The sequence below is a fragment of the Oncorhynchus keta genome, chromosome 21, assembly GCF_023373465.1.
Source record: "Oncorhynchus keta strain PuntledgeMale-10-30-2019 chromosome 21, Oket_V2, whole genome shotgun sequence".
In the NCBI taxonomy this organism is placed as follows: domain Eukaryota; kingdom Metazoa; phylum Chordata; class Actinopteri; order Salmoniformes; family Salmonidae; genus Oncorhynchus; species Oncorhynchus keta.
This window is the reverse complement of record NC_068441.1, coordinates 46,550,076-46,622,164: the sequence shown is the minus strand read 5'-3', so window position 1 is coordinate 46,622,164 and position 72,089 is coordinate 46,550,076. Positions and strand designations below refer to the sequence as shown.

Here is a 72,089-nt window from a genome sequence, read left to right as displayed (position 1 = left end):
GATTCTGAAACACAAATCCAAGTCTTTGGAGGACATTCACTTTTATAGTTTTAAATGTTTCTGTCATTGTTAAAGGAACTCTTTAACAATCTTTGTAGGTCCTGTTTAAGCTGCTTTTCCAGCAATATTGGCATGCCAGGCACATAGCCATTATGCTGTGATCATGTATTAGGCCTACTGCACAAACCTCATTCCTACATAACTGTTTTTATTAGATTAATGTTACATTTTTTCAGTAGATGTCAGCTTGCTATTGACTGCGAAAGTGATCTTGACTCGCATTTAGACTGAGAAAACAACGCAAAAGTAAGTAATTTCTGTAGATCAAATGTTGCTTTCTCTTTAACAAAAAAAGAAGCATGTGATATTATCTCTCCTCGAAGCACTGCTTTGTCCCATTCCCATACCATTATGGGGGAGACCTCTCCATCATCATTTATTTACAGCTATTGTTTCAGTGTTGCCCTGATTCTACTCTTAAATTCATTGTCATGTAGAAGTGAATTATTAAATCTCCAAACTGTCAAGCCTTTCTCTAGTCCTATATTTACTTTCATATTAGCAACTATTGACCAATGAACATTCATGTGGGTGTGGCTTCACACATAAATGCCTACAAATTTCCAAACACGGTCAAGACTCAAAATATAAATATAAGTACATTTAGATTGACCACATGGTGGCGCTATAACAGGCAGGTGTTTTTCTCTTGATCTGTTTGACTCAGATTGATGAAAGTTGTTGCACATGCTCAGGGATAAGAGTCTAGCTAAGTTGTAAAGTATGGTTAGGTTCGGTACATGGTGGTGTTATTTACAGGAAAAGCATATCACCCAAGCTCATTGGCTTGTAGCGGCCATGTTTGAGATAGAGTCTTGTAAATTCCTGTGTTTAAAGACAACTGTGGATAGATGCTATATACCAAATGGAGTATTGATCAGTCCAGCGATTCTTGAGAAGACAACTTTTAAAATAATTGAAATCATTGGAAAATGTCCAAAACAGGCATTTGGTATGATCTGTTCGATTTGGCAAACACGGTATAAATTACAAAGTATTTCATCCTACGGGAATGGGTGCAATTTGTCATGATGGTGGTGCTATGGAACCAACAATGCACCAACAGCTTCACCACACAGTCACAATCATGAAACATGGGACCAACACTTTACATGTTCAGGTTATATTTTTGTTCAGTATAGCTAGCTAAGTAAGGGTGTTGTACAACTATACTCAGCGATGTGACGTTGCGATAAGAGCGATGCAAAACTTAGCGCTCACAAAGTCACACACGGTATCTGCGCATGTGCACAAATCCCTTCACACAGTTACAATGTGAGAGATACAGGACCACTACAGTGGAGAAGTTGAGCCTGATGCTTCTAAACCAGGCTTGGGTAATTCCAGTCCTCGGGGGCCTGATTGGTATCAGACTTATCCCCCATCCCTAGCAAACACACATGATTTAAACTAATTGCATTTTTAACTGAAGATCATGATTAGTTGATTATTGGAGTCAGGTGTGCTAGCTGGGGCTGGGGGAAAAGTGTGACACTAATCAGCCCCCCCCCGAGGACTGGAGTTGCCCAGGCCTGCTCTAAACTCTGAGTTGCGGAAATTGACCCATTTGGCAGTTTACATACTGCATCATCGTCACATCACTGAGTCTACAACAAGTTAGCTAAATTGTTTGCCGTTTTTGCAAGTGGTTTTATCTAAGTTATTTGTTTGCTACTAGTGTTTGAGACTTTGACAGTGCCACAAGTTGAGCTCAATTGGTTAGGTGGCAGCTAGCTAACTTAATCTTAGCTGGCGAACTAGCTACGCTAGACATGTGTAGTAACGTTAGCTGCGTAATGCTACTTCGCGTTGCTTAGGCCTAGTCTGTTTTTAAGTGTATTTGCAACAGACCACTAAACTTCATCTCGCCATAGGGCACTAATCGAATTAAAGTTAGGTTTAGAAACTAGTGTACAGTTTCACGCCTAACATTTACAGTGGGTTAAAAGAGACTGCTGTCAGCATGTTGTAATACTAAGAACTGACCTATGTAAAGGTAGCCACAATAGTTGATTTTACGGATTACTTTCAAAATAAAAGTCCCTCACAGAAACGGATGCAACGGACTCGTGCCATATTTCAACCAAATAATCCTAAACAAGATTGGAATATGTGCATTTACGTATGTGAATGTTTCACTGTGAAACGCTATCAATACTCCTAAGGCACCTCTTCAGGTAGTACAAACACTTTTGTCATCTTATAACAACTGCTCAACTCAATTTAACATTTACCAACAATGAAAAACAATACCTGCACCCTGGCAACACTGCATGCAGCTACAATTGTACTTTTATTTGTTCCGTTGGCCGTGTTGTTTTTCAACACAGTCTTTATATATTGTTTTGTTCATACTGTACTTTAAGACATTACCAAGCCCAAGCGAAAGGCTATTCAAAATAAACTAAATGACCTCCAATGGTGCTACCACTTCCCCTGGGTAGCATTTTTTGATCTTCACATTGATCCTATAAGAAATTGGAACACTTCCCTTGAAAAGAGCTCAAAATGCCACATACAGGGTTAGCACAGGTTAGCACCGGTTAGCACCGGTTAGCACAGGTTAGCACCGGTTAGCACTGGTTAGCACAGGTTAGCACCGGTTAGCACTGGTTAGCACTGGTTAGCACCGGTTAGCACTGGTTAGCACCTGTAACACTTCAGGTGTCGTAGGTGTGTGGAGTCAAACGCAGGAGACAGTGAGTGCAAAGCTGTGCGTCTTTAATAGCGCCAACGCATCCCAGGGTGCTCACAATAGTAACGGCCCCAAACACAGGGCATGAGAATGTACAACGGAAAAAGTAACGACCAGGCACTAACACGTACTTCTAACAACAGAGCCGAAGGTTACACTGCAATAATCCCGCACAACAACCAGGCGGGCCGGCTGTCTAATAAAGACAAACTAATTAGCTGATTTAATCATGAACAGGTGCTACCACTAAACATACAAGGAGGGAGAGGAAAAACAATCAGTGGCAGCTAATAGGCCGGTGACGACGACCGCCGAGCGCCAACCGCCCGGGAAGGGGAGACACCCTCGGTCGGACTCGTGACAGTACCCCCTCCTGACGCGCGGCTCCCGCAGCAGCGCCGACACCGGCCTCGAGGTCGCCCCGGAGGACGAGGTGCAGGGCGATCCGGATGGAGGCGATGGAAATCCCTCAACATGGATGGATCCAAGATGTCCCTCACCGGTACCCAGCACCTCTCCTCCGGACCGTACCCTCCCAGTCCACGAGGTACTGCAGGCCCCTCACCCGGCGTCTTGAGTCCAGAATGGCCCGGATCGTGTACGCCGGGGTCCCCTCGATGTCCAGAGGGGGGGGAGGGACCTCCGGTACCTCACTGTCCTGCAGGGGACCAGCTACCACCGGCCTGAGGAGAGACACATGAAACGAGGGGTTAATTCGATAATAGGAAGGGAGTTGTAATCGATAACACACCTCGTTTATTCTCCTCAGGACTTTAAAGGGCCCTACACACTGCGGACCCAGCTTCCGGCAGGGCAAGCGGAGAGGTAGGTTTCGGGTCGAGAGCCAGACCCTGTCCCCCGGTACAAACACGGGGGCCTCACTGCGGTGGCGGTCAGCACTCCTCTTCTGCCGTCCACTCGCTTGTCGTAGAGACTCCTGGACGGCCCTCCAGGTCTCCTTGGAGCGCTGTACCCATTCCTCCACCGCAGGAGCCTCGGTCTGGCTCGGATGCCATGGTGCCAGGACCGGCTGGTATCCCAACACACACTGAAAAGGGGACACGTTAGTAGAGGAGTGGCGTAGTGAGTTCTGAGCCATTTCAGCCCAGGGAATGTATCGTGCCCACTCCCCTGGCCGATCCTGGCAATACGACCGCAGAAACCTACCCACCTCCTGGTTCAATCTCTCCACCTGCCCATTACTCTCGGGTGATAACCGGAGGTCAGGCTGACAGAGACCCCCAAACGTTCCATGAACGCTCTCCATACCCGAGACGTGAATTGGGGGCCCCGATCAGAAACGATGTCCTCCGGCACCCCGTAGTGCCGAAAGACATGGGTAAATAATGCCTCCGCAGTCTGCAGGGCTGTAGGGATACCGGGCAACGGGAGGAGACGGCAGGACTTAGAAAACCGATCCACAATCACTAGAACCGCGGTGTTCCCCTGAGACGGCGGAAGATCGGTCAGGAAATCTATGGACAGATGTGACCATGGCCGCTGTGGAACGGGAGGGGTTGTAGCTTCCCTCTAGGAAGGTGCCTAGGAGCCTTACTCTGAGCGCACACTGAGCAAGAGGAGACATAACCCTTAACGTCCTTAACCAACGTAGGCCACCAATACCTCCCCTGAAGGCTCCCCACTGTCCTCGTCACCCCAGGGTGACCCGAGGAGGGTAGGACGTGAGCCCACCGAATCAACTTGTCCCGAACATCAAGCGGCACGTACCTTCGCCCCGCTGGACACTGAGGAGGCGCGGGTTCAGCCCGTAACGCCCGCTCGATGTCCGAGTCCACCTCCCATACCACTGGGGCTACCAGCTTAGAGGCGGGAAGGATGGGAGTAGGTTCGGTGGACCCATCCTCGGTGTCGTAAAGGCGGGACAGTGCGTCAGCCTTCACGTTCTGGGAGCCCGGTCTATAAGACAAAGTAAACCGGAACCGGGTGAAGAATATGGCCCACCTTGCCTGACGTGGGTTAAGTCTCCTTGCAGCCCGAATATACTCCAGATTCTGGTGGTCGGTCCAGATGAGAAAAGGGTGCTTAGCCCCCTCAAGCCAGTGTCTCCACACCTTCAGAGCTCTAACCACTGCTAGCAACTCCCGGTCCCCCACATCATAGTTACGCTCCGCTGGGCTGAGCTTCCTTGAGAAGAAAGCGCAGGGGCGGAGTTTTGGTGGCGTACCCGAGCGCAGTGATAGCACGGCACCCACCCCAGCCTCGGACGCGTCCACCTCCACTATGAATGCTAGAGAGGGATCCGGATGCGCCAACACGGGCGCCTCAGTGAACAGCGCCTTCAACTTGTTGAATGCCCTGTCCGCCTGTGCTGACCACTGCAATCGCACCGGGCCCCCCCCCAGCAGTGAGGTAATGGGAGCCGCTATCTGGCCAAAACCCCGGATAAACCTCCGGTAGTAGTTGGCAAAACCCAAAACCGCTGCACCTCCTTTACCGTGGTTGGAGTCGGCCAATTACGCACGGCCCTAATGCGTTCACCCTCCATCACCACCCCGAGGTGGAAATGCGATATCCCAGAAAAGAGACGGCTCGTTTAGAGAACACGCATTTCTCAGCCTTGACGTATAGGTCATGCTCCAGCAGTCTTCCAAGCACTTTGCGCACCAGAGACACATGCGCGGTGTGAGTGGCCGAGTAGATCAGAATGTCATCGATATAAACAACCACCCCTGACCGCACAGGTCCCTGAGAATCTCGTCTACAAAGGATTGGAAAACGGCTGGAGCATTCTTTAACCCATACGGCATGACGAGGTACTCATAGTGGCCGGATGTAGTACTAAATGCGGTTTTCCACTCGTCTCCCTTCCGAATACGCACCAGACTATACGCGCTCCTGAGATCCAGTTTTGTGAAGAACTGCGCTCCGTGGAACGATTCCACCGCCGTAGCGATGAGAGGTAGAGGGTAACTATACCCCACTGTGATGGCGTTTAGACCTCTATAATCGATACACGGACGCAAACCTCCCTCCTTTTTCCTCACAAAAAGAAACTCGAGGAGACGGGTGAAATGGAGGGCCGAATGTACCCCTGTCCCAGCGACTCCGTGACATATGTCTCCATTGCCAACGTCTCCTCCTGGGACAGCGGGTACACATGACTCTTGGGAAGCGCAGCGTCTACCTGGAGATCTATCGTACAATCCCTTCCCGGTCGATAAGGTGGTAATTTAGTCGCTTTCACTTTACTGAAAGCGATTGCCAAATCGGCATACTCGGGGAATGCACACCGTGGAACCCTGGTCTGGACTCTCCACCGACGTGGCACCGATGGAAACTCCCAAACACCTTCCAGAACACTCCTCTGACCACCCCTGGAGAACCCCTTGTCTCCACGAAATTTTAGGATTGTGCCGGGCCAGCCAGGGAGTCCCCAGCACCACTGGAAACGCAGGCGAATCAATAATAAAAAAACTGATACGCTCCCTATGATTCCCCTGCGTCACCATGTCCAGTGGGACCGTGGTCTCCCCGACCATCCCTGACCCTAATGGCCGGCTATCTAGGGAGTGCACGGGGAAAGGAGAATCTATCGGCACCAGCGGAACCCTTAACTTAAGGGCGAGTCCGCGATCCATAAAGTTCCCAGCTGCGCCTGAATCGACTAGCGCCCTATGCTGGGAAGAGGGAAAAAGTGAAGGAAAGAGATTAAGACAAACATATGGCCAACAAGGGATTCTGGGTGAGTCTGATGCTGACTCACCTGGGGTGACCGAGAAGCGTTCCGCCTGCCATCTCTACTCCCAGACGGACCCCCCCAGCACCGATCAGACGTGTGTCCTCTCCGACCACAGTTGGTGCAGGGAAGGCCTCCTCCTCCGGTACCCCTCGGCGCAGCCCCTCCCAACTCCATCGGAATGGGAGCGGAGGGGCTGGGTGGTGGAACGCACAGGACCCTCTCTGAACGCCCGCGGGCAGCCAGCAGATTGTCCAGTCGAATGGACATGTCAATCAGCTGCTCCAGTGACAGAGTGGTGTCCCGACACGCTAACTCCCGGCGGACGTCCTCTCGGAGACCACACCTGTAGTGGTCCATAAGGGCCCTGTCGTTCCACCCAGATCCGGCTGCCAAGGTCCGGAACTCCAGCGCGTAATCCTGGGCGCTCCTCCTCTCCTGCCTGAGATGGAAAAGTCGTTCTCCCACCGCTCGGCCGTCTATAGGGTGATCAAATACGGCACGGAAGCGGCAGGAAAACTCTGGGTAGTGCTCCCGCGCTGAGTCTGGGCCATTCCAGACTGCGTTCGCCCACTCCAGAGCACGACCCGTGAGGCAGGAGATGAGGACACTCACCCTCTCCGCTCCTGAGGGAGTGGGTCTAACGGTGGCCAGGTATAGCTCCAGCTGCAGCAGAAACCCCTGGCAACCCGCCGCCGCTCCATCATAAGCCCTCGGTAGCGTCAGACGAAGGGTGCTGGAGTCGAGTGATGGGGAGTCCGGAGTCGGGGGTGCCGAAGGTGGAGAGAGGAGACCACTCCTCTCCCATCGGTCCATTCTCTCCATCACTTGATCCATCGCGGATCCGATCCGATGGAGAATGGTGGTGTGGTGGAGAACCCGTTCCTCCATCGATGGGAGAGGGTTGGCTGCTGCTCCTGCTGACTCCATTCGATTTTATTTAGGTGCGGGATTCTGTAACACTTCAGGTGTCGTAGGTGTGTGGAGTCAAACGCAGGAGACAGTGAGTGCAAAGCTGTGCGTCTTTAATAGCGCCAACGCATCCCAGGGTGCTCACAATAGTAACGGCCCCAAACACAGGGCATGAGAATGTACAACGGAAAAAGTAACGACCAGGCACTAACACGTACTTCTAACAACAGAGCCGAAGGTTACACTGCAATAATCCCGCACAACAACCAGGCGGGCCGGCTGTCTAATAAAGACAAACTAATTAGCTGATTTAATCATGAACAGGTGCTACCACTAAACATACAAGGAGGGAGAGGAAAAACAATCAGTGGCAGCTAATAGGCCGGTGACGACGACCGCCGAGCGCCAACCGCCCGGGAAGGGGAGACACCCTCGGTCGGACTCGTGACAGCACCAGTAGGCATTTGTAGAATTATTTTAGAAAATAAATGCCATGAATGCATTAATTCCTTTCGATTGAGATAATACACGTAACAATATAGATCCTTAGATAATTCAGGGTTGTTTTTGGATTTCAATCATGCCACTAACATGGGATGGTAAAGGCCTAGATAGAATGACCACACCCTGTAACTCTCCGGGACCAGGTTTGATGGCCACCACCCTGTAACTCTCCGGGACCAGGTTTGATGGCCACCACCCTGTAACTCTCAGGGACCAGGTTTGATGGTCACGACCCTGTAACTCTCCAGGACCAGGTTTGATGGCCACTCCCTGTAACTCTCAGGGACCAGGTTTGATGGCCACCACCCTGTAACTCTCAGGGACCAGTTTTGATGGCCACTCCCTGTAACTCTCAGGGACCAGGTTTGATGGCCACCACCCTGTAACTCTCAGGGACCAGGTTTGATGGCCACCACCCTGTAACTCTCAGGGACCAGTTTTGATGGCCACTCCCTGTAACTCTCAGGGACCAGGTTTGATGGCCACTCCCTGTAACTCTCAGGGACCAGGTTTGATGGCCACCACCCTGTAACTCTCAGGGACCAGGTTTGATGGCCACCACCCTGGAACTCTCAGGGACCAGGTTTGATGGCCACCACCCTGTAACTCTCAGGGACCAGGTTTGATGGCCACACCCTGTAACTCTCAGGGACCAGTTTTGATGGCCACTCCCTGTAACTCTCAGGGACCAGGTTTGATGGCCACTCCCTGTAACTCTCAGGGACCAGGTTTGATGGCCACCACCCTGTAACTCTCAGGGACCAGTTTTGATGGCCACTCCCTGTAACTCTCAGGGACCAGGTTTGATGGCCACCACCCTGTAACTCTCAGGGACCAGGTTTGATGGCCACCACCCTGTAACTCTCAGGGACCAGGTTTGATGGCCACACCCTGTAACTCTCAGGGACCAGGTTTGATGGCCACCACCCTGTAACTCTCAGGGACCAGGTTTGATGGCCACCACCCTGTAACTCTCCAGGACCAGGTTTGATGGCCACCACCCTGTAACTCTCAGGGACCAGGTTTGATGGCCACCACCCTGTAACTCTCAGGGACCAGGTTTGATGGCCACCACCCTGTAACTCTCAGGGACCAGTTTTGATGGCCACCACCCTGTAACTCTCAGGGACCAGGTTTGATGGCCACCACCCTGTAACTCTCAGGGACCAGGTTTGATGGCCACCACCCTGTAACTCTCAGGGACCAGGTTTGATGGTCACCACCCTGTACCTCTCAGGGACCAGGTTTGATGGCCACCACCCTGTAACTCTCAGGGACCAGGTTTGATGGCCACCACCCTGTAACTCTCAGGGACCAGGTTTGATGGCCACCACCCTGTAACTCTCAGGGACCAGTTTTGATGGCCACTCCCTGTAACTCTCAGGGACCAGGTTTGATGGCCACCACCCTGTAACTCTCAGGGACCAGGTTTGATGGTCACCACCCTGTAACTCTCAGGGACCAGGTTTGATGGCCACCACCCTGTAACTCTCAGGGACCAGGTTTGATGGTCACCACCCTGTAACTCTCAGGGACCAGGTTTGATGGCCACCACCCTGTAACTCTCCAGGACCAGGTTTGATGGCCACCACCCTGTAACTCTCAGGGACCAGGTTTGATGGCCACATCCTGTAACTCTCAGGGACCAGGTTTGATGGCCACACCCTGTAACTCTCAGGGACCAGGTTTGATGGCCACTCCCTGTAACTCTCAGGGACCAGGTTTGATGGCCACATCCTGTAACTCTCAGGGACCAGGTTTGATGGCCACACCCTGTAACTCTCAGGGACCAGGTTTGATGGCCACATCCTGTAACTCTCAGGGACCAGGTTTGATGGCCACACCCTGTAACTCTCAGGGACCAGGTTTGATGGCCACTCCCTGTAACTCTCAGGGACCAGGTTTGATGGCCACCACCCTGTAACTCTCAGGGACCAGGTTTGATGGTCACCACCCTGTAACTCTCAGGGACCAGGTTTGATGGTCACCACCCTGTAACTCTCAGGGACCAGGTTTGATGGTCACCACCCTATAACTCTCAGGGACCAGGTTTGATGGCCACCACCCTGTAACTCTCAGGGACCAGGTTTGATGGTCACCACCCTGTAACTCTCAGGGACCAGGTTTGATGGCCACATCCTGTAACTCTCAGGGACCAGGTTTGATGGCCACACCCTGTAACTCTCAGGGACCAGGTTTGATGGCCACTCCCTGTAACTCTCAGGGACCAGGTTTGATGGCCACTCCCTGTAACTCTCAGGGACCAGGTTTGATGGCCACCACCCTGTAACTCTCAGGGACCAGGTTTGATGGTCACCACCCTGTAACTCTCAGGGACCAGGTTTGATGGTCACCACCCTGTAACTCTCAGGGACCAGGTTTGATGGTCACCACCCTATAACTCTCAGGGACCAGGTTTGATGGCCACCACCCTGTAACTCTCAGGGACCAGGTTTGATGGTCACCACCCTGTAACTCTCAGGGACCAGGTTTGATGGCCACATCCTGTAACTCTCAGGGACCAGGTTTGATGGCCACACCCTGTAACTCTCAGGGACCAGGTTTGATGGCCACTCCCTGTAACTCTCAGGGACCAGGTTTGATGGCCACATCCTGTAACTCTCAGGGACCAGGTTTGATGGCCACACCCTGTAACTCTCAGGGACCAGGTTTGATGGCCACATCCTGTAACTCTCAGGGACCAGGTTTGATGGCCACACCCTGTAACTCTCAGGGACCAGGTTTGATGGCCACTCCCTGTAACTCTCAGGGACCAGGTTTGATGGCCACCACCCTGTAACTCTCAGGGACCAGGTTTGATGGTCACCACCCTGTAACTCTCAGGGACCAGGTTTGATGGTCACCACCCTGTAACTCTCAGGGACCAGGTTTGATGGTCACCACCCTATAACTCTCAGGGACCAGGTTTGATGGCCACCACCCTGTAACTCTCAGGGACCAGGTTTGATGGTCACACCCTGTAACTCTGTCACCACCCTGTAACTCTCAGGGACCAGGTTTGATGGCCACATCCTGTAACTCTCAGGGACCAGGTTTGATGGCCACACCCTGTAACTCTCAGGGACCAGGTTTGATGGCCACTCCCTGTAACTCTCAGGGACCAGGTTTGATGGCCACTCCCTGTAACTCTCAGGGACCAGGTTTGATGGCCACCACCCTGTAACTCTCAGGGACCAGGTTTGATGGTCACCACCCTGTAACTCTCAGGGACCAGGTTTGATGGTCACCACCCTGTAACTCTCAGGGACCAGGTTTGATGGTCACCACCCTATAACTCTCAGGGACCAGGTTTGATGGCCACCACCCTGTAACTCTCAGGGACCAGGTTTGATGGTCACCACCCTGTAACTCTCAGGGACCAGGTTTGATGGCCACATCCTGTAACTCTCAGGGACCAGGTTTGATGGCCACACCCTGTAACTCTCAGGGACCAGGTTTGATGGCCACTCCCTGTAACTCTCAGGGACCAGGTTTGATGGCCACATCCTGTAACTCTCAGGGACCAGGTTTGATGGCCACACCCTGTAACTCTCAGGGACCAGGTTTGATGGCCACATCCTGTAACTCTCAGGGACCAGGTTTGATGGCCACACCCTGTAACTCTCAGGGACCAGGTTTGATGGCCACTCCCTGTAACTCTCAGGGACCAGGTTTGATGGCCACCACCCTGTAACTCTCAGGGACCAGGTTTGATGGTCACCACCCTGTAACTCTCAGGGACCAGGTTTGATGGTCACCACCCTGTAACTCTCAGGGACCAGGTTTGATGGTCACCACCCTATAACTCTCAGGGACCAGGTTTGATGGCCACCACCCTGTAACTCTCAGGGACCAGGTTTGATGGTCACCACCCTGTAACTCTCAGGGACCAGGTTTGATGGCCACATCCTGTAACTCTCAGGGACCAGGTTTGATGGCCACACCATGTAACTCTCAGGGACCAGGTTTGATGGCCACTCCCTGTAACTCTCAGGGACTAGGTTTGATGGTCACCACCCTGTAACTCTCAGGGACCAGGTTTGATGGCCACACCCTGTAACTCTCCGGGACCAGGTTTGATGGCCACCACCCTGTAACTCTCAGGGACCAGGTTTGATGGCCACCACCCTGTAACTCTCAGGGACCAGGTTTGATGGCCACACCCTGTAACTCTCAGGGACCAGGTTTGATGGCCACCACCCTGTAACTCTCAGGGACCAGGTTTGATGGCCACCACCCTGTAACTCTCTAGGACCAGGTTTGATGGCCACCACCCTGTAACTCTCAGGGACCAGGTTTGATGGCCACCACCCTGTAACTCTCAGGGACCAGGTTTGATGGCCACCACCCTGTAACTCTCAGGGACCAGGTTTGATGGCCACCACCCTGTAACTCTCAGGGACCACGTTTGATGGTCACCACCCTGTAACTCTCAGGGACCAGGTTTGATGGCCACCACCCTGTAACTCTCCAGGACCAGGTTTGATGGCCACTCCCTGTAACTCTCAGGGACCAGGTTTGATGGCCACTCCCTGTAACTCTCAGGGACCAGGTTTGATGGCCACTCCCTGTAACTCTCAGGGACCAGGTTTGATGGCCACTCCCTGTAACTCTCAGGGACCAGGTTTGATGGCCACCACCCTGTAACTCTCAGGGACCAGGTTTGATGGCCACCACCCTGTAACTCTCAGGGACCAGGTTTGATGGCCACAAACTGTAACTCTCAGGGACCAGGTTTGATGGTCACCACCCTGTAACTCTCCAGGACCAGGTTTGATGGCCACAAACTGTAACTCTCGGGGACCAGGTTTGATGGTCACCACCCTGTAACTCTCCGGGATCAGATTTGATGGCCACATCCTGTAACTCTCAGGGACCAGGTTTGATGGCCACACCCTGTAACTCTCAGGGACCAGGTTTGATGGCCACACCCTGTAACTCTCCAGGACCAGGTTTGATGGTCACCACCCTGTAACTCTCCAGGACCAGGTTTGATGGTCACCACCCTGTAACTCTCCAGGACCAGGTTTGATGGCCACCACCCTGTAACTCTCAGGGACCAGGTTTGATGGCCACCACCCTGTAACTCTCAGGGACCAGGTTTGATGGCCACCACCCTGTAACTCTCCGGGACCAGGTTTGATGGCCACCACCCTGTAACTCTCCGGGACCAGGTTTGATGGCCACCACCCTGTAACTCTCAGGGACCAGGTTTGATGGCCACCACCCTGTAACTCTCCGGGACCAGGTTTGATGGCCACCACCCTGTAACTCTCAGGGACCAGGTTTGATGGCCACCACCCTGTAACTCTCCGGGACCAGGTTTGATGGCCACCACCCTGTAACTCTCCGGGACCAGGTTTGATGGCCACCACCCTGTAACTCTCCGGGACCAGGTTTGATGGCCACCACCCTGTAACTCTCAGGGACCAGGTTTGATGGCCACCACCCTGTAACTCTCCGGGACCAGGTTTGATGGTCACCACCCTGTAACTCTCAGGGACCAGGTTTGATGGCCACCACCCTGTAACTCTCAGGGACCAGGTTTGATGGCCACCACCCTGTAACTCTCAGGGACCAGGTTTGATGGTCACCACCCTGTAACTCTCCAGGACCAGGTTGGATGGCCACACCATGTAACTCTCCAGGACCAGGTTTTTGATGGTCACCACCCTGTAACTCTCCGGGACCAGGTTTGATGGCCACACCCTGTAACTCTCCGGGACCAGGTTTGATGGCCACTGTACAGACATAGATATAGAACCATAACACAGTGTTGTACTGCCTCTACACAGGGGCCTGGACTTTTGTTGTACCGTCTTTTGTTGTACAGTCTGTTAGGCTTTCACCTCTGCACTGTAGGAGCTACTGCTCAAATCCAGCTTTATTTTCTCTCGAGACACAACCACATCCATGAGAGGAGATTGGTATTCACTAACTACTAGCATGCAGAACAAGTTCTGACTAATCGTTTATATCATACAATCACCCAGTGTGTATGTTTGTAATCATTAACCACTAGCAAATATTTGGGGGGTGTGTCTGTTATCATTTATCTTTTGTCTGCAGTATCTGTCATAGTCAGTCGGCTCCTAAGTCCAAGACCGGGTTCTCCTTTTCACCGCCTACGATGTCAGTGGACAGTTATTTTAAAACTCAACCTCTTGTTGACCCAAAATTAAATACATTTTTCTGTGCAAACAAAATATCCCTTCTTCCTCCAATAGAATCGTAACAACATGGTCGGATATCAAAATAGATTGTTTCAACATGGTAGGATATCAAAATGCCTGAAGCTGGTCAACATCATTGAAACCCAATCAAAATCAACTGAAACTTCCATTGCTTGCATTTCTGTTGAATGAGGTGGCCATTTTGTAAATGACTCCTTCTCAGTGGAAGAACTATCAGGTTTTCATCACATTGTGCTCCATCATACTTCAGGGCGTCTTCTTCCCCCTTAGAAACATACTGTACACTGCTGCAAAGCATTAGGAATCTGACTCCAACACTAAATTCCTGGGGATGTTTGCTAGCCCCTGTAGCCTTGTCTACAGAGCCCTTTCTTGCTCCATGATTAATGGGCCAATAGAATGCCACGGGTGGGATTTGTGGAAGTGGAGGTCAAGGTGAGGCCCGAAAAGTGAATGTAGCGCAAAGTTGTGAAAAGAGCGCGAGAGAGAGGGAGATGGTGTGTTTGAGAGAGAGCAAGTGAAGGGAGGAGAGAGGACAAAGAGCAGGGAGGAGAGAGGACAAAGACCATAGAGGAGGATGGGGTTGAGCAGGGTTGTAATCACAATAGGGTGTGGAGAGAGGGACACTTTAGAATCTGTGTGGGTGTGTTGTGTGCATGCATGCATGCATGTGTGTGATGTAAAATGTTTATATTCATATGAATAAATTCGGAGAAATGTAAATGCTAGAAATGTACATGTCTTTCCCACTGAGTACAGAGATTCCACTGAATAGAATGGTATACGGCTGGTCGAGTTCCGGGTATCACAGCCAGGTACAGATGTACAGTTAATCTGAATTACCCTCGAGACATCATGGGATGGTATTACATCTTATCTCAATGTATACCTAATCTAAACTTTGTTAGCCAATCACAGATGTTATGGTCCTCTTGTCCTAGGTGGTCAGACAGCCAACAGGAAGTCAATCAGTGGTTCTCAGTTGTATGTAATCCGTTACTGTTACTAGTTACCTGTCCAAAATTAAACAAACCCATTAACGTAATCTGATTACTTTCCCCTTAAAGGGGAATTTCACTCTGGGGGAATCCGGGCTTGTTTTCATCATGTATTTAGCAGATGTTAATGTTAGTGTAGCGAAATGCTTGTGCTTCTAGTTCCGACAATGCAGTAATAACCAACGAGTAATCTAACCTAACAATTCCACAACTACTACCTTATACACACAAGTGTAAAGGGATGAAGAATGTGTACATAAAGATATATGAATGAGTGATGGTACAGAACGGCATAGGCAAGATGCAGTATATGGTATCGAGGAAAGTATATACATCTGAGATGAGTAATGTAGTGTATGTAAATATTATATTATATTAAGTAGCATTGTTTAAAGTGGCTATTGATACATTTTTACATCAATTTCCATTATTAAAGTGGCTGGAGTTGAGTATGTTGGCAGCAGCCACTAAATGTTAGTGGTGGCTGTTTAACAGTCTGATGGCCTTGAGATAGAAGCTGTTTTTCAGTCTCTCAGTCCCAGCTTTGATGCACCTGTACTGACCTCGCCTTCTGGATGATAGTGGGGTGAACAGGCAGTGGCTCGGGTGGTTGTTGTCCTTGATGATCTTTATGGCCTTCCTGTGACATTGGGTGGTGTAGGTGTCCTGGAGGGCAGGTAGTTTGCCCCCGGTGATGAGTTGTGCAGACCTCACTACCCTCTGGAGAGCCTTACGGTTGTGGGCGGAGCAGTTGCCGTACCAGGCGGTGATACAGCCCGACAGGATGCTCTCGATTGTGCATCTGTAGAAGTTTGTGAGTGCTTTTGGTGACAAGCCGAATTTCTTCAGCCTCCTGAGGTTGAAGGGGCGCTGCTGCGTCTTCTTCATAACGCTGTCCATGTGTGGGTGGACCAATTCAGTTTGTCCATGATGTGTACGCAGAGGAACTTAAAACTTATTACCCTCTCCACTACTGTTCCATCGATGTGGATAGGGAGGTGCTCCCTCTGCTGTTTCCTGAAGTCCACAATCATCTCCTTTGTTTTGGTGACATTGAGTGTGAGGTTATTTTCCTGACACCACACTCCTCCCTGTAGGCCATCTCGTCATTGTTGGTAATCAAGCCTACCACTGTAGTGTCGTCCGCAAACTTGATGATTGAGTTGGAGGCGTGCATGGCCACGCAGTCGTGGGTGAACAGGGAGTACAGGCGAGGACTGAGAAAGCACCCTTGTGGAGACCCAGTGTTGAGGGGTCTCCACAAGGGTGGTGGAGATGTTGTTACCTACCCTCACCACTTGGGGGCGGCCCGTCAGGAATTCCAGTACCCAGTTGCACAGGGCGGGGTCGAGACCCAGGGTCTCGAGATTGATGACGATTTTGGAGGGTACTATGGTGTTAAATGCTGAGCTGTAGTCGATGAACAGCATTCTCACATAGGTATTCCTCTTGTCCAGATGGGTTAGGGCAGTGGGCAGTGTGCAGTGTGGTTGCGTCGTCTGTGGACCTATTGAGGCGGTAAGCCAATTGGAGTGGGTCAAGGGTGTCAGGTAGGGTGGAGGTGATATGGTCCTTGACTTGTCCCTCAAAGCACTTCATGATGACGGAAGTGAGTGCTACGGGGCGGTAGTCGTTTAGCTCAGTTACCTTAGCTTTCTTGGGAACAGGAACAATGGTGGCCATCTTGAAGCATGTGAGGACAGCATGTGTATGTACATGGGTAACGGACATTATGGCCGTAATGTGGGTGCTTTAACTTGTAATTATGCAAAAGTTTGGACCTACTTCTGAACAACCCATTTCCACAATACTGGAAAAAGAACAGAAGCATCATAAGACCTAAAGACTGGGTTATTAAAACAACCTCAGATAACAGTACTCACCAACACTATATAACATTTGAATTGGTAGACAAAGCAGCACAAATGTAGTAGGCAAATATCATGGACCTGTAAATATACATTTTATTCATGAAATATATATTTTTTCATTGTGAAATGTTTGATTCAATTATATATTGATTTATGCATGCATCCACTCATATGCACATATGTTGAATTGTTTGTATTTTTGTCAAATAATTGTAAATGTATTGATAAATGGACAACCATAATACAAAGTAATACTGTTCAACTGGGAAAATGAACTTCACATCATGTTTCAATAAATCTGTATGTCACCTTTGCACCATGGAGGCAGACAGTTTTACAACATGAAGGCAGCCATGGGCAAACTGTTCAATTGCATTAAAGCACCAATCTCATAGGAGTAGGTGTATAATCGTTTGATCTTAAATATGTCATGAAAAACTATTTATATTTAAAAAAAATGTAAATACATGAACTTTTATCATGTTTAACTCTTACCTCAAACAAGAGGTTCTTGAAAAATAGGTAAGTATCATGGTGTTTTGCCAACTAACTTTACCTTCTTGCAAAATGTTAATCTTGACCTAGTCCTGTTTAACTGTTCATAGAAGCTAGCTAGCAACATGGTCTTTTACTTTAGCTGCCATGCCAATATGTTTCAGACTCAAAAGCACAAAATGAGGATATGGAGCAATCATTAATGACATTACTACTTGAATAGAATCAATCACCATGCTTACCTTGACCAAGATTCTAGGTACTGTCTTCTCTGCTTACATGCCAGCGTTCTTTCTGGAAGATTCTTCTCTTGCGCGGCTTGATTCCCGATTACTCGTCATGAATGAACTTTATTGGTTCACACTCCCCCTACATGCTTCAAACTAGTAGATCCCATTTTGCTTCGTGTTGCATTGATTGCAAGCAATGCAATCACGTTGAGAAACAAAACATGTTTTCGTAAATCTGACAGTCCACCTTGTCCCGTTTTTTCAGTGTACAGGAGGGTAGCTCCTGTGTGTGTGTGGTCTACATGGTCTTATGCTGAGCCACAGTGTCTGTGTTTGCTCAGGCGGCCCAATTCTGATTTTTTTCCCACTAATTGGTCTTAATCACATCAGATCTTTTTCAGAACTGATCTGATTGGTCAAAAGACAAATTAGTGAAACAAATATCAGAATTGGGCCGCCTCTGTAAATGCAGCCATAGTCCTTTATCCGGGAATGGTACAATGGCAATGGTGTTTGGCATAGTGGGCTGAGGAAGCTGAGACTATTTGTGCTTATAGCGAATGGTCCTGTCTGCAGTGAACGGCCAGCTGGATAAGACTATGCTGATAGTGGTGCAGGGCTTCTTAACCACCAACTGTTTGGTCCTGTTGCAGAACATTTGCTGATACTGCACGACTGTTGGAAAGACATGGTTATAGTGTTAGCATTTGACACTTTTTGTGGAAGGGACGTAGGACAACACACCTTTGTTGGTAAAGGTTTCAACAGAACTGAACTGGCTAGCGTATTGTTTAGGGACAATGAGAGGGACATTGGGAGCTGCTTTTGAGAGGAATGATCAGTCAACAAAGAGAATGGGCCGGGGGGCCAAAGAAGGTGTGAAAAGTCTTAAAATGGCAGTTCTTGCACAGTATGAACTGTTGTGTGTGGGAGATTGAAGACAAATGGCACCTCAATCGCTCTCATACAAAACAATACATTTACTGTTTAAGCACAACCCTGCACAACCAAAAACACCTTCCTCATCTCAAAGTACGGTATGTAAACCTACCCCACCCCATTGACTTTGACAGATCATTCTTGTCAATAGTAGCCCTTTGCAGGGGAATTTTGTAGAGGTGTCTATGTTTTGTGTTTTGAGAATCTGCAGAGAGAAGAATGAGGTGGTTGTGTCATTACTGTTGTAGTCTTGATTTATACCTTTCAGAGTCCCTTGTCGGTTTCTATCCCACAATGTTGTTGTGCTCCATAACCGCAAGGTGTGGTCGCTCCCTCATGCTTGTGTACCCAGAATGCCCCGCTTTGGGGTATTTTTCAGCAGGGCGCTGTGGAATGACTGCAGATAACCAGAGATTTACAAAAATAAAAGACAAAAAGAGAAGTGGAGTAGACTAAATTGATTACATGGTCTGGAAGGTATTCTGTGTTCCTCAGGCTACCTTTAACCACCTGTAACCCCATAACACCAAACCATACCAACACTACCCAATTCATGTTTATACCATGCTTACTGTAAATTGAGCTATCTTAGCCGTCAGATTTTGGCCAATTTACCTTCACCTGGTGCTGATCTAGGGGTTGGAAACACGTGTTGGTGGAATCAGATTCTGTACCACCTACAACAAAATATACAACAATTACACAATTTAACCACCACACTAATTGTATTGATCTCTATTAGACTGGCTAACTAAGCATCTCTAACATGGACATGTTAATATTGTCAGCTTGCTGTTAGCTAACTAGCGTCACTAAATTAGCAGCAAGATTGCTAGCCAGCAGAGACTGGCTGAGAAAGAACCATAGATAATTTATACACATTCATCATTGCTGCCAACACACAAACAGAGATTTAGGTAGTTATACCAACAATTATATTTTTAGTAACAGAGTGTTTTCCAATCAAGGATGGAATAGATGGCTAGCAAATTGAGATACTCTTATTTGGTAACATTAGCAACTTACGTTAGACAACGTTAGTCAAAGATAGAGAGAAAGAACAAACATACAAACAGGTTTACTCTGCTGAAAGTCTGGCATTGAGTACCATGGCATAGACAAAATTGATTGACCAAAAGATAGCTATATGATTTAGCTGACGGCTTTCAGAGTTCAATAAAGGACTGCAACGTAACTTACCCACTTAGGCAAGCAAGATAGCTAACATTGTTACCTCTAATTGAGACTCTTCAGTTTTGTTGTGAAGGAAAAAAGTTAATGGTATCGCATCACTTCTCAACTGTCCTTGAAATGGATTCCCCATCAGTTTAGCCTGAAAATCCCTCTGATAATCTTTGGTCACCGCATCATTATTGACAGCCGCAAGCCACTGGCAGAATCGGGATGAATCTCTAGTAGGTAGAACGGTGAAAGATAACACATTTTTGCACTTGTTTGTAATTAGCACAGCCAGGCACAGAACACCACACGGGATGATAATGTCATGACATTGGCCTGGGGGTAGGTTTATAACAGTCATAAATACCTCTTTCCCCCTTTTTCCTCTCTACCCGACTGATGTTACATTTGCAAACCCTGTTGGTTAACATAGAGATTCTGGGAACATCAGAATGTGGGGAAATGAACTATATTCTGGTAATCCGAACAATTGAACATATGCGGTGGTACTTAATGAATATGATGTCAGTTCGGTTGTGATCTGAGACATTCTCATCAATGATAAGATGACATAAACTCTACAGTGAAAAGTCTACACATCAGAGTTATCGGATTCCCATGGAATTGTTGTTCAATTTAAATGTTTGAATATGAATTTATTCATGATGGGATGAAATGTGATTTTAGCTTCTAAAATGTGAGATTTGGGTTTTCATAAGGTAGGGCTGTGCTCAATCAGTGGCCTGCCCCTGTGAAGGGACATGGGCTATAAAACTTTTCAAACACGCCTCCTCTCCCTACCTATATAAAGCCTTGACGAAAATATAACCTCCTGTTCCGAGGATGTGAGGACGATGGTCCGATGTCAGAATGGTTCAGATAATAACTACAGAACGAATCAATATCAGCGTGAGCTTTGGTTGCGAATGGTATGAACTTTGAACTCTTATTCAAGACAGAAGTGATACCTCCTAGCCGTTGAGTTAGCAACAGCAGCTGCAAATGAGGGTTAGGAAGGAACAGACAGAGTATCCTGTCTATCACACAACGATGTTACTACAACGTATCCAATTGACCACCAGAGACATTGTTCAAAGTACAAAGGACTCGGTTTGGCAACACACTCTTCCATCTACCACCAACCTACCGAAGCGCAGCTCAGAGTAAATATTTATTGCATTTTCCTTTTCCAAATGGGCAGTAGTTTAGAATGCATAAAATACTGTATTTTCACAAGCACAGCTTCGCCCTTTGTTCCTCAGTCTTCCCGCTCTTTCACTCGAAACCTAGCCCCTTTTCTTTTGTGTAACCAGCTGTCATATCTGTTCCGCCCGCTAGGGACGTTTTCCTTTATGACGTCATTTGTAATCAAGTTGATTAATTATGTGTTTGTGTAATTCTGTGTGTTAGTTAGGTATTTAGTAAATAAATAATTAAACCTAATTTTGTATTGTGATTCAACTTGTTAGCCAGGGTTCGTGCAGATAACCAAGAATTTACAACTTTCAGATGAGACTGAATTAAGATGACGATTAATATTGACTGCTATTGATGTAAAATATTACTAGGTCTTTAAGAGTTTATTCGGAAGATAACAGCTCTATAAATATTATTTTGTGGTGCCCCGACTCTCTAGTTAATTGCATTTACATGATTATCTCAATCAGGTAATATTAATTACGAAGGAATTATTTTATAGAATAGCATGTCATATCACTTAATCCGGCATAGCATTCCCCCCCCCCCCTCCTCCCTCTCTGCAGATGACTTCGTCAACCATTTTGAAAAGAAGGTCGACGACATCCGATCCTCGTTTGCTAAGTCAAACGACACCGCTGGTTCTGCTCACACTGCCCTACCCTATGCTCTGACCTCTTTCTCCCCTCTCTCTCCAGATGAAATCTCGCGTCTTGTGACGGCCGGCCGCCCAACAACCTGCCCGCTTGACCCTATCCCCTCCTCTCTTCTCCAGACCATTTCTGGAGACCTTCTCCCTTACCTCACCTCGCTCATCAACTCATCCCTGACCGCTGGCTACGTCCCTCCCGTCTTCAAGAGAGCGAGAGTTGCACCCCTTCTGAAAAACCTACACTCGATCCCTCCGATGTCAACAACTACAGACCAGTATCCCTTCTCTCTTTTCTCTCCAAAACTCTTGAGCGTGCCGTCCTTGGCCAGCTCTACCGCTATCTCTCTCAGAATGACCTTCTTGATCCAAATCAGTCAGGTTTCAAGACTAGTCATTCAACTGAGACTGCTCTTCTCTGTATCACGGAGGCGCTCCGCACTGCTAAAGCCAACTCTCTCTCCTCTGCTCTCATCCTTCTAGACCTATCGGCTGCCTTCGATACTGTGAACCATCAGATCCTCCTCTCCACCCTCTCCGAGTTGGGCATCTCCGGCGCGGCCCACGCTTGGATTGCGTCCTACCTGACAGGTCGCTCCTACCAGGTGGCGTGGCGAGAATCTGTCTCCTCACCACGCGCTCTCACCACTGGTGTCCCCCAGGGCTCTGTTCTAGGCCCTCTCTTATTCTCGCTATACACCAAGTCACTTGGCTCTGTCATAACCTCACATGGTCTCTCCTATCATTGCTATGCAGACGACACACAATTAATCTTCTCCTTTCCCCCTTCTGATGACCAGGTGGCGAATCGCATCTCTGCATGTCTGGCAGACATATCAGTGTGGATGACGGATCACCACCTCAAGCTGAACCTCAGCAAGACGGAGCTCCTCTTCCTCCCGGGGAAGGACTGCCCGTTCCATGATCTCGCCATCACGGTTGACAACTCCATTGTGTCCTCCTCCCAGAGCGCTAAGAACCTTGGCGTGATCCTGGACAACACCCTGACGTTCTCAACTAACATCAAGGCGGTGTCCCGTTCCTGTAGGTTCATGCTCTACAACATCCGCAGAGTACGACCCTGCCTCACACAGGAAGCGGCGCAGGTCCTAATCCAGGCACTTGTCATCTCCCGTCTTGATTACTGCAACTCGCTGTTGGCTGGGCTCCCTGCCTGTGCCATTAAACCCTACAACTCATCCAGAACGCCGCAGCCCGTCTGGTGTTCAACCTTCCCAAGTTCTCTCACGTCACCCCGCTCCTCCGCTCTCTCCACTGGCTTCCAGTTGAAGCTCGCATCCGCTACAAGACCATGGTGCTCGCCTACGGAGCTGTAAGGGGAACGGCACCTCAGTACCTCCAGGCTCTGATCAGGCCCTACACCCAAACAAGGGCACTGCGTTCATCCACCTCTGGCCTGCTCGCCTCCCTACCACTGAGGAAGTACAGTTCCCGCTCAGCCCAGTCAAAACTGTTCGCTGCTCTGGCCCCCAATGGTGGAACAAACTCCCTCACGACGCCAGGACAGCGGAGTCAATCACCACCTTCCGGAGACACCTGAAACCCCACCTCTTCAAGGAATACCTAGGATAGGGTAAGTAAGGGTAAGTAATCCTTCTCACCCCCTTCTCCCCCAATAAGATTTAGATGCAAGTGGCTGTTCCACTGGATGTCATAAGGTGTATGCACCAATTTGTAAGTCGCTCTGGATAAGAGCGTCTGCTAAATGACTTAAATGTAATGTAATAGCCAAATACACGACAATAACAAACAGTGATAAACAAACGTAAATTTTAAAAAACTTGCATTCGTTATGAATGCCAGACTTTGTGGTTCACTGTGAGCAGACAAATACATAGGGAGTCCAAACTTCACGATTTCTACCAGTGAAATGAAAATGTGCTAGTTCTAGCTTGTGGAATGGATAATTGTGATGTTTATGATGAAAGCGTAATGTTGTTAATATGACCAAAGGCTGTGGCAGAGCCCGGGTGAAATTCCCCTTTAACGCAAATTGTTCATTGGGGTCAATGGGAGAGTTGTGTGTGAATCTCAAGGCAGAGTACCGCCCACACTGAATAAACTGCATTTAAATACAATAGACAAAATGAGACGTATAAGCACTGAGAAAGTTTCAGGAGGCTCCATAGAATTAGGAATTAGAATACTAATTTAATAGGATCTCAATGGTAGGCCTATTCACAATGCATTGCATTCGAACACAGTTTATTGAATAAAATGTAAAACTGTGACATTTCGTATTTGTAGATGAAGACCAGAGACAATATATGAATAGCAGTGGAGGCTGCTGAGGGGAGGACAGCTCATAATAATGTCTGGAATGGAGCTAATGGAATGGGATCAACCACATGGAAACCACTTGTTTGGTACCGTTCCATTCACTCCATTCCAGCCATTATTATGAGCCGTCCTCCCCTCAGTAGTCTCCACTGATGAATAGGCATACGATTGTTGTATTATTCAAAACCTCCACGCAAAATGGCCTGCTAAAGTGAGAGAGAGGGAGAGAGAGATCAATTCACAATGTTCCTTGAAAACCTGACCTAGACAAAGGTGAAACACCGTATCCATGCTGGAACAGCATCAAAGTTGGGCTGAGAGCATGGTACATATTTCCAGGTCTCTTGCATGCTTTTTCATGTGTATCATAATAATCTTGAGACATGCACGCTGACAAGTCAGGACTTCTTCTGGTTTAATACTCTTGCCAGTGTGCTTTGATATACACAATAGCCAGCGGGCACAGAGCAGAGCAATGTCACAATGAGCTCACACGCCACAAGCCAAGCAGGAAACCTTTGAGACAGGCAGGTAAAAACAACGACGGAATCCATCTGTCAACAATCACAGTGCGTGCCTCTCTACAATGAGCATATGATTACAGTTTTAGTTTGTATCACACCTGCTCAATCAAAAGATAAAGGGTGGAAATTCTCCTATCTTCTCATGATGACTTTGAAGTTGAGTTTTAATGTCACATGCAGTACAGTGAAATGCCTTTCTTGCGAACTCAAAAACCAACAATGCATCAATCAATTACTAGAAAAAAACACAAGAAATAAGAATAGGAAATCTGAAATGCACAGTAAAGTAAGAAAGTAAGCATAGTATATACGGGGAATATTTAAAAATGCCAGATTTAAATTAAATTCAACCAAATAACTGAAATGGGTTAAAGGGACAGTTGACAAATGTTAAAAAGTCTATGGACATAGTAAGACAGCAAGGTAAAGAAAACCACAGCATGATTGCCATCTTACCTTGTCTATAGACTGCTTACAGAGTAAGGAAACCAATATGTAATTTGAGTGAACTATCCCTTTAAATAAGATTGAATGTTGAATAGTAATTTACATAGACGAAGTTGAAAAAAAAAACTTTTTTTTAAAAATCTTTGAAACTGTAGGGTAAATGTTTTATAGGGTGATTGAGTAACACAGCTTTTTCAGGCCATTAGGTCCGACTGGAAGGATATACTGTTTCTCCGAGACCAGGCCCAAATCCCCATCATTTGCATGAAGAAAAGACAGAGGTACAGGGGGCTTAGATCGTGGGTAACCCGCCTCTACAATCTGTTCTATTGGCCAACATGCAATCACTGGAGAATAAACTGGATGAGCTACGGGATATTAAAAACTGTAATATCTTATGTTTCACCGTGTCGTGGCTGAACGGTGATACAGATAATATACAGTTGGCTGGGTTTTCCGTGCATCGGCTGGATAGAACAGCTATGTCCTGTAAGACGAGGGGTGGTGGTATGTGTCTATTTGTCAATAACAGCTGGTGTGCATTGTGTCACGTTCTGACCTTAGTTCCTTTGTTTTGTCTTTGTTTTAGTATGGTCAGGGCGTGAGTTGGGTTGGGCAGTCTATGTTTGTTTTTCTATGTTGGTTTTTGTGTTTGGCCTGGTATGGTTCTCAATCAGAGGCAGGTGTCGTTAGTTGTCTCTGATTGAGAATCATACTTAGGTAGCCTTTTTCCACCTGTGTTTTGTGGGTGTTTATTTTCTGTTATGTGTATGTCACCTTTCAGAACTGTTTAGTTTTGTTTCTCCTTTTTTATTTTTGTTTAGTGTTCTCGGTTTAATAAATACCTGATGAACACTCAACACGCTGCGCTTTGGTCCTCACCTCATTCCAACAACGATCGTTACACAATGTCTAATATTAAGGAAGTCTCAAGGTATTGCTCACCTGAGGTAGAGTACCTCATGATAAGTTGTAGACCACACTATCTGCCAAGTTTTTATCTATATTTTTCGTAGTCGTCTATTTACCACCACAAACCGATGATGGCACTAAGACCGCACTCAATGAGCTGTATAACATTTACATTTAAGTCATTTAGCAGACGCTCTTATCCAGAGCGACTTACAAATTGGTGCATTCACCTTATGACATCCAGTGGAACAGCCACTTTACAATAGTGCATCTAAATCTTTTAGGGGGGTGAGAAGGATTACTTATCCTATCCTAGGTATTCCTTAAAGAGGTGGGGTTTCAGGTGTCTCCGGAAGGTGGTGATTGACTCCGCTGTCCTGGCGTCGTGAGGGAGTTTGTTCCACCATTATAAGGCCATAAGTAAACAAGAAAATGGTTTTCCAGAAGCGCCGCTCCTAGTGGCCGGGGACTTTCATGCAGGCAAACTTAAATACGTTTTACCTCATTTCTACCAGCATGTCACATGTGCAACCAGAGGAAAAAAACTTTAGACCACCTTTACTCTACACACAGAGACGCATACAGCTCTCCCTCACACTCCATTTGGCAAATCTGACCATAATTATATCCTCCTGATTCCTGCTTACAAGCAAAAATTAAAGCAGGAAGTACCACTCACTCAATACGGAAGTGGTCAGATGACGCGGATGCTACGGTACAGGACTGTTTTGCTAGCACAGACTGGAATATGTTCCAGGATTCATCCAATGGCATTGAGGAGTAAACCACCTCAGTCACCGGCTTCATCAATTAGTGCATCGACGACGTCATCCCCACAGTGACCGTACGTACATAGACCAACCAGAAGCCATGGATTACAGGGAACATCCGCAATGAGCTAAAGGCTAGAGCTGCCGCTTTTGAGGAGCGGGACACTAATCTGGACGCTTTGCCCTAAGACAAACCATCAAACAGGCAAAGCATCAATGAATACAGGACTAAGATTGAATCGTACTACACCGGCTCTGACGCTCATCGGATGTGGCATGGCTTGCAAACTCTTAGGAACAACAAAGGGAAACCCAGCCATGAGTTGCCCGGTGCCGTGAGATGGGCTAAATGCCTTTTACGCTCGCTTTGAGGCAAGCAACACTGAAGCATGCATAAGAGCACCAGTTATTCTGGATGACTGTGTGATTACTGTGTGATTTGCCCTTTCCCACCTGGACAAAAGGAACACCTATGTGAGAATGCTGTTCATTGACTACAGCTCAGCATTCAACACCATAGTGCCCACAAAAATCATCACTAAGCTAAGGACCCTGGGACTAAACAACGCCTTTTCCCCCTCATGAGACTAAAAAGATTTGGAATGGCTCCCCAGACCCTCAAAAAGTTCTGCAGCTGCACCATCGAGAGCATCCTGACCGGTTGCATCACCATCTGATATGACAATTGCTCGGTATCCGACCGTAAGGCGCTACAGAAGGTAGTGCGTACGGCCCAGTACATCACTGGGGCCAAGCTTCCTGTAATCCAGGACCTATCCAGGACCTATATACTAGGCACAATCAGAGGAAGGCCCAAAAATTGTCAAAGACTCCAGTCACCCAAGTCATAAACTATTCTCTCTGCTACCGCACGGCAAGCTGTACTGAAGCGCCAAGTCTAGGTCCAAAAGGCTACTTAATAGCGTCTACCCCCTAAGACTGCTGAATAATTAATCAAATGGCCATCCGGACTATTTACATTGACACCCCCCCCTCTGCTTTTACACTGCTGTTACTCGCTATTTATTATCTATGCATGGTCACTTTACACCCTACCTACATGTACAAATGACCTCGACTAACCTGTACCCCCTCCATGTTTTTAGCCTCATTATTGTTACTTAAAAAATGGCACAGGCAGGGAGCCCAGCCAACAGCGAGTAAAACAAACTTTAGTTTATTTGAAACGTATGGCGAGATCATGAAATAAATATTTTCTTTCATTTGGTGATCCGTCATCCACACTGATATGTCTGCCAGACAAGCAGAGATTTCTTGAAGGGGAAAAGAAGATTAATTGTGTGTCTGCATTTGATAGGAGAGACCATCCAAGTGACTTGGTGTATAGCGATTTGAAATAAATGTGATTTATTTTGTAAGTAAGCATTTCAAGGCGAGGGAAAAAAGAAACCGCACACTGCTCTTGATAATATCACTGATCTTTAATGAGCTTACATATCGGCCTCACGGCCTTCGTCAGAGCTTTTACCCATTCCATACTGCCACCATGGCCTTCGTCAGAGCTTTTACCCATTCCATACTGCCACCATGGTCTTCGTCAGAGCTTTTACCCATTCCATACTGCCACCATGGCCTTCGTCAGAGCTTTTACCCATTCCATACTGCCACAATGGCCTTCGTCAGAGCTTTTACCCATTCCATACTGCCACCATGGTCTTCATCAGAGCTTTTACCCATTCCATACTGCCACAATGGCCTTCGTCAGAGCTTTTACCCATTCCATACTGCCACCATGGTCTTCATCAGAGCTTTTACCCATTCCATACTGCCACCATGGCCTTCGTCAGAGCTTTTACCCATTCCATACTGCCACCATGGCCTTCGTCAGAGCTTTTACCCATTCCATACTGCCACCATGGCCTTCGTCAGAACTTTTACCCATTCCATACTGCCACCATGGCCTTCGTCAGAGCTTTTACCCATTCCATACTGCCACCATGGCCTTCGTCAGAGCTTTTACCCATTCCATACTGCCACCATGGCCTTCGTCAGAACTTTTACCCATTCCATACTGCCACCATGGTCTTCGTCAGAGCTTTTACCCATTCCATACTGCCACCATGGCCTTCGTCAGAGCTTTTACCCATTCCATACTGCCACCATGGCCTTCGTCAGAGCTTTTACCCATTCCATACTGCCACCATGGCCTTCGTCAGAACTTTTCAAGGTAAAATAACATTTGATTTGAAATGAACGTGATGTATTTAACTCAGTGGGCATGTAGATGAACAGGCATTGGAAACTGTGGTTGATGTTTGGAGAAAGACAGAGAAGCTGATTAACATATCTTTAATAGACTTCCAACTTACGATGCGACTGCAATAGGTACTACAGGCCTGGTAAAAACAAGCTTAACAAAACAGACATTTTTGTCCATAATACTCTCAATCACAATGGGCACTCGGCTAACTTTTTACGTAGCATCAATTTGGAGATCTTATGATGTCGCAACCCCAGGATGAGGTAGGGGGAGATGGTGGAGGGAGGAAGAGGTAGGTTTTGGGTGAAGAGAAAGGGTAGGGTTACAGACTCCTAAAAACATACCCTGCTAGTTAGTCTTGGTATCCGCTCTCCACTGTTACAGTCCAGATGGGAACGAGTGCCTGCTTCCCTCTGTACTTTTTTGCCCCCATCCTCCATCTTTCTTCTTCCTCCTTGATTCCCAGTCATCCAGTCATTCGTTTTAGCTCTGGCATCCCTCTCCCTCTCCCCTCATTCTTCTCCTTCCCCTCCCCTCAATTGAGACCAGACTGCATGTATGGAGCGTTTTCATTGCTAACAGAAATTGTATTTGGATATTGAATTTGAATTAAATATTTTGTTATTTGTAATGCACAAATATAATTCATAGAAATAGAATCATTGTATTTATTTAATGAATATTTCATTCACTTTTACGTTAATTTAATTGAATATTCCAATTGAATATTTATATATTCCGTTTCAATAAAGTAAATATTGCATTCATTGTTGGTATTGAGTTTACAAACTATAATTTCAACTTTATTAAAGTTTCTAATATATAACTTCTCAGATGCATTCAGATTCAGTTCCCTAAATTCAGATTCAAAACCAAAAACAACATCCTGGTACTTTGCAAGCCAGGAAAGGTAGAGGAGAACAGATAGAATCAAATGTTCTTTGTGGTAAACAGAAGCTGCTGGTGGTTTCTGAAGCCAATGTTGAATTTATTTTCTTCCTCTGAGTTTGACTCTAGCATTTGAACCGTTTTGCCATTATGACCCCATTTCTGAAAGCTACGGTTCTCTGGAACATGAATGTGCCTTCAGTGTGTGTGCGGCTGGGGTCCAGGTCTTGCACTAAGCTCCCATGCCTGGTATCGATAGCAGTTACTAAGAGTGGTGCAGGGAGTGAGTCAGTGTGTTTACTGTTTTCACAGATGGAGTTCTGACACTGTCAGGGTAACTGAGATAAATGACTAGCACCCGAGAACAGCAGATGGGGGGGAAACAACAGCTGCGCATGCACACGCGCGCACACACACACACACACACACACACACACACACACACACACACACACACACACACACACACACACACACACACACACACACACACACACACACACACACACACACGCTTAAACATGAGTGCACACATACACACACACACATTGGAAAACTCCGAAAAAAAATTGGTCACATTTCAGGTGCACTCAAAACTCACAACAAAAGAATCAGAGAGACACTAGTATTCTGCAACGGATGGCATGAAATAAAAAACGTGTTGCCTACATCTCCTCGGATATATGTTTCCTTCCTAATTACAGAACAACAGTAGACCGCAGAAGAACTTAGACACCCGTTAGTCGTCTAGTTTCAGCACTAGATTGATTCAATATGGACCGATTCTTGCGGAGAGAGCCCATCTGTCGTCAATTAGCAGTTCAATAAATACATGTTTGTTAGGGTATGAACTCAGCAGTGAAAGACACAGCCAGTATCTATAATCTACTAATGAAATGTTAGCATTCATGGATAGGTTCGATAAAAGGTTAGATGAAAGATTATTTCACTTAAAAACTACCAATGATCAATGCGTTATTAGTAGGCCTACAACATGTCATACGTCCATGCCTTTGAGTTTTGCATTCTTGTTTGTAAATAAGTAAATATAACAAAGAAACATAAGGAAAGTAGATTAGATCTTTACTGGACTGTAATCTTGTTTGATTAGGATAATTTATGCGTCGCTTTACAGCTAGTGGCCATGCTACAGTCAAATGCTGCCTCCTTGTGGTTGACTAAAAAGAACATCTTGAGAGTTCTGTGGGGCGTCTCAAATGGCACCCTATTCCCTATATAGTGCGCTGCTTTTACCAGGACCCATAGGGCTCTAGTTAAAAATAATGCACCCTATTCCCTATATTGTGCACCAATTATAGGGAATAGAGTGCATTTGGGACTGTGTAACTGCTGCGTCAGTAACTTCCTGTATGCGTTGTATCTGAATAGTCTCCTCCTCCTCCTCCTCACAACAGCAGAGGGAAGCAAGAAGGGCATTGGAGAAAATATTCTACTCAGATCTTGTCATCCAATACCCTCTTCACTTGAATCAAAATACTTCACTCCAGGGCTTTTTCTGAATTCCTCTTTCCTTTTTCCCTCACATCCTCACTCCTTTGCCACCTCCTCCAAATCTGTAGGAGAATAAGGTCAGAGAGGAGTGACCCTGGACCTTGTCTTCCAAAATGGTTGAGGAGATAGGATGCAAGGACTTGCAGAAAGACAAATTGAGATCTGGAGAACAAACTTCTCACTTCTCACTGGGCAATATGCATGGAGGGGAAATTTAAAGTGTCAACAATATAGGATAAATCATCCCATGATATCACTCTTTTAGGATAATACAACAATCAGAATAATTAGCATTTTAAATTATAATGTTGGTTATTTATCTAGAGCAACTTAGTCAGTGCATTCAACATACACATACCAAGACTTTCACAGAAATGCAATAAAGTCCATTAAAAGGACACACACACTGAGATATGAAAACATTGTAAGAAAACGCTCTTGAAATATAATTTATTGCACATTTAAAGATAACATAAAGTGGCACAATACCCATTTCAATCCAATTCTGATACACATAAAAAAGAGAAAATAATACTGCTTACAAAATCCTCAATCTTCTGATATTGTCCATTTCAAATTATAAATATTTTAGGAATGGTAAACCAGAAACTGCATAGGTTTATAAAACATGTTGGACAGGGAATCAAGAATCTAGTCCTTGGCTTGAAATTATGTGAAAAATGTGTCCCCTATTTTGTCCAACAGATTTGAAAGAAACGTTGTGGTCCATATTTCAAAATATATTAGAATACATTCCAATGCTTTACTACCTGCAGTACAATGGCCTCAAGTTGTCCTTGTCAATGTACCGACAGGTTCAAATATTCAATTGAAAGTACAAAAAAGCCTATGCATAATTTTGCCATGTTTTGACGTTTGTCTACCCCTCACTCAAAGGACAAAAAGCTACATACAGTTTATTCAACCCCCCAAAATATGTCAATGTGGGAGGAGGGGGGGTGTAAATGTACCCTATTTACAGTATCAAGGGGCCACAAATCAGCCCTGGCATTTCTACATTTTTTATTTAAAAACTTGAGGCCACCATACTGGCACATTTTGTTCCTCAATGCCCCCATTATTGGCCAGATGATCATTTTGCGCAAGAAACCAAAGTTAGATAGGCCCACTGGGCAAAACAATTGACTGGCCCATCTGGCATTTCCCCCGAAAGTTCGTCTGTGTCATTGCATCATGTTGGGTGAAAGAAAATGGCAGATTAAGAGAAAATAAACAATCAAATAACAGGATCGTCAGTCGTTAATTTTAGAAATATTTAAACCTACATCACTACCACACATTTCGTACTTCTATTATTAGATACTGGGACTCATTTTTAAGTATACATGTCATCATCATATTGATCTAGATTGTTGAACACGGTTTGTTTCTCAGTGAGGAAGTTCTTGATTTCAAAGCAAACCATGGACAGCACTACTTTCTTATTGCTATGTCACAAGTCATCTTGTTTGTGTAAGGTCTTCAATAACTTTAACTGTAATCTAAAGTCTACAGCAGTTCGCCTGAATACTCAATTAACTCCTCTGTACTCTTATTCCTGGTGGGTGAAGGGCATCAACATACCAGTGATGCCCTTCACAACCCCTAGGCACTTAAGCGCCTATCAGAGTCCAAAACGTGTGCTTGTACGCACAGCAGTGTTCTAGAATATTGGACCGTTGGCTTTCATACTTTTTCAAATTCTCAGCGCGGCTCAAGCTATTTCTCCAACTGTCAACACATTCAAATGAATAGAGGACTTTGGGTGGTCCGGGCTGAGCGTCCCCCGCTGGCGCTGGTCTCAGAGCCACGAAGCTATGTCACAATGGACGCCGGACTGTCACGTCTCTGTGTCTTTACACTGAATTACGCTTTATGCAGATCTGAAATGATAAGATCCGTATAACTATAAACAATATGGCAAAAATTCAGACCACATGGTGAAGCAATTGCCATATTGTAAAACTAGATAAGTTTTACAATATGTCAATTGCTTCACCATGTGGTCTGAATTTTCGCCATATTGTAAAACGTATCTGATTCTTTTAGATCTACAGGAGTGCCCATGGAAGAGTGGTGTAAAGTACTGAAGTTGTTGGGGGGGGGATCTGTACTTTACTAGTTTATATTTGACAACTTTGACTTCCCTACATTCCTAAAGAAAATAATGTACTCTTTACTCCATACATTTTCCTTTACATCCAAAAGTACTCGTTAGATTGGTCCAAATCACACACTTATCAAGAGACCATCCCTGGTCATCTCTACTGCCTCTGATCTGGCAGACTCACTAAACACAAGGGCTATGTTTGTAAATGATGTCTGAGTGTTGGAGTGTGCCCCTGGCTATCTGTAAATGATGTCTGGGTGTTGGAGTGTGCCCCTGGCTATCTGTAAATGATGTCTGAGTGTTGGAGTGTGCCCCTGGCTATCTGTAAATGATGTCTGAGTGTTGGAGTGTGCCCCTGGCTATCTGTAAATTATGTCTGAGTGTTGGAGTGTGCTGGCTATCTGTGATGTCTGAGTGTTGTGTGCCCCTGGCTATCTGTAAATGATGTCTGAGTGTTGGAGTGTGCCCCTGGCTATCTGTAAATGATGTCTGAGTGTTGGAGTGTGCCCCTGGCTATCTGTAAATGATGTCTGAGTGTTGGAGTGTGCCCCTGGCTATCTGTAAATGATGTCTGAGTGTTGGACTGTGCCCCTGGCTATCTGTAAATAAATAAAAAATGTTGTGCCGTCTGGTTTGCTCAATATAAGGAATTTTGAATAATTTGTACTTTTACTTTTGATACTTAAGTATATTTGAGCAATTACATTCACTTTTGATACTTAGGTATATTTAAAACCAAATACTTTTAGACTTTCACTTGAGCCATTTTCTATTAAGGTACATTTACTTTTACTCTTTACTTTTGGGTACTTTTTCCATCACTGCTATGGAGTAGGGGCTAGGGCCCTGTTCAAATTCTGTAGAAATGCATCCTTCCTTGTTTCCTCCAGTTAAGCACAGGTCAGACTGGATAGGTGTAAGCAAGATTACCACTTTCAACAATCCCACCAATTCTGATCTGTGATTACTTCAAAAGAAGGCAGGAAGGAGATATTAATTTCTGAAGTACTTAAAAACAAGGGCCAGGGTCTCACCTCAAGTGCACTCATATGACCCATATAGACCAGAGAAATCTAATGCATGATCAAGTAGGCAGTTCATCATAGCTTCAAAATGGTACTACTGCTTCTACCCTGGGACCAAACTACTCCTACACAAACAAACAGCAATGAATGCACTATGCAGATTGGCTTCTTGAAAAGGGACGATACAAAATGCATCCTACTGGGGGTAAATATACAGTATGTGACACCTGCGGTTGAAAAAGACCATCTGACATTGTCGAATCAATACAAAAGAGCAGTATCAGTTGATGGCACAAACATGTGGAAGATTATTCTCCCCCAGAGTCACCTCCCCGTCCCTAATCCAAAAGTAAACACGCATTCTCAAGGTACAGTACAAATACAGACTAGCCAATGATCAAGATCATACTTATTTGACTAAATACAACAGCATGCTAAATAGCTCTAGAATTAGCTAGAGTTTAAATGATTAAAATCCTCGCTATACAGGTTTCGTCGACTTGGTAGCATACTGTGTCGGGGTGGAAGATAGTCAGTTGAAAAATCGTAGGCCGAACCATTAATGCCAATGAACCGTTAACATAGTCTGTACCACTGGTAGTTACAGACTAGTAAATCAGGTTGATTGGTTGCCCATTGAACTACAGTGAGTTCAGGCGTAACAAAAGTGCACTATGTACATGGACAGCAGTACAAATATATATATATGGCTTTCATTGGCACAAAATGCAGTAGGCTTCCAGGGCCAGTGCAAATCAGTTGAACTGAACAATGCAAATCAGTAGCCATTTCACATAAGACCAAGTGTGGACCAATTCGGTTTCTTCATTCGAGGTCTTTTGGTTGTCTTTAGCAGTAGAGGTTTAGGATTGCAAAATTCCAGAAATATTCCAAAAAATTCAGAGGGAGTAAGCAGAAAATCCGTAATCCTCCAACTAGGATTTCTGGAAAACCTGGGAATTTAGGGAAAGTTACTGGAATTGTACAAACCTAGTTTTAAGTTCCTGTGTCTTTCTCCTTTGAGACGTAACCCTTTGCAGCGTCTCTCAAGAAATATATTTGTCATGTGTCACTCTCAGATCACGCTACATTCCAGTTAAATCAAAGGTTGATCAAAATGTACCGGTTGGAAAACACAGAAAGCTACTCTCTGCAGCCCAGATGTTTCACCTCGTGAAAACCCAAGGTAAGGGGTTCAAGCAAAAACACAGAAAGCTACTCTCTGCAGCCCAGATGTTTCACCTCGTGAAAACCCAAGGTAAGGGGTTCAAGCAAAAACACAGAAAGCTACTCTCTGCAGCCCAGATGTTTCACCTCGTGAAAACCCAAGGTAAGGGGTTCAAGCAAAAACACAGAAAGCTACTCTCTGCAGCCCAGATGTTTCACCTCGTGAAAACCCAAGGTAAGGGGTTCAAGCAAAAACACAGAAAGCTACTCTCTGCAGCCCAGATGTTTCACCTCGTGAAAACACAAGGCATCGCAAGGCAGAAATGAACTGGTACTACAGTTTCAAGAGGGAGCAGAATACAATTTGGAGACACTCACTTAGGGCTGGTTTCCCCAGACACAGATTAAGCCAAGTTTCTCACTAAGAAACACTTTTTTTAACATGCCCTTTGGTCCAGGGGTTCAAGAAAACACAGAAAGCTACTTTTGTTCTGCCGATGCAGAGCCCAGATGTTTCACCTCGTCACCATAAAACACCAATAACAGGGGTTCAAAACAAACATACAAAACGAATTACTGCTGTTCTATCACATCTGCAGATGTCCAGATGTTTCACCTCGTTGTAAACCACAAACGGCCGGGCAGTTTCTACTGGAAAATCTAGGTCTGGGAAACTAGCCCTTGATGTTGTGTTTCTGGGAGATGTATTAGTTACAATATATCACTAATACATGCATTCTACTGGCTGAGGTTAGATGGCAGCATTGACTGTATATACATCATACACCTAATGTCCTCCAGATCCATTGAAATAGTCCTAGGCCCTGTTCGGATATCTATAAAATGCATACTTCCTAACTTCCTCCCTTAGTTGAGGTAATCACTGATCTGTAAGTGAGTGGATTGGTGAAGACATGGTTTCAACTCCATTGCTTTCACCAATCTTACCGTGTTAGATTAGTGATATCTGCACTAGAACCTAAAATGACAGCACCGCCCCCTGCAGGTCCCTCTCATTGTCAGTTCAGAACACCCCAAATCACTCAAACCCTTTTCCCACCACTGAGATTAGCCGAGCTGTACTGGGCTGGTTTCACATCCACCATAGTGGTATGGTTCGTGACAGTACAGTTTGGGTGAGCACAATAGTGTAACATTTTTGTATAATTCCCCATCCGTCTTTCTGCCTGTGAAGGATTGTGGCAATGTTACGATTTATAAGGGATTTCACAAGTCCAAGGGGCTTTCTAATCAAACATATTATTACTTAATTAGCAAAAAATATTTAGTTGTGGTTCATTACATAAGTACTGATCATTGGGGATAAAAAAAGCCATCTAAATCCCAATAAGGGATGAAAGGGGTTATTATTTAAAGATGCATAGCTTCTAGTGCCAGATTTGATTAGCAAACATTTAGAGATTGAATTGACCCACACACAGGAATTCACACAGCATTTAACTCATTGTGCACGTTTGCAATCCTTCATATTTGACTGGCTCTCAGTACCCTGCTTATTTCACAAACCACATTAAAGGGAATGCATTTAAGAATGAAAGTTTTGGGGTCCTCAATAAGCCGTTCTAATGATTGTACAACTAAGTCCCAATAATCTCAGGGTGATTGCACACAACAACAACAAACAGAGCTGTGTTCAACGGACGAGAAAAGGCATGAACAAAGAGGGCTTATCTCATAACAAACCCTACATTTTCATTTTCTGTTGCAAAATGTTTTTAAATCGCGAACATGACCCAAGTGCAATTGTACTAGCAGGGAGTCTATTAGCACAAAGTACGCTTGACATCACTTCTATGAGTATACAATGCTGTCATCCGATACATTTCATGTGAAACTGTCTGGGAGCTTTACAACGTTTCAGTTTTATTGACAGAGGAAGAAAGAAAGAAGCAGCATCTTTAGACAACAAAACAAATAAAAACTTTCAAAAAATTCAATGTGAGAGTTGGAGACCTGGAGGAAGCAGCACTAGAGAATACCGGAGAGAGAGGAGGAAATAGAAGAAGAAGAAAAGGAGAGAGAGGAGGAAATAGAAGAAGAAGAAAAGGAGAGAGAGGAGGAAATAGACAAAGAAAGGGAGAGAGAGAGGTGGAAATAAACAAAGAAAGGGAGAGAGAGAGAGGAGGAAATAGAAGAAGAAGAAAAGGAGAGAGAGAGAGGAGGAAATAGACAAAGAAAGGGAGAGAGAGAGAGAGAGAGAGGAGGAAATAGACAAAGAAAGGAGAGGAGAGAGAGAGAGGAGGAAATAGACAAAGAAGAAAGGAGGAAATAGACAAAGGGAGAGAGAGGAGGAAATAGAGAGAGGAGGAAATAGACAAAGAAAGAGAGAGAGAGAGGAGGAAATAGACAAAGAGAGAGAGAGAGAGGAAATAGACAAAGACAAAGGAGAGAGAGAGGAGAGAGAGAGGAGGAAATAGACAAAGAAAGGGAGAGAGAGACAAAGGGAGAGAGAGAGAGGAGGAAATAGACAAAGGAGAGAGAGAGAGAGGAGGAAATAGACAAAGAGAGAGAGAGAGAGGAGGAAATAGACAAAGATAGGGAGAGAGAGAGAGAGGAAATAGACAAAGGAGGAGAGAGAGAGGAGGAAATAGACAAAGGGAGAGAGAGAGAGGAGGAAATAGACAAAGGGAGAGAGAGAGAGGAGGAAATAGACAAAGAAAGGGAGAGAGAGGAGGAAATAGACAAAGAAAGGGAGAGAGAGAGAGAGAGAGAGAGAGGAAATAGACAAAGAAAGGGAGAGAGAGAGAGAGAGAGGAGGAAATATACAAAGAAAGGGAGAGAGAGAGGAGGAAATAGACAAAGAAAGGGAGAGAGAGAGAGAGTGAGAGAGGAGGAAATAGACAAAGAAAGGGAGACAGAAAGACAGACCCACAGAAGTTACATCCCTAATGGCTCCCTATTCTCTACATAGTGCACAATTTTTGACCTGAGCCCTAGGGTCCTATTTCTGGCCCTATTCCCATAGGGCTCTGGTCAAAAGTAGTGCACTACATGTATGTAGGTAATAGGGAGCCATTTGGTATGCACAAGAGAGAGGAAAAACAGACGGACGTTCCTTCGGCACCGGTGCCATGTTGGCAGCGCTCTGCAAGAGGAGAGGAGGTGGAGAGGTCAGATGCTATGGCTGCTTCTAATTTCTCCAAACTTGCAAGTGTGCACTTGCACACTCCCCCTTGAGGATTTCAACAATGAGGGAGACTTCCTCTAGTATAGCCAATGCTTACACTAATCCAATGCTTGACAGGTAGTGCATAAGTGCACACGTTGGGAAAACTTTGAACGGATTCCGGGCAAAGCCTTTGATGAGAAAGGGACGAGGACAGAGAGGGAGGGTCAAAACAGTGGCCATGTTCCATCTCACTATCCTCCGTCCTTCCTTAGGATACTTCGGGTTGAAGTTTCTCCTAGCTACAGATCTAGGATCAGCTTCCCCTCCCCTGATCTTAACCATTAGTGGAGAAAATGCTGAACTGACCCGAGATCAGCATCCAGGGGCAACTGCACCCTACTCCACCTTAGGACACTTACCATCTTTCCTCCACAGATCTAGGATCAGCACCTTTCGCATCAGTCCAACCCTCAACCACTATGACAGTCCCCACAAAACCTGTCTCTGTAGTTCCAGGTTAGAAGTCACCCATAACAACAGGTCAAGGATCAGCTACTATTTTCTTCCCACTCCTAAACCAACCTTAACCATAGTCCATTACAGTGGGGAAATAACACAAACCTGACCCATGATCAGCGTGCAGTGAGGGGTAGGCAGCGACATGGGTGGGCATTGGGCAGGGGGGTGGGAAAGTCCATCCATAAGGCCCGGGGGGAGATGTCCCTGAGCCTTATAGGTTCTCCCCAGGCTGGTACTGGGGCTCAGTGGAGGTGAAGTAGTCCTCCAGGAAGCCCTGCAGGTACTCGAAGGTGGGCCGCTCCTCTGCGTCCTTCCTCCAGCAGGTGAGCATGAGCTCGTGCATGGAGGCTGGGCACTCAGCAGGGCAGGGCATCCGGTAGCCACGCTCCACCTGATCCAACACCTCCCGGTTCACCATTCCTGAAGACAGTGTATGGAGGGGATAGATAGATAGAAATAGAGGGAGAGAAGAGAGAGAAACACGTTCGACAGTGTTTTTCTACAAAACCTGTTCAACTTTTGTACTGCACATGATTCCACTAGGAAATCAAATAATAGCTAAAAATAACATAGCATTCAATCCAACACCCCTAATTTATATTAGAAATAAACACACAGAAAAAAGACCAACCCTTCACTTCCTTCTAAGTGCAATTGTATGCAACTCCTCATCTTGGACGACTGTTTAGTCAAAGTATACCATATATGTAATCAAATTATACTGTATATGTAAACAAAGTACACTGTATATGTAAACAAAGTACACTGTATATGTAAACAAAGTACACTGTATATGTAAACAACGTATACTGTATATGTAAACAAAGTATACTGTATATGTAATTAAAGTACACTGTATATGTAATCAATGTATACTGTATATATAAACAAAGTATACATTACTCATCTCATATGTATATACTGTACTCTATATCATCTACTGCATCTTGCCATTTTTATGTAATACATGTATCACTAGCCACTTTAAACTATGGCGCTTTATGTTAATATACCATACATTAATCATCTCGTATTTCTATACTGTACTCAAAATCATCTACTGTATCTTGCCTATGCCGTTCTGTACCATCGCTCATTCATATATCTTTATGTACATATTCTTTATCCCTTTACACTAGTGTCTATAAGGTAGTAGTTTTGGAATTGTTCGTTAGATTACTCGTTGGTTATTACTGCATTGTCGGAACTAGAAGCACAAGCATTTCGCTACACTCACATTAACATCTGCTAACCATGTGTATGTGACAAATACATTGGATTTGAAGTACACCCTATATGTAAACCTGAAGAGGCATTGTGTGTCAACACCTTGGTGTTTTATACCTATTGTGAGCAGAGTGTGTAACTACTTGTCTTGATGTTTTCATGAAGAAAAGTCACCGGTACCTGGATATGGGACTCTGCCTTTAGTGGCCAGTTCAGTGAGCAGGACCCCGAATGACCAGACATCTGACTTGATGGTGAAGCGTCCGTAGAGTGCAGCCTCTGGCGCGGTCCACTTAATGGGGAACTTGGCACCTGGGGAAACAAAACCCTGATTGATGACACACTCTGATAAAAGACCACTGTTTTAACTAGAATACATCAATACAAGCCTATTTTCCTAAAAACAAGGCTAGAGTTGAGCCTCTCTACAATCTCTGCCAAATGGAAAACTTGACCTTTCACAGAGTCAGAATTAGTACATTTTCCTGAAGTTATTCAGCCCCTTTCTTACAAAGTCTGCATCGAACGACTTTAAAAACAATAAACACAAGTAATCAAGAGACCAGGTGAAGCAGGGGTCCTCCAAAAACAGGCTTAGGACATACATTACATAGAGATATTGGACCCAGACCAGAGCAGAACCCTGTCTGGCAATGTACACATTATCTTCTATGAGGAGGTGGCGGCAGGCTAAAGTTGTCCACTTTACACACCGAGACCAGTTGGAAAGAAAACCAGGATAAACAGGGGTCCTCCAAGACCAGGATAAACAGGGGTCCTCCAAGACCAGGATAAACAGGGGTCCTCCAAGACCAGGATAAACAGGGGTCCTCCAAGACCAGGATAAACAGGGGTCCTCCAAGACCAGGATAAACAGGGATCCTCCAAGACCAGGATAAACAGGGGTCCTCCAAGACCAGGATAAACAGGGGTCCTCCAAGACCAGGATAAACAGGGGTCCTCCAAGACCAGGATAAACAGGGGTCCTCCAAGACCAGGATAAACAGGGATCCTCCAAGACCAGGATATAAACCAGGATAAACAGGGGTCCTCCAAGACCAGGATAAACAGGGGTCCTCCAAGACCAGGATAAACAGGGATCCTCCAAGACCAGGATAAACAGGGGTCCTCCAAGACCAGGATAAACAGGGGTCCTCCAAGACCAGGATAAACAGGGGTCCTCCAAGACCAGGATAAACAGGGGTCCTCCAAGACCAGGATAAACAGGGGTCCTCCAAGACCAGGATAAAAAGGGATGCCTTACCCTGTCTAGCAGTGTACTGAAGCCTTACCCTGTCCAGCAGTGTACTTAAGCCTTACCCTGTCTAGCAGTGTACTGAAGCCTTACCCTGTCTAGCAGTGTACTGAAGCCTTATCCTGTCTAGCAGTGTACTGAAGCCTTGCCCTCTCTAGCAGTGTACTCGTTGACTGAAGCCTTGCCCTCTCTAGCAGTGTACTCGTTGACTGAAGCCTTACCCTGTCTAGCAGTGTACTCGTTGACTGAAGCCATGCCCTGTCTAGCAGTGTACTCGTTGACTGAAGCCTTACCCTGTCTAGCAGTGTACTCGTTGACTGAAGCCTTACCCTGTCTAGCAGTGTACTCGTTGACTGAAGCCTTGCCCTGTCTAGCAGTGTACTCGTTGACTGAAGCCTTACCCTGTCTAGCAGTGTACTCGTTGACTGAAGCCTTACCCTGTCTAGCAGTGTACTCGTTGACTGAAGCCTTACCCTGTCTAGCAGTGTACTCGTTGACTGAAGCCTTGCCCTGTCTAGCAGTGTACTCGTTGACTGAAGACTTACCCTGTCTAGCAGTGTACTCGTTGACTGAAGCCTTACCCTGTCTAGCAGTGTACTCGTTGACTGAAGCCTTACCCTGTCTAGCAGTGTACTCGTTGACTGAAGCCTTGCCCTGTCTAGCAGTGTACTCGTTCACTGAAGCCTTGCCCTGTCTAGCAGTGTACTCGTTGACTGAAGCCTTACCCTGTCTAGCAGTGTACTCGTTGACTGAAGCCTTACCCTGTCTAGCAGTGTACTCGTTGTCCTCTATGAGGCGGGCCAAACCGAAGTCGGCCACTTTACATGCCAGGTTGTCCCCGACCAGGATGTTGGCAGCCCTGAGGTCTCTGTGGACGTAGTTCATTCTCTCTACGTATGCCATCCCTGCTGCAATCTATACACACACAGAGACACGGAGAGAGAGAGAGACACGGGGAGAGAGAGAGACACGGAGAGTGAGAGAGACACGGAGAGTGAGAGAGACACGGAGAGAGAGAGAGAGACACATCGAGAGAGAGAGACACAGCGAGAGAGAGAGACACAGCGAGAGAGAGAGACAGCGAGAGAGAGAGACACAGCGAGAGAGAGAGAGACACGGAGAGAGAGAGACACAGAGAGAGAGAGAGAGAGAGAGAGAGAGAGAGAGAGAGCAGAGAGAGAGAGACACGGGGAGAGAGAGAGACACGGGGAGAGAGAGAGACACGGGGAGAGAGAGACAGGGAGAGAGAGAGAGACACAGCGATAGAGAGAGAGACACGGGGAGAGAGAGAGAGACACGGAGAGTGAGAGACACAGCGAGAGAGAGAGACACAGTGAGAGAGAGAGACAGCGAGAGAGAGAGACAGCGGGAGAGAGAGAGAGAGAGAGACACGGGGAGAGAGAGAGACACGGGGAGAGAGAGAGACACGGGGAGAGAGAGAGACACGGGGAGAGAGACAGGGAGAGAGAGAGAGACACAGCGAGAGAGAGAGACACGGGGAGAGAGAGAGAGAGACGGAGAGTGAGAGACACAGCGAGAGAGAGAAAGAAAATTCGGAGTAAAAATTAACAAAAGAGGAGAAAACTTAAAATCAACTGAAATAAGACCATTATGCCAAAAGGTATTGAACATTGTAGCGTTTGTCCCACCTGAGATGCCATATCCACTAACTGGGGTAGACGTAGCAGCTTGCCCGTGTCGCCTTTCAGGAAGTCCAACAGGCTACCTATGAGAGCGACAGTGTTATCAGAATACTGAGAGAAAGAGAGAGAAGGCAGGAGAAAGGCAACACAAGAACAACGTGTGTGTGTGTGTGTGTGTGTGTGTGTGTGTGTGTGTGTGTGTGTGTGTGTGTGTGTGCGCATACACACGTGAAGACCAGCCTGGACCACAGCCCATGTAGTCAGCGATGATGATGATGATGATGATGATTGCTCTACTGTTACCTTGGCTCATGTACTCGGTGACGATGTAGATGGGTTCCTCAGACACCACGGCGTAGAGCTGCACCAGTTTCTCGTGTCTCAGCTTCTTCATGACCTGGGCTTCCTGGAGGAAGGCCTCTGGGGACATGGTACCCGTCTTCAGGGTCTTGATGGCCACCCGCGTTGTACCATTCCATGTCCCTTTAGAAACACAGTAGCCATGGGTCAGAGTACCCAGAGTACCTAGCCAACGAAGCTAAAGGAGTACACAGGACAGCCCATGGAACAGACCCACGTTTCTGCCACAACTAACTACACAGTCCTTACATTAAGTTACAGTTGAAATACATGAAGTTGGAATAAAGGTGTATGTTAAAAGACTATTTATTAATCATCTATACTTCAAAAAACAGTGTGTGTGTGTGTGTGTCTTACCCATCCAGACCTCTCCGAAGCAGCCCTGGCCCAGTTTGAGGTCGAGGTGGAGGGACTCCCGGGATATCTCCCAGGCGTCGCGGGCCAGGCCCTGGGTCTGAGGCTTCAGCATCGGACACACCTCTGTCAGACAGTGGCACAGTCCATCTGCATGCTCTGTGGTTCAGTACGGGAAGACAGAGCGAGGCATACCGTCACCACCTAGACAACTGGAACTCTTCACCCTTGTTAACACTATCCACCGAGACAGTTGTTTTGGGTTTTCTGAGAGATTGGCACATCTGACAAGTGTCAGAAATGTGTTTGGCCTCCTGAGTGGCGCAGCTGTCTTAAGGCACTGCATCGCAGTGCTAGAGGCGTCACTACAGACCCGGGTTCGATCCCAAGCCCTACCAACTCGTGGCGGGCCGGGCGCATGCACGCTGACATTGGTCACCAGGTGTACGGTGTTTCCTCCGACACATTGTAGCCGCTGGCTTCCGGGTTAAGCGAGCAGTGTGTCAAGAAGCAGTGCGGCTTGTCAGTTTCGTGTTTTGGCGCACGCATGACTCTTAACCTTTGTCTCTCCCGAGTTCGTATCGGAGTTGCAGCGATGGGCAAGACTAACTACCGATTGGATACCATGAAATTGGGGAGAAAAAGGGGTAAAAAGTTTCAAATAAAGACGTGTGTTCAATATTCTTATTGAGTTATTCTGTCTGTGTCGTCTGTATTCGGTTTCACTTTGATGTATTATTGACAAAGACACTGCGTAACAAAAATGATATATTTAAAATATACAGTTGGGTCGGAAATTATTGACAGCCTTGATAAAAATTAGCAAAAATCACAATACAAAATAAATAATTCAAATACTCAGCTATACTGTTTGCAAAAAACTTTGGGAATTATATTTTTTAATACAATTGATCATAGAAAAATATTTTGTTTAACATATAAACAATACCTCCCCTTGCAAGAATGACAAAACTGAGCCTTTTTCTAAAATGTTTAATGAGGTTGGAGAACACATTCGGAGGGATCTTGGACCATTCCGCCATACAGAATCTTTCCAGAACCTTGATATCCTTGATATGTCTGTACCTCTTCAATCCAAACCACAGGTTTTCAATGGGGTTCAAGTCCGGAGACAGATAGCCATTGCACTTTACACTAATTGGAAACGGTTGTGAAACAGAACGACTGAATTGCTCAAACCATGCCCTTGACTTTACACCATATTACAGTACATGAACAAATAAACACCAACACATTCACTTACATTTTGGTGTTACTGGCTGTATAATAATCATGCTTGTAAGCATCTATTAACATATAAGGTGCTAATATAATACGTTACTCACCGTGACAGTAACGGACCAGCGTGTTACTCACCACGACAGTAACATACCAGAGGGTTACTCACCGGGACAGTAACATACCAGAGGGTTACTCACCGGGACAGTAACATACCAGGGGGTTACTCACCGGGACAGTAACAGACCAGGGGGTTACTCACCGGGACAGTAACATACCAGCTGGTTACTCACTACGACAGTAAGACCGGCTGGTTAGTCACTGCGACAGTAACAGACCAGCTGGTTACTCACTGCGACAGTAATAGGTGGTCCTGTAGCTCAGTTGGTCATGGCGCTTGTAACAGGGTAACAGACCAGCTGGAATGTATGCACACATGACTGTAAGTCAGTAAATGGCATATATTATTATTATTATTATTATTAATAGACCAGCTGGTTACTCACTGCGACAGTAATAGATCAGCTGGTTACTCACTGCAACAGTAAAAGACCAGCTGGTAACTCACTGCAACAGTAAAAGACCAGCTGGTTACTCACTGCGACAGTAACAGATCAGCTGGTTACTCACTGCGACAGTAACATACCAGCTGGTTACTCACTGCGACAGTAACAGATCAGCTGGTTACTCACTGCAACAATAAAAGACCAGCTGGTTACTCACTGCGACAGTAACAGATCAGCTGGTTTCTCTCCGCAACAGTAATAGACGAGCGGTGTACTCACTATGATAGTGGTAGACCAGCTGCTGCAGGCTGCTGAACTGGGTGCGTGAGGTGATGTAGAAACCACCGCTGTCTAGCTTGCGTATCTTGTAATGTTTGACGTTGAGACCTTTGGTGTTGTCGTAGTCCAACACGGACAGGCAGTAGGCCCCTGTGCAGAAAAATAGAATTACAAAATAATTTGATACATTGTCTGTATCATCTCTCTGCTTCTGTGTGTGTGGAAGAAGTAATGTGTGGGTCAAAACCAGTTAACTTCAAGTTTGAATGGATCACCTGGACATCTGTAGTAGTCATACTCCAATCCAGCTAGTTACGCATCTAGTGTTCCACACTACACACATTAGCACACTGCATGTTCACAGCATAAACTACACCACATGACCTCATTACCCTCAAACTCAACTCTAGACCTACAAGTCAGTTTCACTGCATTTCTGTCATTGTTTAGGGGAGAGGGACAAAGTGCCTCTTCAACCGTTTGGTGAGTTCATTCTGTGTTCAAATTTACTACTTCACAATAAAAAGAGGAAACTTCAACAAGGAATTTGACAATAATGTAACAGTGCTTCTACTCCACGTCTAAAATGTCTGTCGCTCTCTGAGGGGTACTTCTCACCCTTGGTGGTCTCGCTCTCTCGGACCAGGAAGGTGCCTCGTCGGTTCTGTAAACTCAAAAGGAGCCTCTCTGAGTCGCGCCGAGTTATTTTCCCAAAATACCACCTGTGAAAGTGGGCCAGAGTGAGTGAGAAAGAACAGTGAGAACCTGCCACTGAGCAAAGTGGCATTGCACTCCAAAAGCATAGTTGCATCACGTATTCAGACCTCAAAAAAAGTGTCACGTCAACGAGTCCACGTTCCAGTGGTATTGTGTCGATCCAGCTTTATTAGCACATACATTTTGTGGGGAAATTATGCAGTGCTTATCTTTTCCAACATATTTTTGATTGTGGCATATAGGTGGATCTACAAAACAGATGGTCTGGGACATGGAGTTATGCCATCAGAAGGCCACTTTTGAGAAATGAAAATGCCTAACAAACTGTGATTTTGGAGGGAAACTGTGCCTTTAATATCCTTATGGAGCCCCACTGAAGTACATCTGAAGTACATCTGAGACCAGGGTATTTTACTATCCAGATGGGTTTGTCCATAATCATACATCTTAGAGAGAGTTTAGCCAATGTTATTAAAGCTGGACACCATGCTGCTTCTTCTAGGGTTGCAACATTCTAGTAACAAAATTCCCAGGTTTTTCCAGAAATCCTGGTTGGAGGATTCCACATTTCTTTCTGATTCCAGGAATCTGCCAACCAAAATGTCTGGAAAAACTGGGAATATAGGCAAAGTTACCAGCATTTTGCAACCCTAGCTCCATCTCAGCATTCTAAACCCACGGCTGTTTCCCAAAAAAAAGTATACATTTTATAACTTGATAAAAACAGGAAAGATCGAGATAAATAAAATAAAAAAGTTGATGTACTCTTCTGCTTGAATGGAGTCAGAGGGGGCCACATAGTTGCTGGGGATGTAACCACTTTCTCCGGTAGTCAGAGAGCGAGCCAGCCACCAGTCCCCTTCCCTGCAGCGAGACAGAGGAGAGAAGGAGTTGATGACAGGGTTATTGACTTGGACAACCAGAAGCCCTCCCTGGGTTCATTCAGAGTACTAACTGGTCACTCACATCAGATAGACACATTTGACCGTGGTTGAAGCCTAAAAACAGCCCTGGGAGTAAACCAGTGGAGGACACTGTGACACCATGACATTCATAGGATCAAAAAATATCTTAACCTCTCTTGACTAAATAATAATTTAAAAAACAGGGAAACCAAGTGAAAACAATGACAAAACGTACTTCACACACTGTCATTTTGCCTTTGAGTTCATAAGCACAAATGGTTTGGTTTGTTGTAGGTTGAGCTGACACACATCACCTCAGTGCACACTGAGGAAAAATGGGGTTGATCGGGAAGAGGAAAGGTGACGAGAAGTTAAGACAGGGGGATCAGAAAGGATTAGTTCACTGACCTGAAGCTGTACTTTCTCCTAAGAGAAACCATGAAGCATGAGAGAGGGAAATAACAGACAGCAGAGAACATCAAAAACACACAGAAAGAAATGCAGCAAACTGCAGAACACACAAGACCAGACCATAGAACAGTAGCATCAACTAACTGTGTGTGTGTGATTATATATATACACACTCACAGTTGAAGTAAGAAGTTTACATACACCTGAGCTAAATACATTTCAAATCAGTTTTTCACAATTCCTGACGTTTAATCCAAGTAAACATTCTCTGTCTTGGTTCAGTTAGGATCACCACTTTATTTTCACCACTTTATTTTAAGAATATGAAATGTCAGAATAATGGTAGAGAAAATGATTTATTTCAGCTTTTATTTCTTTCATCACATTCCCAGTGGGTCAGAAGTTTACATACACTCAATTAGTATTTGGTGGCATTGCCTTTAAAATTGTTTAACTTGGGTCAAATGTTTTGAGTATCCTTCCACAAGATTCCCACAATACGTTGGGTGAATTTTGGCCCATTCCTCCCGACAGAGCTGGGCTAACCGAGTCAGGTTTGTAGGCCTCCTTGCTCGCACACTTTCAGTTCTGCCCACAAATTTTCTAGAAGATTGAGGTCAGGGCTTTGTGATGGCCACTCCAATACCTTGACCTTGTTGTCCTTAAGCCATTTTGCCACAACTTTGGATGTATGCTTGGGGTCATTGTCCATTTGGAAGACCCATTTGCGACCAAGCTTTAACTTGGTCAAGACTGATGTCTTGAGATGTTGCTTTAATATATCCACATCCATTTTTCCCCCTCATGATGCCATCTACTTTGTGAAGTGCACCAGTCCCTCCTGCAGCAAAGCACCCCCAGAACATGATGCTGCTACCCCAGTGCTTCACGGTTGGGATGGTATTCTTTGGCTTGCAAGCCTCCCCCTTTTTCCTCCAAACATAACGACGTTCATTATGGCCAAACAGTTCTATTTTTGTTTCATCAGACCAGAGGACATTTCTCCAAAAAGTACGATCTTTGTCCCCATGTGCAGTTGCAAACCGTAGTCTGGCTTTTTTATGGCGGTTTTGGAGCAGTGGCTTCTTCCTTGCTGAGCGGCCTTTCAGGTTATGTCGAAATAGGACTCGTTTTACTCTGGATATAGATACTTTTGTACCCGTTTCCTCCAGCATCTTCACAAGGTCCTTTGATGTTGTTCTGAGATTGATTGACATTTTTCATACCAAAGTACTTTCATCTCTTGGAGACAGAAGACGTCTCCTTCCTGAGAGGTATGACGGCTGCGTGGTCCCATGGTGGTTATACTTGCGTACTATTGTTTCTACAGAGGAACGTGGTACCTTCAGGCATTTGGAAATTGCTCCAAGGATGAACCAGACTTGTGGAGGTCTACAGTTTTTTCTGAGGTCTTAGCTGATTTCTTTTGATTTTCCTATGATGTCAAGCAAAGAGTCACTGAGTTTGAAGGTAGGCCTTGAAATACATCCACAGGTACACCTCCAATTGACTCAAATTAGGTCAATTAGCCTATCAGAAGCTTCTAAAGCCATGACATAATTTTCTGGAATTTTCCAAGCTGTTTAAAGGCCCAGTCAACTTAGTGTATGTAAACTTCTGACCCACTGGAATTGTGATACAGTGAATTATATGTGAAATAATCTGTCTGTTAACAACTGTTGGAAAAATTACTTCCTAACCGACTTGCCAAAACTATAGTTTGTTAACAAGAAATTTGTGGAGTGGTTGAAAAACTAGTTTTAATGACTCCAACCTCAGTGTATGTAAACTTCCGACTTCAACTGTATGTGTGTGTTGTGTGTGTGTGTGTGTGTGTGTGTGTGTGTGTGTGTGTGTGTGTGTGTGTGTGTGTGTGTGTGTGTGTGTGTGTGTGTGTGTGTGTGTGTGTGTGTGTGTGTGTGTGTGTGTGTGTGTGTGTGTGTGTGTGTGTGTGTGTGTGTGTGTGTGTGTGTGTGTGTGTGTGTGTGTGTGTGTGTGTGTGTGTGTGTGTGTGTAAAACAGGCAGAGACCATCCTGTACCTAACTCCCACATGGCCTGACCTGAAATGTATGTTTTGAAACGGTGCATTTTAAAATGTCTTCCTATAGTGAGCTGTGAACCGTCTTCCTGTAATCCAACTCTGTTGTATCTAAATAGGCTCATTGGGTGACATATCTGGGTATGACGTATTCTCTCCTGTTGCATCCAAAATACCCAGTGATGGAAAAAAATACTTTTTTGGAAACAAACTGGCTTGTGTCTGTCCGAGTGATGCTTTTGGAAAGGACAAACTTGAACTATTAGACCCAATCAACAGTAGAAGGGCTATAATCAGGATTGCGTTCATTAGGGCACACAACAGAAAACATTTTTACAGCAGTAGTGCCTCGCTGTTTCAGTTTGTTTTCCTTCGTTTAGTGCCTAATGAACATGACCTGACAAGGTTTCCCTTGTAAGATCTGAAAACATTTGTAGTAATGTTGTACACAGCAGATGGGGCGACAGAAAGGGGACAGACAGTGTTGTTTGGCTAACGAGGAATTATGAATAAGTCAGCACTCACTGTGACTGTGTGTACAGTGTGCATGCTTGTGTGTCCACACGGTGTGTGTTTGGGTTTGTCTTCGTCTGGATGAGTGTGTGTGTGTCTAGGTGAGAGTACATGGCGGACATGTAGTATCTAAACAGGGAGACGATGGAGTGGGCATCTCCTTACGTGTTGTTGATGATCTGCAGCCGCTCGCCTTTCTTGAAGGTCAGGTCTGAGGCAGTCCGTGATTCATAGTCATAGAGTGCCACAAATGTAGTGACACCTCCTACAGGATGGACACACACACACACAAAATGTTAGAGATAGGAGAGTTTTGGGCTAACACACATGCAGCTGAGGATTGGCATCTCTCAAGGCAAAGTACAGTATCCTCTTTTTGTAATACACTATATTCATCTAGAACTACGAGTACCTTCAGAGTGTATCCAGACCTATTCAGATATTTTCCATACTTTGTTACGTTACAGGCTTATTCTAAAATTGATTAAATTATATTTTTTCCTCAATCTCCACACAATACCCCATACTGACAAAGTGAAAAACAGAAAGACCTTATTTACATAAGTATTCAGACCCTTTATGATGAGACTCGAAATTGAGCTCAGGTGCATCCTTTTTCCATTGATCATCCTTGAGATGTTTCTACAACTTGACTGGAGTCTACCAGTGAAAAATTAAATTGATTGGACATGACTTGGAAAGGAACACACACACACACACACACACACCTATATTAGGTCCCACAGTTGACAGTGCATGTCAGAGCAAAAACCAAGTCATGAGGTTGAGGGAATTGCCCGTAGCGCTCAGAGACAGGATTGTACCCAGGCACAGATCTGGGGAAGGGTACCAAAACATTTCTGCAGCATTGAAGGTACCCAAGAACACAGTGGCCTACATCATTCTTAAATGGAAGAAGTTTGGAACCACCAAGACTCTTCCTAGAGCTGGCCGCCCGGCCAAATTGAGCAATCGGGGAGAATGGCCTTGGTCAGGGAGGTGACCAAGAACCCGATGGTCACTCTGACAGAGCTCCAGACTTCCTCTGTGGAGATGGGAGAACCTTCCAGAAGGGCAACCATCTCTGTAGCACTCCACCAATCAGGCCTTTCTTTATGGTAGAGTGGTCATGGCGGAAGCAGCAACATGGTAAAAAGGCACATGACAGCCCACTTGGAGTTTGCCAAAAGGCACCTAAAGGACCCTTAGACCATGAGAAACAAGATGCTCTGTTCTGATGAAATGCTTGGCCTGAATGCCAAGCGTCGCGTCTGGAGGTAACCTGGCACCATCCCTACAATGAAGCATGGCGGTGGCAGCAACATGGTGTGGGGAGGTTTTTCAGCTGCACGGACTGGGAGACTAGTTAGGATCGAGGGAAAGATGAACGGAGCAAAGTACAGAGAGATCCTTGATGAAAACCTGCTCCAGAGCGCTCAGGACCACAGACTGGGACGAACGTTCACATTCCAATAGGACAACGAGGCTAAGCACACAGCCAAGGAGTGGCTTCGAGACAAGCCTCTGAATGTCCTTGAGTGGCCCAGCCAGATCCCAGACTTGAAACTGATCGTGCATTTCTGGAGAGACCTGAAAATAGCTGTACAGCGACACTCCCCATCTAGCCTGACAGAGCTTGAAAGGATCTGCAGAGAAGAATGGGAGAAACGACACTGAAATAGGCAGTAGGATAATCAGCTCTGTTGCCAAAACACTTATATATTTGTCTCAATTCATTTCAATTTAATGTTTTGGCATTCACATCTTAGAATATTACATTGTTGGCTTTTGCACCCTGCCAAAATAAAAACAACTACAGGAAACATTGGGCTGTCTAATCCAATGTACATTTCCTGGAAAGAGATACCGGAATTGACATTAGGGATGCCTAATGTCCTTGACGGTCACAACGTCTATAGTTTCTCAGCTTTCCCTTTATAACGAGCACCTGGTTTGGACCGGGGAATCTTTGATTGGTTAATTAGACGCCGTGGGGGGGACTCTCGCCAGTAGAAAATCCCAGAAATGAAAGTGCAACCAATCACTTTACAGGAGACGCAAAATAATGATTGACCATCTGGTCTAGACACACTATAGTGTCATGTCAGGTCTGTGAGAGTCTTCAAAGTCAAACTGAAGACGGACTTGGCACTCCTGGAGACGGGCTTGGCACTCCTTGGAGACGGGCTTGGCACTCCTTGGAGACGGGCTTGGCACTCCTTGGAGACGGGCTTGGCACTCCCTGGAGACGGGCTTGGCATTCCCTGGAGATGTGCTTGGAACTCCCTGGACACAGGCTTGGCACTCCCTGGAGACGGGCTTGGCACTCCCTGGAGACGGGCTTGGCACTACCTGGAGACGGACTTGGCACTCCAAGCAGATGTAGCCTTAAAGAAGGTTTTTCCATGATCATACCATTCCCATCTCAACAATACTTGTATGTTTTTCAGTCTTCACAAAAATCTAACTTAGTACATTATATTTATTGTAATTCAATAGTCGCTGTCAACAGATGCTGCAAATACACTAGCAGAGGCTGGTGGGATGAGCTATAGGAGGACGGGCTCATAGGAATGGAATAAATGGAATGGTTTTTGAGGGAAAGGTACCCCCATTTCCTCTTCCTAACCTGCGCCAAAGGAAGTAGTCTACACAATCCGCAGGTACACTAGAAGGTGCTGAAAGAGAATAAAACACACGTCGGTCCAGAAAGCACACTATATTGCAACTATAGCATAAAGCTAGGGGAAATAAAATGTGTTCACTGATTGCTGACAGCGTACTAGTTTATAGTTACTTCACCTTCTCGTCATAGTGCACCAACACATAAAAACTGGTATTATAATAATATGACTGTAATTTCGGCAGAGACTTTTTTATCCAAAGCAACCTAAAGTCATGTGTTCATACATTTGTTATGTATAGGTGGCCCTGGGAGTCAAAGCCACTATCCAGGCATTGCAAGAGCCATTCTCTACCAACTTAGCTACAGAGGACCAGACATAGCGAATCAGGTGGTTAGCCACAAATCCCAGGTGCTCGGTGATAAACCCCTGAATCCCCTCCTTGTAGTTGTTGCAGACTGCAGAACTTTTGCAGCACTTGCTTCCTTGCTCTGTCGCCATCAGACTTCAGTTGCCACATGAGAACATGTTTGAATGTGATCACATGGCTGTTTGTGTCAATTACTTAAATGTTAAGCAAGACAGACGATATACACTTAACGGTAATAGCCAAATGGAAAGCTTTACCATCATAGGCAATCAGCATTGTGATAGTAGCTAAAACAAACAAACATTCACATATTGGGCATCATAGCTTATATTCAGGTGGTTGGGCACTGCAGTTAACTGCCTGGCTAGCTAACTATATTGGGGCGGCAGGGTAGCCTAGTGGTTAGAGCGTTGGACTAGTAACCGGAAGGTTGCAAGTTCAAATTCCCGAGCTGACAAGGTACAACTCTGTCGTTCTGCCCCTGAACAGGCAGTTAACCCACTGTTCCTAGGCCGTCATTGAAAATAAGAATTTGTTCTTAACTGACATGCCTAGTTAAATAAAGGTAAAAAAATACCAATCATCAGTAGGACCACTGTGTTGTGGCTGTATGTGTCCTATCTTGACCTTGTTGAGGTCCTGGGGTTCTCCTCCTAGCCTTGTACCAGTGGGGGCTGAGGGGGAGACGGCTCATAATAAATGGCTGAAACGGGGAAAATGGAAGGGCATCAAACACATGGATACCGTTCCACCTATTCTGCTCCAGTCATTACTACGAGCCCGTTCTCCCCAATTAAGGTGCCACCAACCTCCTGTGGCTTGTACATATATAGCTGAACAACCTGGCTATTTATAATCGTGGTTAACCCAGAACTAAAATACTGTGTAATTTGGTCAGCTGTGTGATTTAGACTGAACAAAAATATAAAATCAACATGAAACAATTTCAAAGATTTTACTGAGTTACAGTTCATAAGGAAATCAGTCAATTGAAATAAATCCATTAGGCCCTAATCTATGGATTTCACATAACTGGGAATACAGATATGCATCTATTGGTCACAAATAACCTTTTTTAAGTTTAGGCGTGGATCAGAAAACCAGTCAGTATCAAGTGTGACCACCTTCAGAAAACCAGTCAGTACCTGGTGTGACCACCTTTTTCCTCATGCAGTGCGACACATCTCCTTCGCAGAGTTCATCAGGCTGTTGATTGTGGCCTCTGGAATGTTGTCCCACTCCTCTTCAACGGAAGTGCAAGGTTGCTGGATGTTGCCGGGACCTGGAACACGCTGTCGGATACGTCAATCCAGAGCATCCCAAACAGGCTCATTGGGTGACATGTCTGGTCCTGCAGGCACTGGAAGAACTGGGACATTTTTAACTACCAGGAATTGTGTAAAGATCCTTGCCACATGGGGCTGTGTATTATCACGCTGAAACATGAGGTGATGGCGGCAGATGAATGGCACGACAATGGGCCTCAAAATCTTGTCACGGTATTTCTGTGCATTCAAATTGCCATCGATAAAATGCAATTGTGTTCGTTGCTCATAGCTTATGCCTGCCCATACCATAACCCCACCATGGGGCACTCTGTTCACAATGTTGTTATCAGCAAACAGATGGATTTCTGACCATCACAGGGAAATTCTTCGGTTGTGCAAACCCACAGTTTTCATCAACTGTCCGGGTGGCTGGTCTCAGGTGATCCCGTAGGTGAAGAAGCCAGATGTGGAGAACCTGGGCTGACGTGGTTACACATGGTCTGCTGTTGCGAAGCCGGTTGGACGTACTGCTAAATTCTCTAAAATGACTTTAGAGGAGGCTTATGGTAGAGAAATAAATATTAAACTATCTGGCAACAGCTCTGGTGGACATTCCTGCAAACAGCATGCCAATTGCAAGCTTGCTCAAAACTTCAGACATCTGTGGCATTGTGTTGTGTGACAAAACTGCACATTTTAGATTGGCCTTTTATTGTCCCCTGCACAAGGTGCACCTGTGTAATGATCATGCTGTTTCATCAGCTTCTTGATATGACATACCCGTCAGATTATCTTTGTTCACTACCAGGGATGTAAACAAATTTGTGTCAAACATTTGAGAGAAATAAGCTTTATGTGCGTATGGAAGATTTCTGGGATCTTTCATTTCAGCTCATGAACCATGGGACCAACACTACATGTATTTATATTTTTGTTATATATACACACACACTACCATTCAAAAGTTTGGGGTCACTTCGAAATGTCCTTGTTTTTGAAAGAAAAGCAATTTTTTTGACCATTAAAATAATATAAAATTGATCAGAAATTATGGTGTTGACATTGTTAATGACTATTGTAGCTGGAAACGGCAGATTTTTAAAATGGAATATCTACATAGGGGTACAGCGGCCCATTATCAGCAACCATCACTCCTGTATTCCAATGGCACGTTGTGTTAGCTAATCCAAGTTCATCATTTTAAAAGGCTAATTGATCATTAGAAAACCCTTTTGCAATTATGTTAGCACAGCTGAAAACTGTTGTTCTGTTAAAGAAGCAATAAAACTGGCCTTCTTTAGACTATTTGAGTATCTGGTGCATCAGCATTTGTGGGTTCGATTACAGGCTTAAAATGGCAAGAAACAATTACCTTTCTCCTGAAACATGTTAGTCTATTCTTGTTTTGAGAAATGAAGGCTATTCCATGTGAGAAATTGCCAAGAAACAGAAGATCTCGTACAACGCTGTGTACTACTCCCTTCACAGAACAGAGCAAACTGGCTCTAACCAGAATATAAAGAGTGGGAGGCCCCAGTGCACAACTGAGCAAGAGGACAAGTACATTAGAGTGTCTAGTTTGAGAAACAGATGCCTCACAAGTCCTCAGATGGCAGCTTAATTAAATAGTACCCGCAAAACTCTGCCCAGAAGGCCAGCATCCCGGAGTCGCCTCTTCACTGTTGACGTTGAGACTGGTGTTTTGCTCTACCTACAGTATACATTTCCAACTCCAACCAAAGGCTAAATGACTCCAGTGTGTTCTCCTCACGACATACAGTGGCAAGAAACAGTATGTGAACCCTTTGGAATTACCTGGATTTCTGCATAAATTGGTCATCAAATTTTATCTGATCTTCATCGAAGTCACAACAATAGACAAACATACGATGAGATTGGGGATGTTGGTTAGAGCTGCCTTGCCCTTTAAAACAAAACTCACAAAATGTGAGTTTGTTATTCACAAGGAGCATTGCCTGATGTGAACCATCCCTCAAACAAAAGAGATCTCAGAAGACCTCAGATTAAGAATTGTTGACTTGCATAAAGCTGTAAAGGGCTACAAAAGTATCTCTAAAAGCCTTGATGTTCATCAGTCCACGGTAAGAAAAATTGTCTATAAATGGATTAAGTATAGCACTGTTGCTACTCTCCCTAGGAGTGCTCAATGGTCAATGGAGGTTAAGAAGAATCCTAGAGTGTCAGCTAAAGACTTAAAAGAAATCTCTGGAACATGCTAACATCTCTGACGAATCAATGATACGTAAAACACTAAACAAGAATGGTGTTCATGGGAGGACACCACGGACGAAGCCACAAACAAAACATTGCTGCACGTCTGAAGTTTGCAAAAGTGGACCTGTATGTTCCACAGTGCTACTGGCAAAATATTCTGTGGACAGATGAAACTACAGTTGAGTTGTTTGGAAGGAACACACAACACTATGTGTGGAGGGGAAAAAAGGCACAGCACACCAAGATCAAAACCTCATCCCAACTGTAAAATATGGTGGAGGGAGCATCATGGTTTAGGGATGCTTTTCCTGGGGCTGCTTCAGGGCCTGGACAGCTTGCTATCATCGACAGAAAAGTTCATTCCCAAGTTTATTGAGACATTTTGCAGGAGAATGTAAGGCTATCTGTCCACCAATTGAAGCTCAACAGAAGTTGGGGGATGCAACAGAACAACGACCCAAAACACAGAAGTAAATCAACAACAGAATGGCTTCAACAGAAGAAAATACAACTTCTGGAGTGGCCCAGTCAGAGTCCTGACCTCACCCCGATTTGAGATGCTGTGGCATGACCTCAAGAGAGCAGTTCACACCAGACATCCCAAGAATATTGCTGAACTAAAACAGTTTTGTAAAGAGGAATGGTCAAATTCCTCCTGACCATTGTGCAGGTCTGATCCGCAACTACAGAAAACATTTGGTTGAGATTATTGCTGCCAAAGGAGGGTCAACCAGTTAATAAATCCAAGGGTTCACATACTTTTTGCATCCCGAGTGTGAATGTTTACACGGTGTGTTCAATGAAGACAAACATATAATTGTTTGTGTGTTATTAGTTTAAGCAGACTGTTTGTCTATTGTTGTGACCTAGATGAAGATCAGATCAAATTTTATGACCAAGTTATGCAGAAATCCAGGTATTTCCAAAGGGTTCACAATTTCTTTTGCCACTGCATGGAATCATGTAACCAAAAAAGTGTTAAACAAATCCAAATGTATTTTATTTTTGAGATTCTTCAAAGAAAACACCCTTTGCCTTAATGACAGCTTTGCACACTCTTGGCATTCTCTTAACCAGCTCCATGTGGTAGTCACCTGGAATGCATCCAGGCACTCCGCGTTACGTCGTGCATAAAGAACAGCCCTTAGCCGGAATGAATAATGACATTTTGGATCTCCTCAAACAAAATCAATAGAAAGGTACTGTACTTTGGGGGGATATATTTGTGGCATACACTTGTAATATGTATCCAAAATTATTATTGAAAAGTAATTCAAAGAAATGTGGAACAATAACATGTTTGTTTTACATAACATATTTCCATTTGAACATTCTACAATGCTTTGCCATGCTAATCGCAGCCCAGCTGAAAGTTCCAAACATTTTCCCCTGCTGAAAGCAGCCCATCTAAATGTTCCACAACGTTTCCCCTGCTGAATGCAGCCTAAGAACTTCCTGCTCCACCTACCTGCTAGTGGTCCTCTGTGAGGGGAGGTGATACCACCCGCGTGGTCTACTCCACCGAACAGCGCCAGCTCAGGCGTGTTGGTGGGAGCATTCCCGGGGTGGTGGCCATGTCTGGCGCCCCCTACGGCGGGACTCCTGTTGGGGGTCTGGGTCTGCTGTATCGAGTTGAGGTGGTGGTGGTGCCCACTGTCCGAGCCCGTGCCAATGGTGCCATCGAGACTCAGTGAGCGCTGGCCTGGCTCCTTGGGCTTGCTCTTGCCCGCCCCCATCAGCAGGCCTGAGAAAAATATTAACATCTCAAATGAATTCATTTCAATCTGGCTCAATGCAGTTCAGTCCTGTTTGATTCAATACAATCACTCAATTCAATTCTATACAAACTGAATTGAATGCACTCAAGCTCGAGCTGGTGATGGAGAGACCCATCTCTTCCTGATGTGTATTTGAGTATCTGGTATTTAAAATAGTTTTTTCTGTGTTTTTTGAGTATTTTCAAATACACAGCCCAAAATAAGTACTTTTATTTTAGTATTTAAATGGTTATTTGTAAAACAAAAAACAAATGGTCTCCCAAATTGTATTTAAAATACTATTTTGAAATACATGGGTTAAATGCATGGGAGTGTATTTGGGTCAGTGAATTTTAAAATACTTTCCAAGTGTATTTCCAAATACATTAAAATATTTATTTAAAAAAAAAATTATAATGTGAAAGTAATTGTTGTTTGAAATAGTATTTGAACCCAGGTCTGGTTCTATATCATCCCTTTCCCTGCAATAGTAGAATCATTCAGCAGGGTGGTGTTCATTAGGAACCAAATGGAAGAAAACTGGCTGAAAGGGACAACCTGGTCCAATATGGCACACATTTTCCATTGCAAAACATTTTAAAAATGTGACCTTATGAACATGACCCTGCTATTGAGTCTCTATTCAGGGGCCATTCATTGAGTTTCCCTGGAGATCTTCCAGTTTCAGTTGCTGGAGCCGCTTACAAGGCAAATACTCTAAAAGGACACCTTGAAAAAGTCAACAGACAGCGACGGGTGTTTGTAGATTCAAGGTCATATAATATGTTGATTCAACCTGGTGTTAAATAAATACAGATCTACAATGTACACAATATAAGACACAGTTTATGACAGCTCTGAGCGGAAACTTTGGCCCTGGCCGACATTGACAACAATAATTTTATCATCGTCAGTAATTGTACAGTATTTGGTTTATCACCCCTATATTTCAAATTGAATCCTATTCTTACAGACTCTGTTACAATCATGGACACAAACACCAGTTAAATTCTTCCCTCTGTACAACAGAATGAGTCACAATGGAAACCTATTACAAGCTAGATGATACACCCGCACACACACACACGGCTTGTTCCGTTGTGTGTGGCAGTTAGTGTGTGTGTGAGCAGCTGTTCGTCTGTCCCTGAGAACAGAAGCTCTGACACACACACACCCTGTGTCTCTCACATCTCGTTTCCAACACACTCACTGTGACTGTGTGTGTGTGTGGGGGGGGTTGCTTCTTCTATCCTTGCGTGGACCTAAAATCCCCAAATTACCTCACAAGGGTAGTAAAACAAGAAAGATTCTCCATGAGTACAAAGGCTATTTTAAGCTTAGGGGTTAGGTTTAAGGGTTGTAATTAGGGTCAGGTTTATAATTAGGGTTAGGGGGTTAGGATTAGGAGTCGGCGTTGGGGTCATTTTGAATTGAAATACATTTCAGGTCCCCACGAGGATAGAAGAACATAACGTTTGTGTGTGTTGACAGACAGACAGGACTGAGTGTGACTAACAGTGGGTGGGGAAGGAGCAGGGGAACTAGGAATAGCTGAAAAAGGACTAGAGAAGGTAGGTGCTGTAGCATCTGGAGTTGAGTCTGGTGTGTACAGTATGTGGGAGTGTTGCTGCAGCATCTGGGGGTGAGGTTGTGTCTGGTGTGTACAGTTGCTGCATTGTCCATGAGTGTGAAAAGACCTCGACACAGTCAGGTGTTGTGCTTTGGGGGTTTAAATACACCACTGAGTGTTCAAAACATTAGGACGTAAACTGACCAGGTCAATCCAGCTAAACGCTATGATCTCTGATTGATATCATCTGTTAAATTCACTTCAATCAGTGTAGATGAAGGGGAGGATACAGGTTAAAAAAGGATTTTTAAGCCTTGAGACATGGATTGTGTGTGTGTGCCATTCTTAGGGTGAATGGGTAAGAAAAAAGATTTAAGTGCTTTTGAATGGGGTATGGTAATAGGTGCCAGGCACACCGGTTTGAGTGTGTCAAGAACTGCAACGCTGCTGGGTTTTTCATGCTCAACAGTTTCCTGTGTGTATCAAGAATGGTCCACCAACCAAAGGACATCCAGCCAACTTGATACAACAGTGGGAAGCATTGGAGACAACATGCGCCAGCATCCCTGTGGAAAGCTTTCAACACCTTGTAGAGTCCATGTCCAGGAGAATGGAAGCTGTTCTGAGGGCAAAAGGGGGTGCAACTCAGTAGTGTGTATGTAAATCTGTTGTGTGCATCTGTATATGTGGAAGGGAGTGTGTGTGTGTGTGTGTGTGTGTGTGTGTGTGTGTGTGTGTGTGTGTGTGTGTGTGTGTGTGTGTGTGTGTGTGTGTGTGTGTGTGTGTGTGTGTGTGTGTGTGTGTGTGTGTGTGTGTGTGTGTGTGTGTGTGTGTGTGTGCACATTAGGGCCGGGACGATACCAGTATCGCAATATTTTTTCCATGGCAAAAATGAAACCTATGAAGCAAGCAAAACTCTATGGTCCTTTAAAAACCTGCTGTGTGTAAATATTGGGTGCTATAGCTTGGAAAATAAATATATTTAACTCCGGATGACAACATAATGATGCTTATTTCCAACATTAGAGGTGATTTCCTAAAGAAGTTAAATCCGTTTTGTATTTTGTTTCCTTGCCACCTTGTCTGTCTTAAACTCTGCTGGCCCCTCCGCGGATTTTGTGTTAAACGCTCTACAACAAAGATTTCTCTGCCCTTGACCTTGTTCTGAACATCTCCAAAACAACGGTCCTGTGGTTTGGTAAGAAGAATGCCCCTCTACCCACAGGTGTGATTACTACCTCTGTGGGTTTAGAGATTGAGGTAGTCACCTCATACAAGTACTTGGGAGTATGGCTAGACAGTACACTGTCCTTCTCTAAGCACATATCAAGATGCAGGCTAAAGTTAAATCTAGATTTGGTTTCCTCTATCATAATCGCTTCCCTTTTCACCCCAGCTGCCAAATTAACCCTGATTCAGATGACCATCCTACCCATGCTAGATTACGCAGACGTAATTTATAGATCGGCAGGTAAGGGTGCTCTCGAGTGGCTAGATGTTCTTTACAATTCGGCCATCAGATTTGCCACCAGTGCTCCTTATAGGACACATCACTGCACTCTATGTTCCTCTGTAAACTGGTAATCTCTGTATACCCGTCGCAACCAGAAGGTTGCAAGTTCAAATCCCCCGAGCTGACAAGGTACAAATCTGTCGTTCTGCCCCTGAACAAGCAGTTAGCCCACTGTTCCTAGGCCGTCATTGAAAATAAGGATTTGTTCTTAACTGACTTGCCTAGTTAAATAAAGGTTAGAATATATATATATATAATATATATATATATATATATATATAAAGACCCACTGGTTGATGCTTATTTATAAAACCCTTAGGCCTCACTCCCCCCTATCTGAGATATTTACTGCAGCCCTCATCCTCCACATACACCCATTCTGCCAGTCACATTCTGTTAAAGGTCCTCAAAGCACACACATCCCTGGGTCGCTCGTCTTTTCAGTTCGCTGCAGCTAGCGACTGGAACGAGCTGCAACAAACACTCAAACTGGACAGTTTCATCTCAATCTCTTCATTCAAAGACTCAATCATGGACACGCTTACTGACAGTTGTGGCTACTTCGCGTGATATATTGTTGGCTCTACCTTCTTGCCCTTTGTGCTGTTGTCTGTGCCCAATAATGTTTGTACCATGTTTTGTGCTGCTACCATATTGTGCTGCTGCTATGTTGTGTTGCTACCATGTTGTTGTCATGTTGTGTTGCTGCCATGCTATGTTGTCATCTTAGGTCTCTATGTAGTGGTGTGTTGTCTCTCTTGTCGTGATGTGTGTTTTTGTCCTATATTTTATTTTTAATTCCAGCTCCTGTCCCCACAGGAGGCCTTTTGCCTTCTGGTAAGCCGTCATTGTAAATAAGAATTTGTTCTGACTTGCCTAGTTAAATAAAGGTTCAAAGAAATAAAAATACTAACGCGTATGGAGATACTGGTATAGTCCCGGCCCTAGCGTGCCTACTGTATGTGTGTGAGTGAGTGTGGACGTGAGTGTCTTTGATTCATCCGGAGCCAGAATGAAAGCCAGCCCAGTGAAGGGGTTAACGTCTCCCTCAGTTTCATGCTGCTTCGTCACACAGAGAGAGACCTGGGGGGGTAGATGACTGCTCAATGTTAGTGGGTGTTCGATGAGGCTGGCCAGAGCCTGGGCTATATTATATTAGTACTGACTGGTCTTCCTGCTGTAAGTCACTGTTATTATGGGACCAGAGGGACAAAAAGGACAAATATTGTACACATGCCTGGCCCTGGACAAAATACCATCAGCTGGGGTCAAAAGTCTGTACCAATGTAATAGCTTAGCATAGTGGTAGCTAACTAGTTAAGATAGCTTGGCGCATTGCCCGGGCCCTGGACCAAACAGCACCCAGGGCAAAAGCCTGTACCAATGGACTAAACTAATGGACCAATGGACTAAACTAGCTTAGCTAGCTTGTGTACAGGTCTGGATTTGGACAAAACATTCAGGGCCAAAATCCTGTACCAATGTCCTAGAACGGTGGAAATGTAGCTAGCTCAAACAGTGACATCACCTGACCTGGCTCATTACGTTCAGAACAAAATTGGGAGAAAACTTTTTGAAACAGGGGAATGCTCAATTTCAGTTTTTTTTTGTGTTTCAAAAAGCTCCTGTCCTGATGTTTTAGAAGTATACCAGTAGGGCAGTGGAGGCTGGTGGGGGAGCTATAGGAGCATGGGCTCATTGTAATGGCTAGAATGTAATAAATAGAAGTCCAACATGTGGTTTCCATATGTTTGATGTGTTTGATACCGTTCCATTGATGCCATCCCAGCCATTCCAATGAGCCCGTCCTCCTATAGCTACTCCCGCCAGCTTCCTCTGCAGTAGACCTTCTGCTGACATTTACTTTGGAGAGCAGAGTGCTGGTGGGAGTGTGGTACAGAATACCAGCGTGGCTTCTACATTAGCACAGCATGCAACTTATTTTATATAGAAAACCCTACAACCTTAATTCCTTTTGCATGGCCTAATTCAAAGAACACTCCAATGAACCTTTGGCCCATGCTACTGATCAGAAAACGATGGGTTTCCATTAGAGGTCAACCGATTAATCGGAATGGCCGATTAATTAGGGCCGATTTCAAGTTACCATAACAATCGGAAATCTGTATTTTTGGACACTGATTTTGCCGATTTTTATTTATTTACCTTTATTTAATCTTTATTTAACTAGGCAAGTCAGTTAAGAACACATTTTAATTTCAATTACATCCTAGGAACGGTGGGTTAACTGCCTCCTTCAGGGGCAGAACGACAGATTTTCACCTTATCAGCTCGGGGATCCAATCTTGCAACCTTACAGTTAACTAGTCCAACGCAATAACGACCTGCCTCTTGTTGCACTCCACAAGGAGACTGCCTGTTACGCGAATGCTGTAAGCCAAGGTACGTGGTCCTTCTGTAGCTCAGTTGGTAGAGCATGGCGCTTGTAACGCCAGGGTAGTGGGTTCGATTCCCGGGACCACCCATACGTAGAATGTATGCACACATGACTGTAAGTCGCTTTGGATAAAAGCGTCTGCTAAATGGCATATATTAAGTTGCTAGCTAGCATTAAACTTATCTTATAAATAACAATCAATCAATCATAAACACTAGTTAACTACACATGGTTGATGATATTACTAGATATTACTAGATATTATCTTGTGTGTCCTGCGTTGCGTATAATCTGACTGATACAAGTATCTAAGTATCTGACTGAGCAGTGGTAGGCAGAAGCAGGCGCGTAAACATTCATTCAAACAGCATTTTCGTGTGTTTTGCCAGCAGCTCTTCGTTGTGTGTCAAGCATTGCCCTGTTTATGACTTCAAGCCTATCAACTCCCGAGATGAGGCTGGTGTAACCGAAGTGAAATGTCTGGCTAGTTAGCGCGTGCTAATAGCATTTCAAACGTCACTCGCTCTGAGCCTGTGGTTGTTTCACTTGCTCTGCATGGGTAATGCTGCTTCGAGGGTGGCTGTTATCGTTGTGTTTCTGGTTCGAGCCCAAGGAGGAGCGAGGAGAGGGACGGAAGCTATACTGTTACACTGGCAATACTAAAGTGCCTATAAGAACATCCAATAGTCAAAGGTATATGAAATACAAATGGTATAGAGGGAAATAGTCCTATAATTCCTATAATAACTACAACCTAAAACTTCTTACCTGGGAATATTGAAGACTCATGTTAAAAGGAACCACCAGCTTTCATATGTTCTGAGCAAAGAACTTAAACGTTAGCTTTCTTACATGGCACATATTGCACTTTTACTTTCTTCTCCAACACTTAGTTTTTGCATTATTTAAACCAAATTGAACATGTTTCATTATTTATTTGAGGCTAAATTGATTTTATTGATGTATTATATTAAGTTAAAATAAGTGTTCATTCAGTATTGTTGTAATTGTCATTATTACAAATGTTAAAAAAAAAAACATTTAATCGGCCAATTAAATCGGCATCGGCTTTTTTGGTCCTCAAATAATCGGCATCGGTATTGAAAAAAAAATCATAATCAGTTGACCTCTAGTTTCCATGGTTACAAGTTTGGTTCCTCAAAAGGTTTCTCTCTATGGATAACTCCTGGACATTTTTCTTACCCCTAAACTTGCCTTCAAACAATTTAGCCTGAGTGCATTATTGCTCAGTGACCTGTGACAAAAGTCAAGCACAGTATCATACAAATCTACTGAAAAGTAACTAGAAGACGAGAGACCACGGTGAAGGATCAAGATGGAGTTTCTTCCCTTTCGACTTCCACCTGAAGTGCTGGAGCAGTCTGCAGTACAGAATGTACTCAGCAGCCTCAAACAACCTCTTCCATGACCTCATTGGGGTTGTATTGCGATTCTATACCCTTCTCCCTGGGTGTGTACTTGCACACTCCTTTGTCATGGATTTAAAAACTTTGGGTTGGTGCAATAATTAGTTGGAGGGTTCCCACCATTCTTCCTACACCAGTCCATTCCCTTTAGATTAATGAGAGGGATTGTGCAAGGGCATTGGGTAGAGAAGCAGGACAAAACCATGCTCCTGTTCAGTGCCATCACCTGGGCCGCGTAGGCATAAACAGAGCGTACGTGATTCCTTTGTTTACATGTAAGGGAAGCGTGTTTCTTCTACATAATGTATTTGGGCTCTCAAGTGGCACAGCGGTCTAGGACACCGCATCTCAGTGCTAGATCCGTCACTACAGACCCTGGTTCCATTTGAGGCTGTATCACAACTGGCCGTGATTGGGAGTCCCATAGGGAGCCGCACAATTGGCCCAACGTCGTCCGGGTTAGGCCGTCATTGTAAATAAGAATTTGTTCTTAACTGACTTGCCTAGTTAAATAAAGGTTAAATAAAATAAAGAAATATTTAGATCTGAAAGTTCTACAATATTGTGCTCTGCTGGCACCAATCATTAGCAATGAGTGTTTTGAGGAGAAGAGGGATGGAAGCCATTTAGGAGTTCTGAGAGACTGTTGAAACCTCTTAAGGGACTACGACTGCTCTTTGCCAGGAGGAAACTGTGAACAGCACACCCTTAGCAGCCTGTCACAGTGTGTAAACAACGGAACTAATGCAACCCGTAGCGCCTTCCCCTAATATGGAGCCAGAGTGCTTGAACATCAGGATCTGTGACTGTGTGATTTGTTCCTAGTTCCCACATTCAGAGAGATTGAGAGGGCGGGAAGGGGGTAGGAGAGATGGGAGAGGGTGAGGAAGGAGAAAGAAAGAAGAGAGAAACAGGGGGAAAGAGGGGAGAGAAAGGAGGGGGGATTGTAATCCTGAGTCTCAGAACTTTCACCATAAGACTGTAAGAATGTGGGAAAATCAGAATCCTCCAACAGGCACCTGAGGGTGAAGACATTTTAACCCCTTTTTGTGTCATCATTCTGTTTTTGTAAAAATTTCAGTGGAAAAGTGTTAAAGTATTCTTTGTGCATAGCGTTGTATGGTCTGTTTAACTTTGCAATCGATAGTTTTTGCCTGACACACATTTTAAAATGAAAAATCTGAGTCTCAACATTTTTTACTGTGGAATTGCCCTCAAGCTCAGTAAATTTGGTTGGGAATCATTGCTAGACAGCAATATTCAAACCTTGTCTCTGGTGTCTTTTTGCATTCAAAATGTATAACTGTCCCACTGTAGAATATCCCAGGATTTTCAGATGCCTCCACCAAGTATTCACTTTTAATCATTTAGAAATGTTTCAATAATTTTCTTTCACTTTGAAAATGTGTAGATCTGTAGGGAAAACATATCTAAGTGAATCCCTTTTTAGATTGATTGGAAGGCAGTGAAATCTGACAGTGTAAAGGGGTTTGTAGACTTTCACTAGGCATTGTAACGTGCTGCACACGCCCAGGCACATTCTATAAAAAAAACATTTAAAAAGCCCCATGTACAATGGTTATGTGGAATTATGGTTACTTTGGTTTCAACATGTCCTGCTGCTCCATTGAGGAAATCAGTTGGGACTTTCACTTGAGACTGATGGTAAAATCAAAAGAGACTAATCTGAAACAAAGAAAGGTGTGTGCACCTCATTCTGACATAGGTCTACCCGGTTCCTTGGAGCGAAAACAAACACTAAATGGGGATATATTTAGACCCCCTCCCCAACTACTCTACGGCGAATAGATCTACAATCCTCAGAACAATCCACAATTCTGCTAAATATAGCCTGGCCACCAAATTGAGGCTTAGTTCATAGAAAACTGCAGTAATATGGCAGTGATAAACAATTGCAATAATGCTTGCATGTGCCAGGGTTTATCTCAAATGGTACCCTATTCCGTATAGTCTAAGGCACAAGGCTCTGGTCAAAATTAGTGCACTATATAGGGAATAGAATGCCATTTAAGATGCAGGCTAAGAATGGACGAAGAATCACCTTGACGTCGTCTCTTGGTCCCCGTTAAAGGATGATAAAAAAAGCTCCACAGGAGATGGTAGTGTCTGTCTCTGCAGTCCCAGAGTCCTCAGCTCTCCAGAAAACAAGGTTTTATCGGCCTGTCCCATCTAATCTTCTCTCCTCCATTGCTGTGCAAAGACAATGGAGGGAGGGGGGTAGCGGGGTACAGGAGGAGTGCGGTCAGGGGAAAACCCAGGTGATAAACTCAGCGCTGGACGCTGGATCCACTTCCTTCTCTGTCCGTCACTTAGTACGGTACTGTCCCTAAACCAACAAGCCATGTTCTGCACAGTAAGAACAGGAAGTAGATACACAGTATCAACCATTGACAGACAATGAGCCATAAAAACGGACTGAAATAGGAACTGGGCTTCTGTTCCCTTTTAATAGACACATTCTGTAGGTTATATTGAAACCATGTCAGTCCTTGGATAAATCCTTAGGGAACGCACATCAACAAGAGCCGATCAACAAAGAAAGACTCAACAGCACATTAATAGATTGCCATGCAGTACAGGCTGCACCTCTGACATGAGAAATATGCCAACTTGCAAATGTTATTCTTATGTTGGTAAGGGTGTTATGAATCAGTGTATGGGAGCATATCAATACAGCTGTGTTATTCTATTATAATGCAATGGTGTGGTTCAGCCTAGAACAATGGGCTCCATTCAGATACGCTGACACTTGGGAACAGTCCACGCTAAAATTCCCAGGGATGCACACCTGTTTCATTCAAACCAGTAAATATAGGCTGTAGCTAAAATAAGAGGTTGGGGGGGGCATACATTGTATGGGTTGTCTCTGTCCAAATCATAATAATAATAATAATAATAATAATAATAATAAGTGTATAACCAAAAAAGCCCGAAAGAAATTATGTTCCTCACAGCCGGTCACTATTTACGCACGTTGTCCTATGCAGTATTGTAACACCATTGGTGAAAAATGGGTCACGCCTTTGATAGGAAAACCCAACATAATTTCGTGACTGTAAATGGATATTGGCTAGGGTGTATTTTAGTGCAGGTCATGCTTATGCATACTACTATTAATACGTGCTTTGTAGGCTATAGTAGGACTGTATGAATCAAATCAGGTGCTGTTACAACTCCATTTTGAATTTCACTGGCCTGTGTGTGTTTATTGATTATTGTTATACCTTCATTTCAGTCGAGGTGTCGGACATACATGATACTATAGTAGCCCATGTAGGCTGTGCGGGAGATTAAATCTGTCAACGACAGTCACTATAATTTGAAGGGTACACGTTTTATGAAATAGACTAACATTCTACTGTCAACATAAAACATTGTGGGGTGGGAACAATGTGAAACCAGCAATAGAAACGATGTCGAATTAAGGATCCTGTGTGTAACGTGAAGAAAATGTATTGTACTAAAATGTGTTGACATTCCTTCACCCGGTGAAAGCTAAATATTTTAGGCTAATCAACACTTACCTTTGAAGCAAGCGTCTTGAGGTTTACGCAAGGCACAGAAGAGTGCGTGAAGAACCTAATCAAATCCCCACAGTAGTCTTCATTTGATGAAAAGGATTCGAAAACGAATTATGTCTAACTTCTTTGAGAACACTAGTACCGAAGGAAAATGCCATTTAGCGAATTTGAAAGAATAGACAGGTCATGACGGGAATTGCCTTGAGCAGAGGGCACAACTCAGATTGCGGTGGCGATCCAATTCGCTAAAATAAACGCAAGTAGGCGGTGGAAATGGACATCCATCCGTTTAGGATATCAGTAAAATTAAGTAGGCTTAATGAAATTCGAAGTGATAAATTAGGGCTATGAAATTAATCCCGGAGCCATATACGAGGGATATAGTGAAAACATGCCTTGTGGGGAAAAAAGGCAAGATCACTATGCATCACTGACGAAACAAGACAGCACAATATGTATGTTAGGGAAGAATGAATTACGTTTTTTGCGCAATTGGATGGAGTCAGGAATACAGCGTAGCTCCGTTGAATAATTTAGTTCACGTAGACAATTCCAATATCAACATATTTTTTAAACACAACCATTTAGGGACTGTCCCAATGTTATGCTCATTGATCATGCTTTTAGTATAGGACGTTTAATCTGTGTCTGGGAAACCTGTCTTTATATCTTGGAATAGATACTGTATTAGGTTAGGACTCGTTTGTGAAAGACAAGGGAACACGTTCTACCATCCATTTCCCATTTGATATTACTGTACTAACTGTACCAATCTAATTTTACGTTTGATTACTTTTAGTTGGATTAAAATTGGGAAAACTAAAAAGTGAGTCTCTAACCAGGTTTCCATTAAAACTTTTATGCAAGTAAAGTACATGTTGGATAAAACATGTCATGACAAGCCTGATGGAAACAGCATATTTTCTCGGGAAACGTTTCAAATGTCGACAAAACAAAATACACTAGACAACGTGGCATCTTGTTGTTTCGTTAAAAATTAAATAGGCGCAAAATGCCGGTGGAAACGCTTTAATTCCTATTAATACATGAATAGTAAAGGCCCTGTGCACTACTTTTCTGAAAAAAATGATATAAATGTATTTGAGTGTTTACCTGCATTTGTAACTTGAGTTTCATAATTATCTGTACAAAACAGTTAATCTGATAATACTTGTAGAAAATACAAATACTTGCTTGATGTATGGTTTACGGTTTCTTGAAATACTTGGCAAATGCTATTTATTTCTATTTGAAAACTGAAATGGTCTATTCATTCCTTTCCCATTTTAGTTGAGTTTTTATCCAGAGCAAATCATACTGGTCCCCTGTGGGAATCAAACCCACAACCCTATCATTGCAAACACCATGATCTACCAACTGAGCCACATCATCACAAACCACTTGATGTGTCAATGTACTAAAATACTGTATTGTGCATTTTTAATCGTCATGGTGATAGAAGGTCTACAGGTACGAACCTACATGACCAGCCTATGTACAATATAGTACATGAAGTGGTTTTTAAGGATGTTAAATTAATACGGCACAAAAGTGATTTTTTTCTGCCATGTTATTTGATCAAGAAAAATGTTTAATTTGATATGGATGTTTTCTGTCTTTGCCCATAACTTTGCACCTTTTGATGTAAAAGTTTGAGGACACAGTTTTGTTCTTTCTGAATTCCGTTAGAATGACATCACAGAGAAAGGGACAGGGTTGTGTTCTATCTGGATTCCCTTAGAATGACATCACAGAGAAAGGGACAGGGTTGTGTTCTATCTGGATTCCCTTAGAATGACATCACAGAGAAAGGGACAGGGTTGTGTTCTATCTGGATTCCCTTAGAATGACATCACAGAGAAAGGGACAGGGTTGTGTTCTATCTGGATTCCCTTAGAATGACATCACAGAGAAAGGGACAGGGTTGTGTTCTATCTGGATTCCCTTAGAATGACATCACAGAGAAAGGGACAGGGTTGTGTTCTATCTGGATTCCCGTAGAATGACATCACAGAGAAAGGGACAGGGTTGTGTTCTATCTGGATTCCCTTAGAATGACATCACAGAGAAAGGGACAGAGCAACAACTCTTATATTTACAACTATTGAATCCTGCAAGATACTGTTCTTCATTTTACAACTACATTTTTTTTGCCAAAGTAGAGATGCTGAAAATATGTTTTTGACTGAGCTACATATGTCTATATCAGTACGCTAATACTAGTAAAGGCCCAGTTGTCACGCCCTGGTCTAAGTATTTTGTGTTTATCTTCATGTATTGGGTCAGGCCAGGGTGTGGCATGGGGTTTTTGTATTGTGGTGTGTTTTGTCTTGGGGTTTTGGTGTTGGTATTGGGATTGTAGCTTAGTGGGGTATCTAGCAAAGTCTATGGCTGTCTGGAGTGGTTCTCAATCAGAGGCAGGTGTTTATCGTTGTCTCTGATTGGGAACCATATTTAGGCAGCCATAGTCTTTGAGTTTGTCGTGGGTGATTGTCCTTAGTGTCTTTGTTCCTGTCGCTGTGTTAGTTGACAAGTATAGGCTGTTTCGGTTTTCGTTACGTTTATTGTTTTGTAGTGTTTGTGTTAATTTGTGTTTACGTTTGTTGATTAAACGTGGATCGCAATCTAGAGGCTGCGTTTTGGTCCGACTCTCCTTCACACCTAGAAAACCGTTACAGAATCACCCACCACAAACGGACCAAGCAGCGTGTCAACAGGCAGGAGCCACAGGAGAGGCAACAGAGGCAGCAGCAGCAGGAGCAGCAGCAGCTGAAGTGGGAGAGGCTGCACT

At 44.8% G+C, this 72,089-nt stretch overlaps 1 protein-coding gene across 2 annotated transcripts; it reads right to left on the bottom strand.

Annotated features, from left to right (window-relative positions):
- Nucleotides 1-39,337: 39,337 nt before the first annotated feature.
- Nucleotides 39,338-69,766, bottom strand: LOC118400618 (proto-oncogene tyrosine-protein kinase Src-like). 2 transcript variants are annotated; one of them, XM_052474040.1, is made up of 13 exons: nucleotides 69,302-69,766; nucleotides 58,560-58,835; nucleotides 50,760-50,859; nucleotides 48,040-48,057; nucleotides 47,492-47,590; nucleotides 46,628-46,731; nucleotides 46,010-46,159; nucleotides 43,989-44,144; nucleotides 43,575-43,754; nucleotides 43,278-43,354; nucleotides 42,390-42,543; nucleotides 40,554-40,685; nucleotides 39,338-39,566 (listed from the first exon to the last, which is right to left on the bottom strand). In XM_052474040.1, the coding sequence occupies exons 2-13, from the start codon at nucleotides 58,825-58,827 to the stop codon at nucleotides 39,358-39,360; spliced, it is 1,647 nt and encodes a 548-aa protein (XP_052330000.1). In that variant the 5' UTR covers nucleotides 58,828-58,835; nucleotides 69,302-69,766; the 3' UTR covers nucleotides 39,338-39,357. The 2 variants fall into 2 exon arrangements, with proteins under 2 accessions (XP_052330000.1, XP_052330001.1); XM_052474041.1 differs by lacking the exon at nucleotides 48,040-48,057.
- Between the last annotated feature and the right edge of the window lie 2,323 nt (nucleotides 69,767-72,089).

What these genes read in the sequence shown, in the direction of transcription:
- LOC118400618 (XM_052474040.1), bottom strand. Translation starts at nt 58,827, where the DNA reads ATGGGGGCGGGCAAGAGCAAGCCCAAGGAGCCAGGCCAGCGCTCACTG. An exon ending in TCACAGAGGACCACTAGCAG is followed by an intron (nt 50,860 to 58,559) that starts GTAGGTGGAGCA and finishes TCCATCCTGTAG; the next exon opens with GAGGTGTCACTACATTTGTG. An exon ending in CTTCGGAGAGGTCTGGATGG is followed by an intron (nt 43,755 to 43,988) that starts GTAAGACACACA and finishes GTGTTTCTAAAG; the next exon opens with GGACATGGAATGGTACAACG.